The sequence below is a fragment of the Theropithecus gelada genome, chromosome 8 (assembly GCF_003255815.1).
Source record: "Theropithecus gelada isolate Dixy chromosome 8, Tgel_1.0, whole genome shotgun sequence".
NCBI lineage: Eukaryota > Metazoa > Chordata > Mammalia > Primates > Cercopithecidae > Theropithecus > Theropithecus gelada.
The window spans coordinates 48,818,666-48,890,754 of record NC_037676.1 but is presented as its reverse complement, the minus strand read 5'-3'; the positions used below and the strand labels follow the sequence as shown (position 1 = coordinate 48,890,754).

At 39.4% G+C, this 72,089-nt stretch overlaps 2 pseudogenes; both read right to left on the bottom strand.

The window, feature by feature from the left end:
* Positions 1-37,096: 37,096 nt before the first annotated feature.
* Positions 37,097-39,365, bottom strand: LOC112630155 (annotated as a pseudogene).
* A 5,030-nt stretch (positions 39,366-44,395) lies between these two features.
* LOC112629735 lies at positions 44,396-45,427 on the bottom strand (annotated as a pseudogene).
* Between the last annotated feature and the right edge of the window lie 26,662 nt (positions 45,428-72,089).

Sequence of the window (72,089 nt, the reverse complement as noted above, 5' to 3'; positions counted from 1 at the left end):
AAGATGGCACTAGTCTAAGCAAGTTGACACACATTGACCCAATAATTTGATCAATGGAATAAGTTACCCTAGGGATAACAGCACAATCCTGCTCTGGAGTCCATATTGACAATGGGGTTTATGACCTCGATGTTGGATCACGACATCCTAATGGTGTAGCCGCTATTAAGGGTTCACTTGTTCAAGGATTCAAGTCCTCCATGATATGAGTTCAGACCAGAGTAACCCAGGTCAGTTTCTATCTATTTAACATTTCTCCTAGTATGAAAGGATAAGAGAAATAGGGCCCAACTTCATAAAGCACCCTTGCCCCATAAATGATGTTATCTCAGTCTAACAACTCACCACACACCCTGCTCAAGAACAGGGTTTGTTAAGATGGCATAGCCCAGCAATTGCATAAAACTTAAGACTTTATAATCAGAGGTTCAATGCCTCTTCTTAACAATATGCCTATAATTAATCTTCTTCTCCTTATTATTCCCACTCTAATTGCTATAACATTCCTTACACTAATTGAACAAAAAATCTTAGGCTATATACAACTACACAAAGGACCTAACACTGCAGGTCCTTATGGACTACTTCAACCATTCATTGATGCAATAAAACTTCTCATCAAGGAATCCTTACGGCCCTCAACATCTACTATTACCCTTTATATTATTGCTACAACCCTTACCCTTTCTATCACTCCCCTCTTGTGAACTCCCCTCCCTATACCAGATCTTCTAATTCCACCCCAAACATAGGAAATATGTTCAACAAAAGAATTACTTTGATAGACTAAACAATAGAGGTTAAAATCCTCTTATTTCTAGAACTATAGGAATTGAACCTACTCCTGAGAACCCAAAATTCTCCGTGCTACCTATTACACCACGTCCTAAAGTAAGGTCAGCTAAAAAAGCTGTCAGACCCATACCCTGAAAGAATTGTTTATACCCTTCCCTTACTAATTAATCCATTAGCTCAACTTACTATATCCCTTACTATTTTCACAGGAACTCTTATCACAATGTTACGCTCACACTGATTTCTCATCTGAACTGGACTAGGAATAAATACACTAGCTCTTACCCCAATCTTAATTAAAAAATTAATCCCCACTCTACAGAAGCAGCCACCAAATATTTCCTTACACAAGCAACCGCATCTATAATTCTCACAATAGGTATCCTTTCCAGTAACCTGTCCTGCAGACAATGAACAATAATAAACACTGTTAATAAATTTTCATCCTTAATAATAATAACGGCCCCAGTAATAAAACTAGGAATAGCCCCTTTTCACTCTTGAGTACCAACAAAAACCAAAGGAAACTCTCCTAATATCAGGCATACTTCTCCTCACATGACAAAAACTAGCCTGTATCTCTATTATGTTTCAAAATTTCCATCGATAAACATGAACATTCTCCTATCTGTCACAATCCTATTCATTATAGTGGGTGGTTAGGGAGGACTTAATCAAAAACAACTTCATAAATTCCTAACCTACTCCTCAATTACTCACATAGGTTGAATAATAGCAGTACTAATTTATAACCCAAATATTACCATTCTAAACCTGATTATTTACTTTTAACAACTAGTGCATTTCTAATACACAACCTGAGTAAAAGCACTAAGTGATTATACAAGAATATATGCCAAATATCCTTGTCTTTGAGGGTGACACCATTAACTGTGAGCTGGGGGTGTATATGAGAGTCACAATCTCACATGTTTTCTGGGCCATTGTACCATACTCTACGGCATTCGAAGGCTTTATACAGCATTCATGACAGTTGCAAACCTCTCTGAGGCCTACATGCTCATGCGGATTCACGATCTTACATATTGCCCTAAGAACAGGTATAATAGTTAACATCTCTTCTGTAGGCTGGGTTAAAAATTGAGTTCCATTATTATGCCTATGAGCTGGATCCAGAAATGAGTCACCATCCCACCTGTGGCCAGATCCACATATGATGGTCACAATTCCAACTTTGTACTGTATTCACTTGTCAGACACAATACCTTAACATTGGGCTTTGGATATGTGGGATGTTGACAACATTTGCTTTCACCTAGATGTGTAATCAAGAGTCCCAATCTAAACTTTTGCTGGTCCCTGTCATGAAACCCTCTGTACCACAAAGGGGTTTCTAGATTATGAGTTAGTCTTGTAAAGTTCTGTGAGTTTGGTACAAATATGCAACCCAGGACAGGACCTTACTTATTGCCCTAGGCCTAGCGATGAAAGTAAAAATATCTCCTATTGTTTGAATCCCAATATAGGTTTGACAATCATCCCTCTGAACTGAATAAGGTATATGTCATAGTCCCATTTGTGGCCAAAAAGTAGGCAGGAGGGTAATATCACTTAGGTGCTGTGACAAGCAACATGTCACAATGCCCTCTGTAGGCGGGGTATAAGAATTAGAGCCATATTAACTGGGTGCTGGACTCACCATTCCACATGTGGAAAAAACCCAGCCAAGTTATGAGAGCCAGAACACCTACACAATGGGCCCAGGATATGTCAAGATGTCTTCTGTGGTTCCGTGACAGGCATGAGAGTTCCATTATTATGGGGATGGGCCCAGCGACCTGCCATAAGTCTCTCTATACGCAGGACCCAGGCAAACGAGTAACATTATCTGGGTTCTGGACCCTGTAGTAGGTGAAAATTTCTGTTTGTGTGTTTGGTTCAAGAAAAAAAGGAGAGTCAAGTACTTGACTGCTGGGTTCAGCAATATGTCACAATTCCCCCATTGTGAAGACCAGGCTGGAGAAGACAGTCACTTCACTTAGGTCATGGACTCAGAGATATATCCCAGTGTCCCCAGTAGGGAGGGCCCAGGCAGAAAAGGAGAGTCACATCACCTAGGTGCTTCCCTAGTTATATGTCACAATCTTACATGTGGGCAGAAACCAGGCAGAAGAACCACATAACCTGGGTAGAGCCTCAAGTGATGTGTCACCATGAGCAATGTAGACAGGTTTGAAGAAAAAAGGAGAATCACACCACCTGGGTGCTGAGCTCAGCAATATGTAATAATTCCCTCTGTTGGCAGGGTCCAGGGCAAACAGCAGAGTCATGTCACCAATGCTTTGTACTTGGTGGTATGTCACAATTTCTTCAGTGGGCAGGATCCAGGCAGGAGAGGAAAGTAACATTATTCAAGTGCAATACCTAGCAATATGTCACAGTGTCCCCTGTGGGCAAGGCACTGGCAGGAGAGACATATCACCTAGCCAATAGGTCTGGACATATGTGAAAATATCTCTTGTTTTCAGAGCCCAGGCAGAAGAGTCACATTATCATGATTCTGACCCAGTGATATGTAACAATGCCCTTATGGAAGGGAATTTAAACCAAAAAGTCTCAAGCCTGTGGTACTAGGCTGAGGGATACGACACAATCTCCTCATCTTTAAGAGTGACACCATTAGCAGTTAGGTAGTTTTGTATATGACAGTCAAAATCTCATGTGTGTGCTGGCCATTGTATGACACTCTCTACAACATCTGAGAACTTTATACAACAGACATGAGAGTTGCAAACCTCTCTGAGGCCTACATGTTTATATGGACTCATGATCTTACATATTGCTCTAAACTCAGGTATGATAGTCAACAGCTCTCCTATAGGATGGCTTCAGGGATGAGACCACTATTGCTCCTGTGAGCTGGGACCAGAAATGAGTCACCATCCTATCTGTGGCCAGAATCACTTGTGAAAGTCACAGTTCTGACTTTGTGCTTGCTGCATTCACTTGTTAGACTCAGGAACTCAACAATGGGCATTGTAAATGTAGGATGGTAACAAATTTTACTTTCATCTGAGTGTGTAGCTGAGAGGCCCAATCTTAGCTTTTTGCTGGGCTCTGTTGTGAAACTCTCTGTACCATCCAAGAAGTTTATACATTATGAGTTAGTGTTGTAAACTTCTGTGAGCTTTGCACAAATATGCAGTGAAGGACTTTACCTATTGACATAAACCTAGTGGTGAGAGGCAAAATATCTCCTATTGGCTGAATCCCAATGGAAACTTGATCATCATGCCTTTGAACTGAAGCAAGGTATATGTCATAATCCCATTTGTGGGCAAAAAACTAGGCAGAAAGTTAACATCATTGCTTTGCCAAGCAATATGTCACAATGCCCTCTCTAGGCAGCACCTAGGAAAGAAGGTCACATTATTTGGGGGCTGGAGCCAGCAATATGATACAACCACACGTGGAAGAAACCTAGCAAAGTGATGAGAGTCAAAACATATACAGAATGGGCCAAAAGATATGTCAAAATACCTTCTGTGGCCCTGGCACAGGCAGGAGAGACACATCATTAGGGTGCTGGGCTGAGGAATGTGCTATAATTTTCTCTTTATGCATGACTTAGGCAGAAGGGTTACATCGTCTGGGTGCTGGGCCCTGAAATACAGCATAGGTCCTATTCATGGGCAATGTTCAGCAACAACACGAGAGTCGTATTACCTAAATGTTGGGCTCATTAATACATCACAATATTCCCATTGTAAAGGCCCAGAGAGAAGAAGAAAGTTACATCACTTGGGTCATGGACTCAGAGATATGGCCCAATGTCACCAGTAGGCAGGGCTTGGGCACAAAAAGGGAGTCATATCACCTGGGTGCTTCTTTAGGTATATGTCACAATTGAATATATGGGCAGAAACCAGGCTGAAGACACCAGGCTGAAGACCCACCTGGTCCTGGGTACTGAGATATTCACTAGTCCCCCTTAGAAAAGGACACAGGCAAGAGAATTACATCATCTATGTGCAGGTGCCACCCTTATGTCACAATGCTCCACGCGGGCAGAGCCAAGCAGAAAGTCATATCACCTGGGTGATAGGACCAGTGATACGTTACAAAGCCTTCCTTAAAGCATGGCCCGGGCAAAAGAATGCCATCACCTTTGTGCCTGACCTAGTAACATGTCACTATTCCAGTGTGTAGGCCTCAAGCAGAAGTGCCATATTACCTACATGATAGGCCCTGTGATATGTCAAAATACCCTCTTTGGGGCATGGCCCTGGCAAAAGGGTATCATCACCTGTCTGCCTGGCCTAGGAATATGTCACTATCCTGCCCTGTGTGTAGAGCCAACTCCAGAGAAAAGAGTTATGTCTTCTAAGTGATGGACACAGTGGTATGTTAGAATGATGTCTGAAGGAATGGTGCAGGCAAGAATGTAACATCACCCAGGTGCTGGATCCAGTGATGTCACAATTCTTCCTGAGAGCAGGGCCCAAGAAGAAGAGTCACATCACTTCAAGGTTTGACCAGGTAGATATCAAAATCCCGTATGTAGGCTGGAAATGGTCTAAAGAATGAAATCACACAAGTGCTTGGCAAAGATTTATATCACAATTATGAGAGAACAAAACTGTAGGGATTAGATTTATAACACCACACATGTCCTATTTTCATGTAGGACAGTTGCCTTCATCCATCTGTGATGGTGAAAGTCCTTACTGTCCACTGGCTGTGCATACAAGACTCACAATGTCTTCTGTGTGCTAGGGTCCTGTTATGACACCGTATGTAAAACTCAAGGGTGTTATAAAATATGTGCAAGTGTTGTAATCTTCTGTGACCTTTTCACCAGAAGGACATCCTGGACATCACTCATGTCCCTAAACCTAGTTATAAGAGTCAAAATTTCTCCTATTGGCTGGGTCCACATATGAGAGTCATTATCATGCCTGTTAGCTGTGCCTAGGTATATGTCACCATCCTCTGTGTGGTTATTAAACAGGCAGGACAACCACATCACCTAAATCCTAAGATGGAAATAGTACAATATTCTCTTTGTAGGTAGGGCCCTAACAGAAAAATCACAAAATTTGAGTGCTAGACCCAGCTCTATGGCATAATGTCCCTTGTGAAGAGTGTCCAGGCAGGAGAGGAGAGTCATATCACCTAAATGATGGGCCCAGAGACATGTCACAATGCCTCCTGTTGAAAGGGCCCAGCGAAGAGGTCATGTCAATTGGATGCAGTGCTTAGAAATGCTACACTCTTCACTGGAAGCAGCGTTCAGGCAGGAAAGGAGAGTCACATAACCTAGAGGATGTGTCCAGAGATATGTTACTATCCCTTCTGAGGACACTGTTAAGACACGAGAGTCAAATCACCAAGGTTCTTGGCCCAGGTATATGTCTAAATTTCATCTGTGGGCTATAACTAGATAGGATTATGAAATCACTCAGGAGCATGGCAAAGGTGTATGTGACAATAACATCTGTGGGAAGGTTCAGGGATGACAGTTATCATCCTGCACGTGTCATGGCTCCAGGTACAGGAGTCATTATTAGGCCTTTGATCTGGCCTCAGGTATATGCATAATATCATCTGTGGACAGGGAGAAGAAAGGAGTCACATCACCTGAGTGGGTGCTGGTCCAGTGAAATGTCACAATCCTCCTTGTGGGCAAGACTCTGGTGAAGAGTCATATCACCTGGATGCTGGTTTAAGTGATATATCTAAATCTTCCCTGTGGGCAGGGCATAGGCAGGAAAGGAGACAAACTTCACCTAGGCAATTGTCCTGGATATATCTCACAAAGGCCCCTGTGTGCAGGACAAAGGCAGGAGAGTGACCTTATCTTGGTGCTGGGTACAGCAATATGTCACAATCTCTCTGGTGGTCAGGGCCCAGACAAAAGAGAAGAAACATCAGCTAGGTCCTGAGCCAAGTGATATGTTACAAAGCTTCCTATTGACAGAACCATGCCTACCTCAAAAAAAAAAAAAAAAAAAAAAGGAGTCACGTCACCTGTGTGCAGTACCCAGTTGTATGTCACAATGCAACTGCAGGGCCAAGGCAGTAGAAGAAAGTTACATCACTTATATGATGCAGCTAGAAAAAAGCCACAATGCACTTTACAGGAAGGGGTCAGGCCAAGATTTCCCATCAGCTGGGTGCTGGTATCAGTAATAATAAACAATGCCGTTTGTCAGATTGCCAAAGAAGGTGTTATACATTGCTTAGATGCTTGCTGCACCTATGTCACAATTTCAACAGTGCTCTGGGCCTAGAAAGAAGAGTGAAAACATTCAGATGCTGGGCAAAGTCATATTTCTCTATCACACACTTGAAAATGTTCAGAAATAAGTTTCACAGTCCCACACAAGTCCTGGCTTTGGGAGGAGTTGGGTCAAAGTACAGGATTCACAATCTCAGCAATGGGCAAGATCCACATACAAGAGCCCCAATCCCACTTGAAGATTGTTCCAGTAGAAGAGTCAAAGCCCTACAGGACTGCTGAATCATGGTTCAAATGTCACCAAACCACATGTGGCCTAGATTCATGTATGACAATAACAATTTCAAGCTTCAACTACTTATGTGTGGGAGATTTAGTACCTCATTTGTAGGCTCTGTTCATGTGTGAGAATGACAATTGTGTCATCTGGGTGTGGTTCCAAGAGTCACAATAGCACCTGGTTGCTGATGCCTATTATGACACTCTTTGTACCACTCAGGTTTTATATAATATGCCTGAGTAGCATCCTTTTCTGTGAATTCTCACAGGTTGGAGATCTAGGACTTTACTCCTGGCCATAAGACTGGCTATGAGAGTCAAAATATATCTGCTGTCTGGGTCTAGGTATGAGAGTTATTATTGTGCATATGAGCTGCATCTAGGTATATGTCACAAATTTACCTTTGGACAGAGACAAGACAGAAGAGTTACATCATGTTGATGCTGAGCCAGGGATACATTATAATCTCCAATGTAGGCAGAACCAAGTCAGAAGAGTCATATCACCTGGGTACAGTCTCAGATAATATGTCATCATGCTCACTGTATACAGGGTTGAAAAAATAGTGGATAGTCACATTTCCTAGGTGCTGGGCTCAGCAATATTTTATAATTCCCTCTCTTGGCAGAGTCTGGGACAAATAGGGGAGTCACAACACCTAGGTTTTGCACTCAGTGTTATATCACAATTTCTTCAGTGGGCAGGATCCAGGCTAGAGGGGAGAGTCACATTACCTAGATGCTATATTTAGCAATATGTCACAGTGTCACCTGTGGGCAGGGCACTGGTAGGAGAGACACATCACCTAGTTGATAGGCCCAGAGATATGTGATAATATCTCCTGTTGGCTGGATCCAAGCAGAAGAGTCACATTATTATTATTCTAACCCAGCAATATTTCACAATGCTCCCATGGGAAACAATTTAAACCAAAATGTCTCAACACCAGGGTACTAGGCCTAGTGATATGACACAATCTCCTCATCTTTTAGAGTGACACCTTTAACTGTTAGCCTTGTGTGCATATAAGAGTCACCATCTCACTTGTGTATGGGGTCATCGTATGGCACACTCTACAACATTCAAAGGCTTTATGCAACATGAATGAGACTTGCAAAAAACTCTGAGGTCTACACACAATCTTACATATTGCCCTAAACCCAGTTATGATAGACAACATCTCTCTTATAGGCTGGGTTCAGATGAGAGAACCATTACTGTGCCTGTGATCTGGGTCCAGAAATGAGTCACCTGTAGCAAGATCCATATATGAAATTCACAATTCCATCTTTGTACTTTATTTACTTGTTAGACTCAGGACTTCTACAGTGGGCTTTGTAAATGTGGGATGGTGACAATTTTTGCTCTCACCTGCATGTGTAATCAAGAGTCTCGATCTTAACCTTTTGCTGGGCCCTGTTGTGAAACTCTGTACCACCCAAGGAACATATAGAATATGAGTTAGTGTTGTAACCTTCTGTGAGTTTTGTACAAATAAGCAACTGATAACCTTGTTTATTGCCCTAAGCATAATGATGAGAAGCAAAGTATCTACTATTAGTAGAACCCAAATTTAAGTTTGATCATCATTCCCATGAACTGAAGCAATGTACATTTCATAATATCATTTGTAAGAAAAAAACTTGGCAGGAGGATAGCACAACTTCGGTGCTGTGCCAAGCAATATGTCACAATGCCCTCTCTAGGAAGGATCTAGAAATCAGGGTTGCATTACCTGGGTGCTGGACCCAGCAATATGACACAATCCCAAATGTGGAAAAAAAAAAAAAAAAAAGAAAAATGATGAGAGCCAAACCAGCTACAGAAAAGGCCCAAGATATGTAAAAATACTTTCTGTTGCTCTGGCACAAGCAGGAGAGTTACACCATCAGAGTGGGAGGCCTAGCAATATGCCATAATTCTCTTTATGCAGGACCCAGGCAGAAGAGGAACATCATCTGGGTGCTAGGCCCTGCAATACATCAAAATTACTTTTCATGGGCATGGTTCAGGAAAAAAAGTAGAATCATATTACCTAAGTATTGGGCTTAGCAATATGCCATGTGACCCCATTGTAAAGGTTCTGGCAGAACAAAAGTGTCATATCACTTAGGACACAACCTCAGATATCTGGACCAATGTCCCAAATAGGCAAGAGTCAGGCAGAAGAGAAGACTCATATCATCTAGGTGATTCTCTAGCTATATGACACAACCTAACATGTGAGGTCAAAGCAGGCAGAAGAGCCACATCACCTTGATACTGGGTTTTGAACTACGTCACAAGGCTCCCTTAGGGCAGGACCCTGGCAAGAGAGTTACAACAAATAGGTGCAGGTTCTACTCTTATGTCACAATGCTCCATGTGGGCAGGGCCTGAGCAGGGAGTCACATCACCTAGGTGATAGACCCAGAGAGATGTCACAATGTGCTCCTTGAGGCATGGCCCTGCTGAAAGACTACCATCACCTGTGTGCCTAGACTAGCAATATGTCACTATCCAGGTAAGCAAGACCCAAGCTGGAGATCAACATCACCTTGGTGATAGGCTCAGTGATGTATCATAGTGCTCTCTTTAGGACATGGCCCTAGCAAAAGAGTACCATCACCTGTGTGCCTGGCCCAGCCATATGTCACTATCCCCCATAGTGTTCAGGGCCCATTCTAATGAGGAAAGTTATGTCACCTAAGTGGTGGACACAGTGATATGTCACAGTGATTTCTGCGGGCATGGCTCAGGCAAAAATGTGACATGACCTGGGTGCTGGATCTAGTGATATGTTATGATTCTTACTGAGAGCAGAGCCCAGGCAGGAGAGTCACATCACCTAGAGATTGGCCCAGGTAGATATCACAATAACATATGCCAGCTCTAACCAGTCTGGAGAGTCGAATCACACAGGTGCTCGGCAAAGATATATATCACAATCACACTGGCAGAAAATTCCCAGGATGAGATGTACAATACCACGCATGTCCTGTTTTCATGCGTGACAGTTGGCTTCACATATGTGAGACAATGACAGTCCTTACTGTCAGGTAGGTGTGCATTTTAGACTCAAAATTTTACCTTTCTGCTGGGTTCTGTTATGACACTCTGTGTACAAGTCCAGGGCTTTATAAATATCTGAGGGTGTTATAATCTTCTTTGTTTTTTTTTTTTTTTTTAACCAGAAAGAGATTTAATCACTCATGTTTCTAAAACAAGTTTTGAGAGTCAAAATTACTCCTGTTTGTGGGGTCCACATATGAGAGTCATTATCATGCCTGTGAACTGTTCCTAGGCATATGTCACAATTTACTCTGTAGTAATGAAACAGGCACGACAGCCAAGTCACCTAAATGCTGAGCCAGAAATTTTCCAATATTCTCCTTGTAGATATTTTCCTGTCAGAAAAGTTGCATAACTTGGGGTTACACCCAGATGTATGGCACCATACCCCTTGTGGACAGTGTTACAATCCCCAGTGGAAGCAGGGTCCAGGCAGGAGAGGAGAGTCAGGCAACTAGATGATGGGTCCAGAGATATGTTACAATCCTTCCTGAGAATATTGTTAAGACAGGAGAGTCAAATCACCAAGGTGCTCAGCTGAGGTAAATGTCCAAATCTCATTTGTGGGCTACACCTACGCCAGATTATTAAATCACTCAGGAGCTGGGCAAAGGTATATGTCACAATAACACTGGTGGAAAGTTCCAGGAATGGGGACACCATCTTGCATATGACCTGGCTCCAGGTTTAAGAGTCATGATTAGTCCTCTTATCTGGTCTCAGGTACATGGCACAATATCACCTGTGGGCAGAGAGCAAGCAGGAAGGTCACATCACCTGGGAGGGTGCTTGTCCAGTGAGATGTCACAATCTTTCTTGTGGACAAGAACCTGGAAGAAGAGTCACAACACCTGGATGCTGGTTTGAGTGATTTATCAAAATTCCCCCTGTGGACAGGGCTTAGGAAGTTAAGGAGACTCATTTCACCCAGGCAATTGGCCTAGATGTATGTCACAATGGCCACTATGTGCAAAACCAAGGTATAAAAGTGACCTCACCTTGGAGCTGGGTTTAGCAATATGTCACAATCTCCCCTGTGGTCAGGGCAAGGTGGGAGAGGAGAAACATCACCAAGGTGCTGAGTCAAATGATATGTTACAAAACTTCCTGTTGGCAGAACCTGGTACTGCAGAACTGGTGCAATACCCAGTTATGTGTCACAATGCACCATAAGTGCAGGGCCAAGGCAGTAGAAGGGAGTCACATCACTTACATGAGGGACCTACATATAAGCCACAATGCCTTTTATAGTCAGGGATCAGGCAAAGAATTCACATCACTTGGGTGCTGGTGCCAGTCACATATAAAAGTGCCCTTTGTAGGCAGGCCCAGGCATTTTTGCGTAGGTGTATGGTCCACGTATGTCACAATGTCGTCTGTGATCATGTCCTAAAAAGGAGAGTCAAATCACTGAAGAGGTGGGCTCACTTTTATGTCCTAATCACACAGAAATAAATATTCAGAAGTAAGTTTCGCAGTCCCACACAAGTCCTGGTTTCGTGAATATGGGTCAACATCTCCTGTAAGTTGGGTCGAAGTAGAAGAGTTACAATCTCAACAGTGGGATAAATCCATGTATAAGATGCCCAATCCCACTTGAAGATTGTGTTCCAGTAGGGGAATCACAGACTTACAGGTGTGCTAAATCATGCTTCACCAAAACACCTGTGGGTCAGATCCGCATATGAGAGGAAAAATTTCAACTTTCATTTGCTCTTTTGTGTGAGATTTAGTGCCTTATTTGTAGGTCCTGTTCTTGTGAGAGAATGACATTCGGGTCAGCCAGGTGTGCACCCAAGAGTCAATTGCACCTGGTTGCTGTTCCCTGTTATGACACTCTTTGTACCGCTGAGGTTTTATATTATATTCCTGAGTATCATAATCCTCGGTGAACTTTATACAATTAGGAGACCCATTACTTTACTTATGGCCATGAGGCTGGCATTATGAGTCAAAATAGTTCTCCTTTGTGGGTCCAGGTATTATGCTTATGTTCGTGCATATGAGCTGAACTCAAGTATATGTCACAAATTCACCTGTGGGGAGAAACAAGGCAGGAGAGTCTCGTCACCTGGATTCTAAATTCGGGATGTATTATAATCTCCTTTGCAGGCAGGGCCAGGTCAGAAGAGTCACATCACCTTGGTATAGCCTCAAGAAATATGGCACCATGTCTATTGTAGACAGGGTTGAAGAAAAAGAGGAGAATCACACCACCTAGGTAGTGTAGGGTACTAGGCCCAGTGATATGACACAATCTCCTCATCTTTGAGGGCAACACCTTTAATTGTTAGCTTGGTGTGTATATAAGTCACAATGTCACTTGTGTGCTTGATCATCGCATGACACCCTCTACACCATTTGAAGGCTTTATATGGCATGCATGAGAGTTGCAAACTACTCTGAGGCCCACGTGCTCATATGGACTCACAACCTTATATATTGCCTTAATCCCAGGTATAATAGTCAACATCTCTCATTTAGGCTGAGTTCAAGAATGGATCCTTTTTATGCCTGTGAGCTGGGTCCAAAAATGAGTCATGATAGCACCTGTGGTCAGATCCCACATATGAGAGTCACGATTCCATCTTTGAACTCTTTTCGTTTGTTAGACCCAGTACCTCAACAGTGGGCTTTGTAAATATAGGATGGTGACAGCTTTTACTTTCACCTGGGTGTGTAATTGAGAGTCACAATCTTAACTTTGTACTGGGCCTTGTTATGAAACTCTCTGTGCCACTCAAGGAGTTTATACAATATGAGTTAGTGTTGTAAACTTCTGTGAGTTTTCTATAAATATGCAACCCAGGATTTTACCTATTACCTTAAGCCTAGCAATGAGAGGCAAAATATATTCCATTGGCTGAATTGCAATGTAAGTCTGACCATCATGCCTGTGAATTGAAGCAAGGTATATGCCATAATCCCATTTTTGGGCAAAAATCTAGGAAAAGGTAACATAACTTAGGTGATGTGGCAAGCATGTCACAATGCCCTCTTTAGGCAGAATCTAGGAAGGAGGGTCACATTAACTGGGTGCTGGATCCAGCAATATGACATAATTTCACATGTGGAAAAACTTAGCCAAGGGATGAGAACAAAAACACCTACAGAATAAGCTGAAGATATGTGAAAGTACTCCCTGTGGCTCTGCCACAGGCAGGACTGTAGCATCGTCAGGGTGCTGGGCCCATGAGTATGCAATAATTCCCTCTTCATTCAGGACTCTGGCAGAAGAGTAACATCATCTGGGTGCAATAAGTCAAAATTTCCCTTTGTGGGCATGGTTCACAGAAAAGAGTAGAGTCACATGATTTAAATGCTGGGCTCAGCAATATGTCACAATCTCACCATTTTAAAGACCTAGGCAGGGGAAGAAAGTCACATCACTTAGGTCATGGGCTCAGAGGTATGTCCCAATATCTCCAGTAGGCAGGGCTCTGGCAGAAAAGCAGAGTCATATCATCTAGGTGCTTCCTTAGTTATACATCACGATCTAACACATGGGTAGGAACCAGACAGAAGAGCCACATCACCTGGGTGCTTGGTCCTGAGCTATGTTGAAAGGCTCCCTTAGGACAGAACCAAGGCAAAAGAGTTATATCACCTTTGTGCAGGTTTAACTTTTATATCACAATACTCTATGTGGGTGAGGCCCAAGCATTGAGTCCCATCACCTAGGAGATAGACCCAGAGATATGTCACAATGCCCTCCTTGAAACATAGTCCTGGCATAAGAGTACCCTCACCTGTGTGCCTGGTCTTGCAATATGTCACTACCACCCCATGTGTTCAAGACCCATTCCAGAGAGGAGAGATACATCACCTAAATGGTGGACATAGTCATATGTCACAATGATGTCTGTGGGCATGACCCAGGCAAGAATGTAACATAACCTGGGTGTTAGATCCAGTGATATGTCACAATAGTTACTGAGGGAAGGGCCCAGGCAGGAGAGTCACATCATCTAGAGGCTGGCCCAGGTAGAGATTACAATCCCATATATTTACTGGAGAGTCAAATCCCACAGATGCTCGGCAAATATTTATATCACTATCACACTGGCAGAATATTCCAGAGATGAGATTTACAATACCACAAATGTCCTGTTTTCATAAGTGACAGCTGGTTTCATATATGTGAGATGTGACAGTACTTATTGTCTGCTGGGTGTGCATATGAGACTCGCAATTTCACCTTTCTGCTGGGTTCTGTTATTACACTCTCTGTATAAGTTAAAGGCTTTATAAAATATCTGAGACTGTTTTAATCTCCTATGACCTTTTCATCAGAAAGAGATCTAAGATATCACTTATGTTTCTAAAGCAAGTTACAAGAGTCAAAATTACTCCTATTTGTGGGGTCCACATATGACAGTCATTATCATGCCTGTGAGCTGTGCCTACGTATATGTCAAAATTTACTCTGTGGTAATGAAACAGGCATGACAGCCACATAACCTAAATGCTGAGGCAGAAATGTTTCAATATTCTCCTTGTAGGCAAGTTCCTGGCAAAAAAGTCGCATAGCTTCAGGGCTATGCCCAACTGTATGGCACAATGTCCGTTGTAGGCAATGTCCAGGCAGAAGAGGCGAGTCATATCACCTAAATAATAGGCCCAGAGATATGTCGCAATGCCTCCTGCTGAAAGGGTCAGGCACATGTCATTTCTGATCATAGTCATTTTAACTGGAGTGGTTTGGTATCTTATTGTGGCTTTGATTTGCATTTTTCTAATAATTAATGTTGCACGTCTTTGCATGTACTTGGCTGTTTGTATGTCTTCTTTGGAGAAATGTCACTTAAGGTCTCTTGCCTGTTACTAGATTGTGTTATTTTTGCTGCTAAGTTTGTTATCTATTCTGTATGTTTATCCATTGTCATATGTATAGTTTGCAAATATATTCACCCACACTGTAAGTTGTCTTTTCACTCTGTTAATCCATTTTTTGCTATGTAAATTTTTTTCAGATTCTGATAACTCCACTTGTCTCCTTTTGCTTTTGTTGCTTGTGGTTTTGAGGTCTTATTTAAAAAATATTTTCTGTCCTATTTGGTAAAGAATTTCTCTATGTTTTATTCAAATAGTTTTATAAATTTGAGTTTTACATTTAAATCTTCTATTTATTTTTAATTAAGTTGTTTTAATATGGTAACAGTGAGGCACTTAGTTGTATTCATTTAAATAATCAATTTTCCTAGCTCAATTCATTGAAAAGATTGACTTTTCTTAAATGTGTATCCTAAATAACTTAAAAATTACTTGACTCTAGGTTTATAAATTTATTACTGGGATCACTGGATACTTCGGTCCATGTGTCTGTTTTCTATGCCAGTATCATGCTCTTTTGCTTGTTATAGCTTTGCAATATATTTTGAAGTCAGGTAGTTTGATGCTTTCAGATTTGTTCTTTTTTCACAAGATTACTTTGGCGAGGTTTTTTTTTTGTTTCCTATAAATTTTAGGCCTGTTTTTTTCATTTCTGTGAAAAAAAGTCATTGGTATTTTTATAGAGTTTGTATTGAATCTGTAGATTACCTTGAGTAGCATAGCTATTTTAACAATGTTTTTTATAACTCATGAGCAAAAAACATCTCTCAAATTTTTCATGTTTCAGTTTCTTCATCAGTTTTTTTTTTTTTTTTTTTTTTTTAGACAGAGCCTCACTCTGTTGCCCAGGCTGGAGTACAGTGGAGTGATCTTGGCTCACTGCAAGCTCTGCCTTCCGGGTTCAAGCAATTCTCTGCCTCAGCCTCCTAAGTAAATGGGGCTACAGGCACTCACCACCACACCCGGCTAATTTTTTTGTATTTTTAGTAGAGGCAGGGTTTCACTATGTTAGCCAGGATGGTCTCGATCTCCTAACCTCATGATGCACCCACCTCGGCCTCCCAAAGTTCTAGGAATACAGGCGTGAGCCACCACACCCAGCCCTTCATCAGTTTTATAACTTATAGTGTAGAGAGTGTTTATCTTTTTAATTAAGTTTACTGCTAGACCCCTTTATTTTTTGTTCTAGATGCAGAAAAAGTATTTGGAAAAATTTAACATGCCTTTGTGATTTAAAAAACTGAACAAATTAGGTATAGATGGTATGTGCCTCAACACAGTTAAGGTGAAATATGACAAATCAATAGCTAATATCACACTGAACAGGAAAAGAAGAAAGTTTTTTATTTAAGACCTGGAACAAGACAATGATGTCTACTTTTACCACTTTCATTCAACAGAGTACTGGAAGTCCCAGCCAGATTATTTATGCAAGAGAAAGAAATGAAAAACATCCAAATAAAAAAGGAGAAAGTCAAATTGTCTTTGTTTGCAGATCACATAATTGTCTATATAGCAAAACTTAAATACTACACTAAAAATCGAGAATTAATAAAGAAATTCAGTAAAGTGGCAAAATATCAAATTAACATAAAAATTAGTAGGAGCACTTTTACATGCCAAGAACAAGCCATCTGAAAAAGAAATTCAAGAAAAAAATTATTTACAGCAACTATAAATAATAAATCTTACTTCATTTTAAGTTCATGCTTGCGGTAAGGTTCAAGTTTATTTTTTATCATTTGGATATTCAGTATTCTCCAACCCAATTTTTAAAGAGACTGTTTTTTTCTCATTTTGAGTGATAGAGACAGGAGATAGCCAAAGGACCTTTTCCCATTTTGAGTGTTAGAGACAAGAGACAGTCATGGGTCCTCGGCGAAACTTCTCCTTTAAGCCTAAAGCAGCCTGAAGGCTGAAAAATTGGACTGCTGGTTTAGGATGAAGCTGGCCCTTTCCTGACTGTTTCTCTCTGAATAATGCCCCTGTGTACACTGGTAAAAGGAGGTGGAGCCATGGAAATTCACACCTTTTGGCAGGGGAGGAGCCTGGACTATTCAGTTGCTATGTGGTTACCCGGTGTTCATCAATCTGTGAGGTGGGGGCCTGTTAACAGGAGTCTCTCTCACTTTGCTGACAGTTTTTTTTTTCCTTTTTCCTTTTTGCCCAATAAACTTTACTCCTCACCCTTCAGTGTGTTCATTAGTCTATTTGTTCCTGGTCATGTTACAAGATCCTGATTTTAGCTGAATTAAGGAGAAAGTTCTACAACAGTTTGGTGTCCAGATGTGGGGCTAGAGGAAGGGTAAGAGGTGAACCAAAAGCTCTTTTCCTCTTTTGTTTGTAAGTCTTTTCATCCTTGGACTTCTTTCTAGGGTAGAGGAAACTGTGCACCACCCCACTCTAATAGCCCCAAGCACATGCAGGCTGGACAGGTGAATGGCAGCTCCTCACCCCCATCTCCTCTGGGCTGGAAAATGGCAGGCATTCATGGTGTCTTCCCCTGCTTCAGCCAAGGGATCCAGCCTTATCCAACAGCAATTAAGTTTTTCTCTCTGTTGAAGGAACCCATTTGCATCAGAATGAAAATTTTCTTCCCTGCCTACACCTAAGCCTTATTTTTTTCTTTCCTCTTTCCTCTACCCTGTCAGCAGTTTTCTTTTAACCAAAAGGCTATTTTTTTTTTTCTTCTTAGAAAATGTTTCGCTAGGCTAGGATCCCAACGATCACTGCTTATATTCTTTGTAGAGTTTTAACTGTGAAAGGATATTTGTGAGGTTGGTCTCGAGCTGTGGCCAATCTGGTGTGCTTTGTATGTCATTCTCTATGGTTGTTAGGACATTTTGCTGCAGGCCTCCATCTTGTTTTACGCTGTTAGTAGCATGATCTGTAACCACGTGGCAGTATTTTGTTCTGGCCTCTGCTATTTTACAATGGTGGCCCAGGTTTAATCCTGGCTTAGGAAATGAGTCCCTTCTGATTTTATATCAGCATGTAACTTTTGAGATTTGCTGATTTTCTTCCCCTTCACAAACTGCCTTAATTTTTTTTTTTCCTCTGAGCACCTGGTAAGTTAACTTTGGTAAAGTTTGAATGCCAGAAATACTGGCTGCTTAGTGCTGCTAGAGTCAGGTAATAATGAATTTAAAAGATTTTCTTAAAGAGTGCTCAACTTAATTAAAAGTGGATATCCAAATTACAGGTATATTTAAAAGATCTTTATGTTTTTCTCTTCTGGGATCTTGTTTTGCTGGGAAAAGGTTTTTTCTCAGCCAACTGAATTTTTTTTACTTCATTTTGTCTTGCCACTCTAATGCATGCGTGAGAGGTCAGTAATTCAATCAGGAAATTGGCAAATAATAAATCTTATGGTTACTGGGTTTTCTTCTGCCTGTCTGTAGTTATATATGTGTTGTGTGTGTGATGTCTGTCAAACAGAGCTCTAATAAATTGACTTAAAGAATGATAAGAACTTGGATCAAATATTTTTTGAAGGGAAGATAAAAGCTGTGTACCTTTTAGTTTACATGACTTTTAATCTTTGAGAGATAAAAACAGCCTAAAAGATTATCGGTAAAACACAAATGTGATCAACAGATGAGTAGGTGGACTTAATTATGCAGGTCAGATACTAGGTTTGCTAAATGTTTTAAGGTTTAAACTGTTTTTTGGTTTTTGAGAACAGCTCAACTTTGCTTCACAATTGGTAAGGCCTGAGAACAAATGGAATTAACCACACCCTTAATTATGCTGAAAGGAGTCAAACCCTTGGCTGCATCTAGCACATAATTAAAACAATTTACCTGGTTTCACGTTAAAGTTAAAATTGCTAGATGTTACCATTATAATATGTAATTGAAACCACTGGAAGTAGATTTACATGCAAGGTGTGTAAGAACAGTAAAATGTATTTTTAATAAAAGATTATAAGAAGCGATGAAAATATAAATTTTTGCCTAGGGTCAAATAATTGTTTTGAATTAGATAAAATAAAGCTAAAAGTTCAAACAAGTTGTGGAAAGATTGTAAAAATAAATCTTGCCAAAGAAATTCTGTGTGTGAACATTAATTAAATTCAAAAAGGTATTATATGGGTTTTTTGTATATTAAGCATTCAAATAAAAGCACAACAAGACACTCATAAGGCACTAATCTGTTCTTTAGCAAAATTTGTAAATAATTATAAAAGGTTTTTGTTTTTACATTTTTAAGTCATCATTTCAGTTAAGTAATTTATGGGCATCTGGAATGTTATTTCATAATATCAAGTGTTTTAAACTTCTAACATTTAATATCTTTCTCAAAATCAAACTTTAGTTACAAAATTGTCTTTTCTAATTATTGGCTGCTGGATGCTAAAGAGGGCCCCTGGAGTATCCACAAGAGACGCAAACAGGCTTATATGACATGTTTAGTTACGTGGAATTGTCAAAATGGTGTTTGTCATGCGTGTCCATGTGAAGAGACCACCAAACGGGCTTTGTGTGAGCAATAAAGCTTTTTAATCACCTGGGTGCAGGCGGGCTGAGTCCGAAAAGAGAGTCAGCGAAGGGAGATAAGGGTGGGGCCGTTTTATAGGATTTGGGTAGGTAAAGGAAAATTAGAGTCACAGGGGGGTTGTTCTCTGGCAGGCAGGAGTGGGAGTCACAAGGTGCTCAGTGGGGGAGATTTTTGAGCCAGGATAAGCCAGGAAAAGGACTTTCACAGGTAATGTCATCACTTAAGGTAAGGACCGGCCATTTTCACTTCTTTTGTGGTGGAATGTCATCAGTTAAGGTGGGGCAGGGCATTTTCACTTCTTTTGTGATTCTTCATTTACTTCAGGCCATCTGGGCATATACTTGCAAGTCACAGGGGATGTGATGGCTTGGCTTGGGTTCAGAGGCCTGACAGTGTGTTCAATATTCCTTTTTTTTTTTTTTTAAATTATACTTTAAGTTCTAGGGTACATGTGCATAACATGCAGGTTTGTTACATATGTATACTTGAGCCATGTTGGTGTGCTGCACCCATCAACTCATCAGCACCCATCAACTCGTCATTTACATCAGGTATAACTCCCAGTGCAATCCCTCCCCCCTCCCCCCTCCCCATGATAGGCCCCGGTGTGTGATGTTCCCCTTCCCGAGTCCAAGTGATCTCATTGTTCAGTTCCCACCTATGAGTGAGAACATAAAGTGTTTGGTTTTGTGTTCTTGTGATAGTTTGCTAAGAATGATGGTTTCCAGCTGCATCCATGTCCGTACAAAGGACACAAACTCATCCTTTTTATTGGCTGCATAGTATTCCATGGTGTATATGTGCCACATTTTCTTAATCCAGTCTGTCACTGATGGACATTTAGGTTGATTCCAAGTCTTTGCTATTGTGAATAGTGCCACAATAAACATACGTGTGCATGTGTCTTTATAGCAGCATGATTTATAATCCTTTGGGTATATACCCAGTAATGGGATGGCTGGGTCATATGGTACATCTAGTTCTAGATCCTTGAGGAATCGCCATACTGTTTTCCATAATGGTTGAACTAGTTTACAATCCCACCAACAGTGTAAAAGTGTTCCTATTTCTCCACGTCCTCTCCAGCACCTGTTGTTTCCTGACTTTTTAATGATCGCCATTCTAACTGGTGTGAGATGGTATCTCATTGTGGTTTTGATTTGCATTTCTCTGATGTCCAGTGATGATGAGCATTTTTTCATGTGTCTGTTGGCTGTATGAATGTCCTCTTTTGAGAAATGTCTGTTCATATCCTTTACCCACTTTTTGATGGGGTTGTTTGCTTTTATCTTGTAAATTTGTTTGAGTTCTTTGTAGGTTCTGGATATTAGCCCTTTGTCTGATGAGTAGATTGCAAACATTTTCTCCCATTCTGTAGGTTGCCTGTTCACTCTGATGGAAGTTTCTTTTGCTGTACAGAAGCTCTTTAGTTTAATTAGATCCCATTTGTCAATTTTGGCTTCTGTTGCCATTGCTTTTGGTGTTCTAGACATGAAGTCCTTGCCCATGCCTATGTCCTGAATGGTATTACCTAGATTTTCTTCTAGGATTTTTATGGTATTAGGTCTAACATTTAAGCCTCTAATCCATCTTTTTGTGTTTTTTTCTGGACAATTTAGTCCATCTTTATTAGCTCTACATTGCAAATCAGCATTTTTGAAAAGAAGTTTTAAATTAATATTCTAATTTTTGCTATGTTAGGGTCACTGAGGCCAGGGTCTCCTCGCCGTAATTATGGGCAATTCTTTGCCCCTTGGTTTTCATCATTGAGCACAGGAAACTGCTGAAGGCAGAAGGCAGGCTCTGTTGTTTCCTCTTGTCTCAGAGGCCAAGAATGGTAATTTAATTCAATCAAAAATTGTATTCATTCAAACTATGGCACAGATCTCTGACTTGCACGAAAAAGCTTCAATCAAGTTAATTTAACAATTTTTGCTAGATGTCTCCAATGCCCTCTAAGACTGCAAGCCTGCTCTTCCCCAGTCTTATCTGTTCATCCAATTGCCTGGCAGATCGCTGAGAATTATTCCTTATTCTTCTTCTTGTTTCATTCCCAATTTCCAAAAATTCAAATGGTCACTGTGTCATGCAAATTCTGCCTCTTCAGTATCTCTGGCCTCTGCCCCTTTCTTTTGTTTTTTATTTTAATTAATTAATTTTTTATTATTATTATACTTTAAGTTCTAAGGTACATGTTCATAACGTGCAGGTTTGTTACATATGTATACTTGTGCCATGTTGGTGTGCTGCACCCATCAACTCGTCAGCACCCATCAACTCGTCATTTACATCAGGTATAACTCCCAGTGCAATCCCTCCCCCCTCCCCCCTCCCCATGATAGGCCCCGGTGTGTGATGTTCCCCTTCCCGAGTCCAGGTGATCTCATTGTTCAGTTCCCACCTATGAGTGAGAACATGCGGTGTTTGGTTTTGTGTTCTTGTGATAGTTTGCTAAGAATGATGGTTTCCAGCTGCATCCATGTCCCTACAAAGGACACAAACTCATCCTTTTTTAAGGCTGCATAGTATTCCATGGTGTGTATGTGCCACATTTTCTTAATCCAGTCTGTCACTGATGGACATTTGGGTTGATTCCAAGTCTTTGCTATTGTGAATAGTGCCGCAATAAACATACGTGTGCATGTGCCTTTATAGCAGCATGATTTATAATCCTTTGGGTATATACCCAGTAATGGGATGGCTGGGTCATATGGTACATCTAGTTCTAGATCCTTGAGGAATCGCCATACTGTTTTCCATAGTGGTTGAACTAGTTTACAATCCCACCAACAGTGTAAAAGTGTTCCTATTTCTCCACGTCCTCTCCAGCACCTGTTGTTTCCTGACTTTTTAATGATCGCCATTCTAACTGGTGTGAGATGGTATCTCATTGTGGTTTTGATTTGCATTTCTCTGATGTCCAGTGATGATGAGCATTTTTTCATGTGTCTGTTGGCTGTATGAATGTCCTCTTTTGAGAAATGTCTGTTCATATCCTTTGCCCACTTTTTGATGGGGTTGTTTGTTTTTATCTTGTAAATTTGTTTGAGTTCTTTGTAGGTTCTGGATATTAGCCCTTTGTCTGCAAATATTTTCTCCCATTCTGTAGGTTGCCTATTTACTCTGATGGTAGTTTCTTTTGCTGTACAGAAGCTCTTTAGTTTAATTAGATCCCATTTGTCAATTTTGGCTTTTGCTGCCATTGCTTTTGGTGTTTTAGACATGAAGTCTTTGCCCATGCCTATATCCTGAATGGTACTACCTAGGTTTTCTTCTAGGGTTTTTATGGTATTAGGTCTAACATTTAAGTCTCTAATCCATCTTGAATTAATTTTCGTATAAGGAGTAAGGAAAGGATCCAGTTTCAGCTTTCTACTTATGGCTAGCCAATTTTCCCAGCACCATTTATTAAATAGAGAATCCTTTTCCCATTTCTTGTTTCTCTCAGGTTTGTCAAAGATCAGATGGCTGTAGATGTGTGGTATTATTTCTGAGGACTCTGTTCTGTTCCATTGGTCTATATCTCTGTTTTGGTACCAGTACCATGCTGTTTTGGTTACTGTAGCCTTGTAGTATAGTTTGAAGTCAGGTAGCGTGATGCCTCCAGCTTTGTTCTTTTGACTTAGGATTGTCTTGGAGATGCGGGCTCTTTTTTGGTTCCATATGAACTTTAAAGCAGTTTTTTTCCAATTCTGTGAAGAAACTCGTTGGTAGCTTGATGGGGATGGCATTGAATCTATAAATAACCTTGGGCAGTATGGCCATTTTCACGATATTGATTCTTCCTATCCATGAGCATGGTATGTTCTTCCATTTGTTTGTGTCCTCTTTTATTTCACTGAGCAGTGGTTTGTAGTTCTCCTTCAAGAGGTCGTTTACATCCCTTGTAAGTTGGATTCCTAGGTATTTTATTCTCTTTGAAGCAATTGTGAATGGAAGTTCATTCACGATTTGGCTCTCTGTTTATCTGTTACTGGTGTATAAGAATGCTTGTGATTTTTGCACATTAATTTTGTATCCTGAGACTTTGCTGAAGTTGCTTATCAGCTTAAGGAGATTATGGGCTGAGACAATGGGGTTTTCTAAATATACAATCATGTCATCTGCAAACAGGGACAATTTGACTTCTTCTTTTCCTAACTGAATACCCTTGATTTCTTTCTCTTGCCTGATTGCCCTAGCCAGAACTTCCAACACTATGTTGAATAGGAGCGGTGAGAGAGGGCATCCCTGTCTTGTGCCAGTTTTCAAAGGGTAGTCTTACAGTTTTTGCCCATTCAGTATGATATTGGCTGTGGGTTTGTCATAAATAGCTCTTATGATTTTGAGATACGTTCCATCAATACCTAATTTATTGAGCGTTTTTAGCATAAAGGGCTGTTGAATTTTGTCAAAAGCCTTTTCTGCATCTATTGAGATAATCATGTGGTTTTTGTCTTTGATTCTGTTTATATGCTGGATTATGTTTATTGATTTGTGAATGTTCAACCAACCTCACATCCCAGGGATGAAGCCAACTTGATAATGGTGGATAAGCTTTTTGATGTGCTGCTGAATCTGGTTTGCCAGTATTTTATTGAGGATTTTTGAATCGATGTTCATCAGGGATATTGGTCTAAAATTCACTTTTTTTGTTGTGTCTCTGCCAGGCTTTGGTATCAGGATGATGTTGGCCTCATAAAATGATTTAGGGAGGATTCCCTCTTTTTCTATTGATTGGAATAGTTTCAGAAGGAATGGTACCAGCTCCTCCTTGTACCTCTGGTAGAATTCAGCTGTGAATCCATCTGGTCCTGGACTTTTTTTGGTTGGTGGGCTATTAATTATTGCCTCAATTTCAGAGCCTGCTATTGGTCTATTCAGGGATTCAACTTCTTCCTGGTTTAGTCTTGGAAGAGTGTAAGTGTCCAGGAAATTATCCATTTCTTCTAGATTTTCTAGTTTATTTGCATAGAGGTGTTTATAGTATTCTCTGCTGATAGTTTGTATTTCTGTGTGGTCGGTGGTAATATCCCCTTTATCATTTTTTATTGCGTCGATTTGATTCTTCTCTCTTTTCTTCTTTATTAGTCTTGCTAGCAGTCTGTCAATTTTGTTGATCTTTTCAAAAAACCAACTCCTGGATTCATTGATTTTTTGGAAGGTTTTTTGTGTCTCTACCTCCTTCAGTTCTGCTCTGATCTTAGTTATTTCTTGCCTTCTGCTAGCTTTTGAATGTGTTTGCTCTTGCTTCTCTAGTTCTTTTAATTGTGATGTTAGAGTGTCAATTTTAGATCTTTCCTGCTTTCTCTTATGGGCATTTAGTGCTATAAATTTCCCTCCACACAGTGCTTTAAATGTGTCCCAGAGATTCTGGTATGTTGTATCTTTGTTCTCATTGGTTTCAAAGAACATCTTTATCTCTGCCTTCATTTCGTTATGTACCCAGTAGTCATTCAGGAGCAGGTTGTTCAGTTTCCATGTAGTTGAGCGGTTTTGATTGAGTTTCTTCGTCCTGAGTTCTAGTTTGATTGCACTGTGGTCTGAGAGACAGTTTGTTATAATTTCTGTTCTTGTACATTTGCTGAGGAGTGCTTTACTTCCAATTATGTGGTCAATTTTGGAATAAGTGCGATGTGGTGCTGAGAAGAATGTATATTCTGTTGATTTGGGGTGGAGAGTTCTATAGATGTCTAGTAGGTCTGCTTGCTGCAGAGATGAGTTCAATTCCTGGATATCCTTGTTAACTTTCTGTCTCGTTGATCTGTCTAATGTTGACAGTGGAGTGTTGAAGTCTCCCATTATTATTGTATGGGAGTCTAAGTCTCTTTGTAAGTCTCTAAGGACTTGCTTTATGAATCTGGGTGCTCCTGTATTGGTTGCATATATATTTAGGATAGTTAGCTCTTCCTGTTGAATTGATCCCTTTACCATTATATAATGGCCTTCTTTGTCTCTTTTGATCTCTGATGGTTTAAAGTCTGTTTTATCAGAGACTAGGATTGCAACCCCTGCTTTTTTTGTTCTCCATTTGCTTGGTAAATCTTCCTCCATCCCTTTATCTTGAGCCTATGCATGTCTCTGCATATGAGATGCATCTCCTGAATACAGCAGACTGATGGGTCTTGACTCTTTATCCAGTTTGCCATTCTGTGTCTTTTATTTGTAGCATTTAGTCCATTTACATTTAAGGTTAATATTGTTATGTGTGAACTTGATCCTGCCATTATGATATTAACTGGTTATTTTGCTCGTTAGTTGATGCAGTTTCTTCCTAGCCTCGATGGTCTTTACATTTTAGCATGTTTTTGCGATGGCTGGTACCGGTTGTTCCTTTCCATGTTGAGTGCTTCCTTCAGGGTCTCTTGTAAGGCAGGCCTGGTGGTGACAAAATCTCTAAGCATTTGCTTATTTGTAAAGGACTTATGAAACTGAATTTGGCTGGACATGAAATTCTGGGTTGAAAATTCTTTTCTTTAAGAATGTTGAATATTGGCCCCCACTCTCTTTTGGCTTGTAGAGTTTCTGCTGAGAGATCTGCTGTTAGTCTGATGGGCTTCCCTTTGTGGGTAACCCGACCTTTCTCTCTGGCTGCCCTTAAGATTTTTTCCTTCATTTCAACTTTGGTGAATCTGGCAATTATGTGTCTTGGAGTTGCTCTTCTCGAGGAGTATCTTTGTGGCGTTCTCTGTATTTCCTGGATTTGAATGTTGGCCTGCCCTACTAGGTTGGGGAAGTTCTCCTGGATGATATCCTGAAGAGTGTTTTCCAACTTGGTTCCATTTTCTCTCTCACTTTCAGGCACCCCAATCAGATGTAGATTTGGTCTTTTTGCATAATCCCATACTTCTGGCAGACTTTTTTCATTTCTTTTTCCTCTTTTTTCTTTAGATTTCTCTTCTCGCTTCATTTCATTCATTTGATCTTCAATCGCTGATACTCTTTCTTCCAGTTGATCGAGTCAGTTACTGAAGCTTGTGCATTTGTCACATATTGCTCGTGTCATGGTTTTCATGTCTGTCCATTTGTTGATGGCCTTCTCTGCATTAATTATTCTAGTTATCAATTCTTCCTCTCTTTTTTCAATATTTTTAGTTTCTTTGCGCTGGGTACGTAATTCCTCCTTTAGCTCTGAGAAGTTTGATGGACTGAAACCTTCTTCTCTCATCTCGTCAAAGTCATTCTCCGTCCAGCTTTGATCCGTTGCTGGCGATGAGCTGCATTCCTTTGGAGGGGGAGATGTCCTGTTATTTTTTGAATTTCCAGCTTTTCTGCCCTGCTTTTTCCCCATCTTTGTGGTTTTATCTGCCTTTGGTCTTTGATGATGGTGACGTACTGATGGGGTTTTGGTGTGGGTGTCCTTTCTGTTTGTTAGTTTTCCTTCTAACAGTCAGGACCCTCAACTGTGGGTCTGTTGGAGATTGCTTGAGGTCCACTCCAGACCCTGTTTGCCTGGGTGTCAGCAGCAGAGGCTGCAGAAGATAGAATACTGTTGAACAGCGAGTGTAACTGTCTGATTCTTACTTTGCAAGATTCCTCTCAGGGGTGTACTCCACCGTGTGAGGTGTGGGGTGTCAGTCTGCCCCTAGTGGAGGATGTCTCCCAGTTAGGCTACTCAGGGGTCAGGGACCCACTTGAGCAGGCAGTCTGTCCCTTCTCAGATCTCAACCTCCGTGTTGGGAGATCCACTGCTCTCTTCAAAGCTGTCAGACAGAGTCACTTGTGTCTGCAGGTTTCTGCTCATTTTTTTTTTTTTGTTGTTGTTGTTGTTTAGCTGTGCCCTGTCCCCAGAGGTGGAGTCTACAGAGACTGGCAGGCCTCCTTGAACTGCTGTGATCTCCACCCAGTTCGATCTTCCCAGGGCTTTGTTTACTTACTTAAGCCTCAGCAAGGTGGGTGCCCCTCCCCCAGCCTCACTGCTGCCTTGTGGTTAGATCGCAGACTGCTATGCTAGTAATGAGGAAGGCTCCGTGGGCGTGGGACCCTCCTGGCCAGGTGTGGGATATAATCTCCTGGTGTGCCAGTTTGCTTAAAGTGCAGTATTGGGGTGGGAGTTACCCGATTTTCCAGGTGTTGTGTGTCTCAGTTCCCCTGGCTACGACAAGGGATTCCCTTCCCCCTTGTGCTTCCCAGGTGAGGCGATGCCTCGCTCTGCTTCAGCTCTCGCTGGTCAGGCTGCAACAGCTGACCAGCACCGAATGTCCGGCACTCCCCAGTGAGATGAACCGAGTACCTCAGTTGATAATGCAGAAATCACCTGTCTTCTGTGTCGCTCGCACTGGGAGCTGGAGACTGGAGCTGTTCCTATTCGGCCATCTGCTCTGCCCTCAATATTCTTTACATAGTATTTTGGTGAATAATACTAACATAAGTTCCAAACTTGTATGGGATTTCTAAAATTCTAATGTCTGAAGTATATGCTATCAACCACAATTAGGTTATTATGCTAATGTATTGTAAACCACAGAAATAATCAAACTTTTTTTTGTCAATCACGTTTCTGACTGTAACTACTCTGGACATTTTGTTAAACACAGACAACTGTTGCCTTGTTTTGATTTTTTTTAAAAAATGTTTTTAAATCAGGTATAGAACTTTGACAGGTGATCTCAAATGCAGGCTTTTGATAACATTAGAGCTTTTGACACTGGAATACAGGAAAAATGTACAGGCCTCATGAAAAGCTAAAAGGTTCTTGAAAATCAAACAAAACAAGTGTTAACTGAATGCAGTGAACTAATAGAAAGCTGAAGTAATCTTTCTGACTTTTGCTTGTAACATTAGTGATCCTTGTATTGTTTACCAGAGTGAACAAAACTTATCTTGAGATAGTGACAGCCTTTAATATGTGTAATGTGTACTCCTGTGAACAAAATTTGGAGAATGTATGTCTCTCTCTGCCTGGCTTCCCCAGAATTTGAAAAATGGTTGTGAGTATTCTTAACTTACGGCAATATAGCTATTTGCATCAGTACAATAATAATCCACTTTTCTTTGCAATAGGACACAATTGGAGAAACTGGTTGTCTTACCGAGGCCTTGACTGAAAGGGTATGTTTCCCTTTAAGGAGTCAAGTTCAACTTTCAGAGCCAATCAAAGCCCCTCGGAGAAACAGGCCTCATATCTCATCTACACAGTCCTTCTGCAGGGTTTCTGATCTGTGCTAAGTAAAGAATGACACTTTCTGACAGGCCCAGGAGCTCCAAGTTAATTGTGGGACCATAAGAGGAGCGGATCACCCAACTCATAAGTATTTGATGGTAAACCCATGGCTGGGCTTGACTTTAGAAAGTCTGAAATTTCTTGTGGAACAGAGTTCCATCAAAGCCAATGTCAAAGACCTATGCAGAAATAATTATTCTTGCTGCACTTTATGCAAATAATCAGGCCAAGTGTAGGACTAAAGTTTTTTTCACAAACAACTCAGTCCTATCATGATTTGTTTTTAACAGAAAAGAGGACTGAATAAATATTATGTTTCAAAACTTATACATTTGTCATTACATTCTAAAATCATTAGTTTGGCATTTTGCCTACATTTTGGACCAACCCTGCTTATTTCTGTGAACCAACTAGCGATCCTCAACTGTAGCTCAGAAGAAACAAAAAGGGATGGGTAATGTAAAACTTTGGATTAATATTCTAGTCCTGGGCAATTATCCTGCAAATCCTGCAGAGGGATGGGAATAAATAGGGTGCCCACCTAAATCTTAGCAAGCATAACTATAGCCACTAGTCTTCTGGGTGTGTCACAAGACATTCTTTTCTTTCCCTTGTGGAAAGAAGACTCAATTTGACAGCTTCATCTTAGCATTCAGCTCATGATAAGGAGTCCATGCAATCCTCTGAGAAACATTTTTGTTCCAACCTCAATTCCAAGTTTCAGGTTGAAACCCTCGGAAAGAATCCTGGATCTGAGAAATCCAGAGGCAGATGACAATGGAGGTTATAAGGCACAGTGAAGGTGAGAATGACTAATTCCAGCTGATTAAGACAAGCCTCCCATTTAATGGGTAAAGATTATGATAGTATCCATGCCATAAATGTGGTCTAGTGAACTCCAGAACTACTGACTGCAGGGGAGATAGGGCATATGTGGGTAACAGCAGATATTTTCACCCCCTAGGCCTCCCTGTTAACATGGGTGAAAGCTGCTTGACACCCATGGGTGGCACCCTGTCACAATCACTAGGACCCAGGATTACAAGGAAAAGGGAGAAAGAGAACATTCTTTTCCTATCCCGCAACATACACTGGGTATTTGCTAGGAAGAGAAAGGAACCAGGGACACCTGGTCCTCTCTTTCTTTCTAAATGAGTAGCCATTCATCTTCAGTCTATATCCCTTTTTAAGGCATCCTGAACCCTTAGGACTCCTTTGAACAAATGCTTACTTTTTTTGGGTTTTGTTTGTTTGTTGTTGTTTTTTTCCAGTTGGGGTTTTGTCTTCCCTCTCCCAATGTAAACTGGTAAAAGACCTTGAAATTTTTGACCCATCCTTGCCACCTTCCCCTTGTTTCATTTTAATATGTGTTTTTTAATAACCCAGTTTGATTCTTCTCACCTTCAGGCTACCAAACTTTAAACAGTCACACAACCAGAGCCTCAGACAATGGTCCCTTTCACTGGGAACACTTAGGCATCTTAAGCAGATCTGACCACCATTTTTCCAAAACAGTGCCCCCTTTCAGCAGGAAGCACTTAGAAGTGGTTTTTGTCATCATCCTTATCCTTATTGTAACAGCAGTTAGATGTACTTCTCTAGAGGGGAAAATAACAGAGTTAGGAAACAGCCAAGGGTCTTGGGTAAAACAGCCAAGGGTCTTGGGTAAAACCCCACCTTCAAGCCTAAAACAGCCTGAAGGCTGAAAAATCGTACTGCTGGTCCCAGATGAAGCCTGCCTTTTTCCAACTGATTCTCTCTGAATATTGTCCACCTGCACACTGGGAGAAGGAAGTGGATACATGGAAAGTTCACCCCTTGTGCAGGGAGGAGGAGTCTGGCTTCTTCAGTTCTTGTTTGATGGTCTGGCGTTTATCAGTCTGGAAGGTGGGGTCTGTAAACAGGACTCCAACTCACTTTGTTGAGAGTTTTTTATTTTCCCAGTCAACTCTACTCTTCATCCTTCAGAGTGTCCCTGAGCCTAATCTTTCCTACTCATGTGACAAGAACCCAATTTTGATGAAGGAGAAAGTTCTGCAACATGAGGATTTGGAATCTTCATTTAGGATAAGTTGAGTGTATGCATGTGGGTTTCTTTCTGGATTCTCTTATCTGTTTCAACATTTATTTTTCTGTCTGTATGCAAGCACCACACTATTTTGATTACTGTAACTTTGTAATACTTTTTTAAATAAAAAAGAATTATGCCTCTGAGTTTATTCTTTTTTTCAGGTTGTTTGGCTACTTTTGGTTTTTTGAGTATTTATAGAAATTATAGGGCAATATTTAGTGACTCACTTCTGTGATCCCAGAACATTGGGAAGCCAAGGCAGTTGGATTATAGGAGCCCAGGAGTTTGAGACCAGCCTGGGCAATATAGTAAAACCCTGTCTCTAAAAAAAAATACAAAAACTTGCACATGATGGCATGCACCTGCAGTGCAGCTACTTGTGAGGCTGAGGTGGGAGGATCAATTGAGCTGGAGAGGTCAAGGCTACAGTGAGCCATGATTATGACACTGCACTCTAGCCTGGGTGACACAGCTAAATATTGACTCAAACATTTTAGAGTATTTTAGTACATCTGCAAAAAGAACCATTGGTTTTGTGAAAGAGATCTGATTGATCTGTAGATCATTTCAAATACTATTAACATCTAAAGAATCTAGCACATTCTAATTCTTGAAAAATAGTATGCTCAATAATTTGTCTAGTTTTCATATGTATGCAGACATGCTAGTTTTCTTTTGATTTTTAACTTCCAGGTATATTTTATTGTAGTCAGAAATAATACTTTTTGTGATTACCATCTGTTTAAACATGCTAAAACTTGCATTCTAGCCTAGAAGTTTGCCTATCTAAGAAAATGTGCCATATGTAATTAGAAATATTATGTATTATGCTATTGTTGGGTGAAGTGTTTTGTAGATTATCCCCAGGCCTTGTTTTTCTTTTTAACCGTTTATTTCTCTGCGTATTTGTCTTTATTTTGTTACTATTTATTTTTATTTACTTTCATTTTTTCTATTAATTTAATTTTCTTTTATATTTTTCTGATTATATTCTCTTCATTTCAAATTTTCTCCAATTTGTATCTTGTTTGTAACATTTTATTTAATTTCTTTTTGTTTCTTTTATTTATTTCCATTAATATCCTTTCATATTATTTTATTTTCTTTCTCCGTATTTATCTTTATTATTTTCAGTTTTTTCTCCTCATTCTTAAAAATTTTCTTATTTTGTTGCATTGCAAATTATTTCATTTCTTTTATTTCTCTTAATTTTATTGTATTTATTAAGTTCATCTTCATTTTATTTATTTTCACTGATCTTAATTTTATTTCTCTTTATTTTTCTCTATTTTATTTCAGTTTATGTGTCCTTACTATTTTTAATTACTTTAAACTTATTTTTAAATTTTATTTTATTTCTCTTGATTTCATTTTTTCACTTTATTTTTCTATATTTTGTTTTGTAAAAAAGAATAAATGAGCTATTTTAGATTGGCCCAGCCACAGTGGTCAAGACTCCTGTTTGCTGAGGCTCTCTGCCAGCCACTCTACTTCAGGAGTCTCCAATCCAGGGTATAGTCAGGACCTCCTAGCAGGATTGCTAAGATCCCTGGGCAGAGCTTTCATTGTTACAGGCCCATCTAGCATTCAGGGTCACAGGTCATTTCTGCTGCTTTCGGAAGTCCACTGTGAGCCTCAGTGTTGCTATGCCAAGGCCCTGACTGCCTCTTTATTTGTGTCCCAATGGATCCCCCACACATAATGCAGGGCACTGACTTTTCTTCCTTCTTTCCCAGGACAGGCTCCACACCCACTCCACTCCACCAGAGCATGCCTAGGCCATATGTGTGTCTTTTTGTTGTTAAAAAAATTTTTTTGTTTTAGTGTGTTTGTTTTTGAGACATAATCTTGCTATGTTGCCCAGGCTGGAGTGCAGTGGCACGATCTCGGCTCACTGCAACCTCTGCCTCCTGGGTTCAAGCAATTCTCCTGCCTCAGCCTCCCAAGTAGCTGGGATTACAGGTGTGTGCCACCAAGCCCAGTTGACTTTTTATTTTATTTTATTTTTAGTAGAGACGGAGTTTTGCCATGTTGGCCAGGCTGGTTTCAAACTCCTGACCTCAAGCGAGCTGCCACGGGTGGCTGAAAAAAATATTTTTTTAATTTTAACTTGACATATAACTTAATTATTATAAAATGTCAGCTTTATGGGTAGATATACATGAAAATATGTGCAAAAATGCCAATGATGTGAGAAGATGAACATTTCTACACTTCAATTAATGATTTCATGGAGTTGCTATTTTACCTTTTCCTGTCAGTATCTCTATATGTTCAGTGGGAAAATCCTCAGCGAAGACTCCTTAGTATGATAGACAAAATGTGGTGCAATCAATCATCAACAGATGCATAGTGAAGTAACTTCTGGTTTTCATTTGGAGCTCTCACAGCTAGGATTGAAAACTCTTGGTTGTAAACTCACACAATGAGGAGTTATACTGTGCTGCCCTCTTCTGCACATTTGTCTACCTTCCCAGTTGTTTGAACTTGCCAAGCAAAAAGGTGGGCAACTGTTTCCCTCAGACCTACTCATCTCCCTTTCATAGGTTTTTAGGCTGTGCATTGTCCAGATTGCTTAGAAGCTCATGATCAGAGAGGTCATATTTTTTCAAGTGAAAGCTTTGTTGCACAAAGATTATGTGAAAATTTTTACCACCCAGGGCCCATAGTTTCCCCAGAGCCAGGATGGAGTTGAAAAACTATTACTGAAGCCAGAAAGTGATGACAGAATTTGAGGGCCACCCACAGGAGAAAGCAAAATGCTCCCTTTTGCTTTCCAAGTGGTCACTGCTTATTCTGGCATTAATCTTGCTTCTGACCATGATATGTTTCTTCTTCATCTTACTTGTTATTCTGCTGATTGTGCATCTAAGGAAAAAAGGATGATAGTGATAAAGAGAACAACTGTATCCTTCTATAGCTGATGCCTTGGTGAGCTTTGAAACACATTGAGCAGAGCCTGAAATCCTTCCTCACTATGGGGTAAGCTGTATCAACTTCGATTCCCATGTAAATGGCACCAGATTCAAGGTGTCAAAGCAGAGACTCAGTACCAGTGAATGAGATATGGAGTTTTACTGGGGATTTACATGGAGGGGAGAAAGTCCAGTGTCAGTGGGCTTAGCAAGATAACCATGCCCAGGACAGACCAGGGGCTCAGATGTTCCTCATAGATAAAGAACAATCTCCAGGTTAGCCACTACTAGTTTTGTTTTGTTTTGTTTTTTTTGAGATGGAGTTTCACTCTTGTTGCCCAGGCTGGAGTGCAATGACACAATCTTGGCTCACCACAAACTCCACCTCTTGGGTTCAAGCGATTCTCCTGCCTCAGCCTCCCGAGTAGCTGGGACTACAGGCATGTGCCACCAGGCTCGGCTAATTTTGTATTTTCAGTAGAGACGGGGTTTCTCCATGTTGGTCAGGCTGGTCTCAAACTCCTGACCTCAGGTGATCTGCCTGCCTTGGTCTCCCAAAGTGGTGGGATTACAGGCATGAGCCACCGCACACAGCCAGGCCACTACTACATTTTTTTTAGCTTGGAACTCTGAACACTCAGAAGCAATTTTTATATAGGGTCAGTCTCCATGCCCAAGTCGACACTGTCAGTTGCATCCATCATACAGGCTGGTTCAGGCAGTGGACGTTCTTCTTCCTGAAACCCTAGATTCAAAAAATTTTTTGTCTTTTCTTGAATTGTTGGGTTGACAGCAGTTTATCTATTAGGCCTGATGTGTGTGCACATTGCTTGTACGGTTGTGTAAGTTTACGAGATGGCTTCTTAGTTGGTAGGGTCTGTTCCTGTTACAGGTGTGTACAGGCTGCTGAGGTGCCCTTGTCCAGATTTTCATTGGCCCATGACACTCTGGGGCCCCAGTTCCACTATTTTCCAAGGTGGGGCATGCTAAACCAGACCCTGAAATTGTGGTTCAGGGTGATCAGGCTGAGGCTGCCCTTTAAAAGGCAGAACTGCCAGGTTTTTATCTTATTTGCCTTGTCATTCGAACATATTTTTTGGTATGGAGACCAAAAAAGAATCTGAGTATGTGACAGCCCTCCTGCTAGAGCTGTTACTATTTACACATGACTCTTAAGTGTCAAGGTTGGTTGAGAGCTCTATCTTCCTGGCACAGCCTGAGTAGGCTAGAGCACTGTGACCCTTAATGCTTGGCTCATGCAGTCTGCAGAGGAATTTCAAAAACCATAGGATGTGGGGGGTAGAGAAAGAGGTAGTACAAATGACAAGTTGCAGGTGAAATAATTGGAGGCAGGAAGAGAATGGGACCTGCTTGGAACAGTACACACACTCTTGCCTTGCTGCGGCTGAACAGTCAGGCCAGTTCTCTGATTTGGGCCTTGTGTAATGGAATTAACAGGCCCACATCTGCTCTGGCCTAGGTGCTGAACCAAATGTGAATCCTGGACTCTGGAATTCCAGTTGGGTTTCACAGGCCAGTCCCAGTGAAGTGAGGAGGCCCAGGTGGGCCCACAAAAGTGACTGTGGTGGGCTTACCATACAAGTCTTTTTGCTTCTGTGCCTACACTCACAAGGAAGAGGAATCTTCTTCCTCAAGGCAAGCCCAGGAAGTTTTCAGGCAAGCCGAGGGAAGTCTGAGGCTTATGGGAACCAGTGAAGAAAAAAAAGTGATGTTTCAGCCCAGTGCTTTTGGCCCTCCTGGCTTGTGGCTTTGGGGGCTCAATTTGCTCTTCAGAAAAATGGGCAATGAAAGCCCCTCAGTGACTGGTTGCCCACCCCACTTTTACCAGGCCATTGCACAGTGCCCACCCTGCATCTCCAGGTACAGCCTGTGCTTCAAAAGGCTGGGGGATCTCTGGGCTGAGTTCAGGGCCCTGAGAGGGTTCTTCTCTCAAGGACCCCTCATTCCTACCTCTCTGTGCCCATCTGACAGCTCAGCATGTCTGCTATCTGCCACTGTCAAGCCCATGTCTCCCTGGGTAGGCTAAGGGCACATTCACATTGAAGCCCAGGTGACCTGTCCATCCTTCCTCCAATGCACAGACTCAAGTAGGTGCCACCCAGGTTTCCTCCTAGAATGAGATCTCAAGGGATCACAGCAGCACATTCTGCTCTAACTTATGGACTAGATAATCAATAATTCACTTAATGTGCCAAGATGGGTGTGGGCCTTGACACTCTTGATCTCCTTCCTCTAGTAGGGCTGCATTGGGAGTTGCCATTCTGATTTCTTTGTGGAAAAAGCTACCAGGTAAGGCAGGATTCAAGGGCCAAGGACAGGACAGAGCACCTAGGCTGGCCTTCCCATGGGCCCTCTGAGTCCCCTGCAGGTAGGAGGGCTCAGTGGAGTTCCAGGCCCCTTTTCCAGGATGGTGCCCATAGCCCTTCCATGGACATCCAAGAAGGGCCTACTCTTTCTGCAACCTGCATCCACTGGTCTCTAGGAGGTGAGCATCGATATATCTTTGTGGACATGGCCTTCTGTTTCATTTCCATTGGATATTCTCCTGGAAGAAATGCCTAGGGAATCCTGGGCCTGTGCTGGAGGTTCTCTAAGTGGCAAAGTCAGTAAGAGAGTCTCAAAAATATAATTAATAGTATTTTCTGCATATTACTATCTCAGGGTTACTTTTGCCCAATAATGTGTAAAAACAAATATTAAGATTTTTATCCTTTAAATTACTTTTATTAGGTCATTATACAAACCTTTTGTTTTCCTGAAATTTATTTTCATGACAATCATCGAATTTTTGTTTCCGTCTCTGTTCAAATTGTTACCTGTTTTAGAGGCAAAATCTTAAGAAAAGTGTTACAAAAATAATAACAGATGACAGCAATTTATTTAAAATGTAATTAGATTTCTTAAATAAGTAAAAAATTTCAGTAAACTTACTTTGTATTACTTGTCTGATTATTTTACATCTTATCCTAGATCTTAAAAAAATTTTAGCTAGGTGTGTAATTCAAAATTGACAGATTTTTTAAATAGGCAACTTAAAAACATTTTATTGGATATGTTGGGTGACATAATACTCAAAGACTTTATATTAGAAATCAATACACTTGACAATTGATATTCATAGTATCTATGAAAGTCACATTATGAACATGCTTTTATAGTTGCAAAAATTTAGGTGAAAAAAATCTATTCTGGTCTTCAGTAGTAAAACTTAAAGATTACGGAAATGAGATTAAATTTACTGGCTAAATTACCCACAAAAACTGAAACAGATTCATTTACTCATTCTTTATCTTTCAGTATCTGATAACAAAGAGACTTTACGACGTTCAGAATGTGCTTCAGTATAGAAATAAGGCCAAACAGGTCTTGTAAAATAATCATTAAAATATGCAGAACAAATCTATCATGTATATTATTTTTTAAATTCACCCAATTCATACTCCAAAAAAATACCAATCTTACTGGGTTTTACTACTGGAAGAAGCCAGGTTGCCTTAGGACCTGATGCAACATAACCATTCTTTATATATCACCCAATTGCCCCAAATCCACCCAGAACTGAAGGCTGATCCTGCCAGTTCCTAAGAAGACACACACACAATTTTCATTTAGGCTTGTTTCCCACTTCTACCTTCCAGTAATGTCTGCCAGAACTACCCAGGACAGCAGGGCAGAAATAAAATTTACTTAGGTATAACAAATGTTCAGTTTTGTTCTTCCATATCACACACCTTTCTATCCTCAGAGACAATAAATTGAGGATGTGCTGTGTCAACAGCCAGAATCAAGGCTGGGCATGGTGGCTCAAGCCTGTAATCCCAGCACTTTGGGAGGTTGAAGTGGGAGGATCACGGAATCAGGAGATCGAGACCATCCTGGCTAACATGGTGAAACCCCATCTCTAATAAAAATACAAAAAATTAGCTGAGCATGGTGACAGGCCCTGTAGTCCCAGCTACTTGGGAGGATGAGGCAGGAGAATTGCTTGAACCCAGGAGGAGTAGGTTGCAGTGAGCCGAGATCGCACCACGGCACTCCAGCCTGGGCAGCAGAGGGAGACTCCATCTCAGTAAATAAATAAACAAACAAACAAATAAATAAATAAATAAAAATAAAAAAGATCTAGAATCAAATCTACTTGAAATGACTTGATAATTTTGTCTAAGCCAGAATAGAGAGGAGGAAGACTAAAACCATATTTCATTAATCTAAATGAAAATAGTTCAGGGCATTTTAGGTTTTGACACCTGTGGTGCATACTCTTCACATGTGTCAGCAATTCCAGGTTTGACTGAATAGACTTGCTTTCTACCTACCTCAGTAGATGTTTAAATGGAAAAACATAATCTGAAAATTTTTATAAGGTTTTCACTTCATTTTGGTAAAAGGTCCATCTCTTCTTCCTGTTTCAGTTATGAGAGTCAATTGTGCAGCATAGGTACAATTATGTTCTCTTCATATGGAGAATTAATGGCATTTCTTTACTATAGATATTTTCAATTTTTCACCTGACACCACAGGCTAATTTAAAAAAGAATATTTATTTCTAATTATGCAGCTTCTATTACATAACCAGTATTATCTCTGTTTACTTCATGTTTATGCCAAAAAATACCTCATGACTTATTAAATGTTGAACTGTTCACTTGAATAAATTGGCCCAATAAATTTAATAAACTAAATTATGTCAATTTTATAAAATAAAATGAACAATAGCTAAACAAAAATTGGATTAAATAGCATTCTCTAATGGAAACAAAATATAAAATGTGCTAAAGAACATACACGCACTGTTAAATCACTTGCATGTGAAACTTATTTTGTGCATACCACTAAATTTTATCAAAGTCACTTTCATAATCTCTGAGGGGATTATACAAAGACTTTTTTGTTTGTTTGTTTGTTTGAGACAGAGTTTTATTCTTGTTGTCCAGGCTGGAGTGCAATGGTGTGATCCTGGCTCACAGCAACCTCTGTCTCCCAGGTTCAAGTGATTCTCCTGCCTCAGCCTCCTGAGTAACTGGGATTGCAGACCCCGCCACCATGCCCAGCTAATTTCTGTATTTTTAATAAAGATTATATGTCTATGGTGAGCAACAGGCAAACAGACAAACAACAACAACAAAAAAGGAGAATTTGCACAAGATGATTCTAAGCCAGGAGCAGTAACATTTTAGATAAATGAGCTTAATACAAAGCAGATAAAATAGATTTGCTTTCAAAATCTTTGAACTTTCTGGTTTGCTAGCAAGTTATCAACACTTGTAAAATTATCTATTTCATTCTAATATTTTTCGTTTCCTCTCAAAGTTGGTACACAACCATAAACAAATATGATTATTCTCTATAAATCTGTTACACACCTAAATTTTATTTTAGAGTGATATATCTGCATATTTAAATCCATGTAAATCAAAACTAAAGGTCTGTATGTGTTTAGCAGACCAGAGAAGTCATATGTTTAACAGAAAAAAGTAGGATATTTTGTAAATAGTTGTTCAGAATTCAGAAACAAATAGCTCCATTATACTCACATAATCTTCATTACAACCCATCATAATAACCTGGAGTTATAAGAAAAACAAAAATGTAAGTTGTAGGAACCATATTTTCCAAATTATTTTAAGATAAAGACCACTGACAAAGGAATCACTAGGATGTTATTCCACTGTCACACAATAGTATATTGTTACCATCTGTTACCTACAACCTCGGATAAGTTGGGATAAGTTAACATCAGTGACAAGGTACACATTCGAAGTAAAATGGCCTTAACACAATAACAACAATTTTGGTTTATTAAAACAAGTTAAGTCCACACATTGTCAATAAAAAGGCATTTTGAAATTCACTGTATTGTAATTACCTTAATTTACAAATGGTAAAGCAATTTCCTTCTAAAATTCAAATCATTTCTCTTACTATGCAGAATATTATCCTGATCACTTACCACTCTCCTATCATCCTGTCACTTATGATACTGTTGTAAACCAACCCCTAAGTGGCCTTTCCGCTTAGAATGTCTTCATTTTTCTTAGATTTCAGTTTTCTTAATCTTCTATGGGAAAGTATATAAATCTGTCTATCTAATATAGAAGAATCTCCCATAAATCTGGTGCAGTAACCATTGACCATATTCTTTCACATAAATTCTAGAAATAAGACATAGCATCAAATGTAACTGTTAAATTATATCAATATTTGCTTTTGAAAATATATTAAATACTTTTACTATAAAAACATAGATTCCTTTTAGAGAAAAGTGATCAAGTTTGCTGACTAGAAGCAGCTAGACTGTGCAGCTCTCATAGAGAGGAATGCAAGGTGGGCATAAATACAGCACATTCAACTGAAACATCCAGGTATTTGCATTGGGATTAATCAAAGAAACAACTTAAGTTGTAGAGAATGGAGTAAAGCAAGGCAGGACAATGGGCCACCTGGGAACAACATGGAGCCAAGGGAAGCTCCCCACCCAGTAAAGCAGTGAGTGCATGCGGACCCTGGGAACCCACGATTCTCCCACAGATCTTTGCAACCCCGAGGTGAGGAGATACCCTTATGAATCCACTTCACCAAGGCCTTCAGTTGAACACACAGAGCCACATGGAGTGTCAGCGGAGCAGCCGCTCAGGCCTGTGCAGAGATTCAAGAGCCATAGATATTCTGGCTTTCCAGGCTTCCCAGAAAAAGTAGCTGCAACTCCAGCAAAGCAGGAGGTTACTCCCCTGTACATACCCATAGGAAAGAGGTGGAATCCAGGGGGCTGAATAGTGATGGTCTGTAGGACCCACTTCCACAATGCCTCACAGGATAAGGCCTACTGGCTTAGAATTCCAGCCAACCATTGGCAGGAGCACTGCACCTCCCTGGGATGGAGCTACCAGAAAGAGGAGTGGCCCACCGTCTTTGCTGCTTGGGCAGCTTAGTCATTCCAGCCCTCAGGCTTTGAAGAGCTCAAGCTGACTGGGGCAGAAAGGATCTCCTAGAACAGTACAGATGTTCTAAAAAGACATGACCAGACTGCCTGTTAAAGCCTTTCTCCAAACTTGTTCTTCCTCACTAGAAAGTACTACCCAACTAGGGTGTCCAGCTACCACCACTGGTGCTCTTTGGTTGATGGAATTTTGAAACCTCCTTGTGATATAGTTCCTAGAGCAAAGAGTGAGCTGACATTTTTGCTGTTTGCATGACTTAGCTGTTTCAGGCTTCTGGTTTTGGGGAATCCAAAAAACTGTCAGTGGAAGTAGTACCTCTGCACAGCAGAGCTGTCCTACAAAAATGTTGCTAGACTGCTTTCTTAAGTGCGTCTCCAATTATGTTCTCTTCACTGGGTAAGACCTTTCAACAAGGGTTTGCAGCTATCTCCTACAGGGGCTTTTGGGCTGGAAACAGGTCTATAACTCTGTAGGATGGAGCTTCCACAGAAAACGGCATGCTGCCATCGTTGCTGTTTTGCAGCATTCACTGGTGATCACTTTAGGTATTGGAAAATCTGAGGTGACTAGAGGCTGCAAAGTGGACACCAGCATACTGCAGCAGCCCCTCAGAGAAGTGGCCAGACTGTTATGTGAGTGCCTGTTCTCATATATTCTCACTGGGCAGGTCTCCAGGCCTGGGCCACTAGCCAATCATTGCCAGAGGTATTGAGCCAGTAGCAACTTAGTAGCTCCCTGGACAGAGCCTCCAGGGGCAACTGAAAATATTTCTGCCACTGCCTCTGCAGTAGAACTGTCCTTGCTACTGTGAGACTACTGATAAATCCAAAACCCTAAGTGTCTTATTCACACCTCAAACAAGCTGCAGTTTACCCAAGAGAGGAGGGCAGTTCATCTTCCATGGGTCCCAGAAACTACCCACTGCTCCTCCCTAGACACTGAATCCATAACTTGGTTGAAACAGTAGATCCTCTGTCCTGGGCTGAATGTACTAAGGGATTGCTGACCTACATCTCTCTGAGATGCAGCCCCCAGAAAACAAGCAAAGAGATGGGGCAGCAAGCCAGTTCATGTGGTTCCCAGAGGGGTTGGCATGAGAGCATCTGTAATAAAGTGTTGTCAGTGATGGTCATTTTCCTGGACTCAACTTTCTCCCATAAGAGACTTTAGCCCTAGGGGAACTGTTGAACTTAACTTCTGCAGGATGGTCTTGGAAATCATAAGAACCTGGTCCAGCTTAGCACTGCTTGGTCTATTGGCCTCCCCCAGGGACCCAGTCTGGCTACAGATTCTTACAGGGCAGTCACAGGTACCCTGGAAGCCCATACCATAGCATCTGCCCTGGTGGGCCATGCCTGACACCTGAGGAGCTCCAGCAAGGCAGCCCCTATGACTGCACCAGCCCACATGTTTCTTCCCCATACTGCAGTTTCCCCCGAGATGAAGGCAAATCCCCATATTTCTTTGCTGGCACATGTCAGCAAAGGCAGGTTTGGCTTTGCTTTCCCCACCAGCAAATAGGAATGCAGTATGCCCTAGTCACCCCCAGCAACTGGCATTGTAAATGAAGCTTTGGTGGGCAAAGAGGCAGAAAACCCTACCCCTGCCTTTGTGCTAACACTGTGCAGAGAACAGGGTATCCTCTCACACTCTCCACAATTACTCCTTATGGAGAGCGGGGGGCGCACAAAGAAGGCATAAAAATCCGTGCTGGCCAACATTCTGCTCCAAGCCAATACCATCTTTAGTGCAACAGCATATACAGTTTCCAGCAGGTACCCCCCAGTCCACTCCTAGCTGGTTTGCTTCTGCCACTGAGGTGAATGTCCAAAGACAGGCAGAAACTCCATATCCACTAGCACTCTGCTGCAGCTGTGGGACCTTAGTCCCATAGAGTGGTGGACTCCAAATATCATGGAGCCAGAGAAGAAAGTTGGGGCTCAATACAAGTTCCTGAGATTATGCAGCCTCTGAGATTTGAGCTGAGCATTGCCCCGCCCCACCACCACCACCAAAAAATCTCCCAGGAACAAAGCCTGTTGGCTGCAAACATCTTATACCACAATCAAATACTCAAGACCATCAAATAGGATAAAAAATATGAAAACCCCATTCAAAGGTCAGCAACCTCAAAGATATGCCCACAAAGATGAGACAAAGTCAGTGCAAAGATATTGAAAACACAAAAAGCCAGAGTGGCTTATTTCATCCAAATTACCAAATTACGTTTCCAGCGAGGCCTAAGATGACAGAAGTAGAATTCAGAATATGGACAGAAATAAACTGCATTGAGCTACAAAAGTAAGTTGCAACCCAATGCAAGGAAGGGAAAAAATTTCAGGAACTGATAGAGAAAACAGCCAATCGAGAAAAATGTGGCCAACCTGATAGAGCTGAAAAACACAATAAAAAACTTTGTAATATAATCACAAGTATTAACAGCAGAATAGGCCAAGCAGAGGAAAGAATCTCAGTGCTTCAAGATTCGTTTTCTGAGATAAGACTGACAACAAGAGTGAAAAAAGAATAAAGAGGAATGAACAAAACCTCTAAGAAGTATGGGATTATGTAAGAAACCAAATCTACGATTAAAGAGAGTGCCTGAAAGCAATAAGCAGAATGAAAACAACTTGAAATACATATTTTGGGATATCGTCCATGAGAATTTCCCTAACCCAGATAGAGAGGCCAACATTCAAACGCAGGAAATGTGGAGAACCCCAGTAAGATACCCCATGAAAAGTTCATCCCCAAGACACATAATCATGAGATTCTCCAAGGTCAAAATGAAAGAAAAAATCTGTTAAAGGCAGCTAGAGAGAAAGGCCAGGTAACCTCCAAAAAAAAACCTATCAGACAAACAACAAACCTTTCATCTGAAATCCTACAAGTCAAAAGAGATTAGGGGCCAATATTCAACATTCTTAAAAGAAGAGTTCCAACCTGGAATTTCATATCCAACCAAAGTAAGCTCCAGAAGTGAAAAATAAATATCATCCTATTCAGATCAGCAAATGCTGAGGAAATCTATTGCCACAAGACCTGCCTTACAAGAGCTTCTGAAGAAAGCACTAAATAAGAAAAAGACTATTACCAGTCACTACAAAAACACACTAAAGTATATAAATTGCTGACACTATAAAGCAACAACATAAACAAATGTCCAAAATAGCCATCTAAGATCATAGTGACAGAATCAAATCCACATATATGAATACTAACCTTAAATGTAAATAGGCTAAGTGCCCCAATTACAAAACAGAGTGGCAAGCTGAATAAAGAATGAATATCTAATGGTATGCTGTAATTGAGACACCCATCTCAAATAAGCCCAAAATAAAGGGAAAAAGGAAAATCTACCAAGCAAATAGAAAACAGAAAAAAAAGCAGGGGTTGCAATCCTAGTTTCTGGCAAAACAGACTTTAAATCAATATAGATTTAAAAAAGACAAAGAAGGGCATTACATAATAGTAAAGTGCTATATATGTCCAACACAAAAGCACCCAGGTTATAAAACAAGTTCTTAGAGACCTTCCAAGATATTAAATGTTCTTCAACAGTCATTACCTTTATACCGCATTTGTTCAGTATTGAGTCTCTGATGTTGAACACAATACAAGGACTCATTAAAGGCTTTTCCATAGTTTTAACACTTGTGGAGCTTCTCTCTAGTATGAATTCTCTTATCTCTAATGAGGTGTGAGAATGAGATCAATGCTTAGCCACATTCTTCACATTTGTAGGGTTTCCTCTCCAGTGTGAATTATCTTATGATTAGTAAGGTCTGAGAAGCACCTAAAGGTTTTGCCATATTCTTCACATTTGTAAGGTCTCTCTTCCACATGGTTAATAAGGGTTGAGGAGTGGGTAAAGGCTTTGCCATATTCTTCACAGATGTAGGGTTTCTCTCCGGTTTGAATTCTCTTATGTTTACTAAGGGCCGAGAACCACATAAAAGCTTTTCCACATTCATTACATTTGTAGGGTTTGTTTCCAGTATGAATTATCTTATGTTTAGTAAAGTCTGAGGACCACCTATAGGCTTTGTTACATTCTTCATATGTGTAGGGTTTGTCTCCAGTATGAATTCTCTTATGATTAGTAAGGTCTGAGAAAAACTTAAAGGCTTTACCACATTCTTCCCATTTGTTCAGTCTGTCTCCAGTATGATTTCTCTTGTGTTGAATAAAGGTTGAGGAGCAGGTAAAGATTTTGAAACATTCTTCACATTTGTAGGGTTTCTCTCCACAATGAACTCGTTTATGATCAGTAACTTTTTAAAGGCTTTGCCACATTCTTCACATCTGTAGCATCTCTCTGCAGTATGAATTCTCTTTTGTAAAATCTCAGTAAAATCTGAGAACAACCTACAGTCTTTGCCACATTCTTTACATTTGCAGTATTTCTTTCTGCTAAAAATTTTCTTATGTTCAGTAAAGATTGAGCATAACTCAAAAACTTTGCCACATTTATTACATTGACAGGTTTTGCTATGGGTAGTTGACAAACATTGATGAAGGCCATTATAACTGCTTTCTGCCCCTTGCAATTAGCAACACTTTGGTAGTCTTTCTTTAAATAAACTATTAAGGTCACAGCTTCCATATTTTATCAGAATCACTTTTTGAAATGAATCTTTTATGTCGTGCTCCAGCAATATCTCTGCAGTAAAATGAAAAGACCCAGGTGAATTTAAAAAAATTTATTCCTCATTAGATTCAGGTGAATACACTTTACAACCATATAATTACACGAAGCACACTAACAAGTTGACAATAAAGTACCACAGGCTCTAATTCCTTTATAAACATATTAACTTAACAGAAATATACTGACCAAAATGCCTTTGTGAGAAGTCTAAGAACCAGCTAAGTGTGTGCAGCACCCGAAGTGAGCAATATACCGAGAACCACACAGAAGTGTAAAAGGGTATTTTGTATTTACCCACCACAGCCATTCTTCATCCTATGATGACTTTAAATACAGACTTCTAACTCCTGTCTTTCCCTTCCAAAAATAAATAAAATAGTGGCACCTGTGTCCATGCTTCTGGCTTTTTGAGACCTTACCAAAGACTAATTTCTATATTCCATGACAGTATTGAAAGGAAAGGTGGTATACTTTGACAGTTTGGGACAACTGAGAACAAAAGTAAATGACTCTTACAAGAGAAGAAACACTTCAGTATCATAGACAGAAAATTGGTATAGCAACTGACTACAGGATTTCAATAAGAAACGTGGGGAATGGCTGGGAGTGGTGGCTTACGCCTGGAATCTCAACACTTTGGGAGGCTGAGATAGGCAGATCACCTGAGGTCAGAAGTTCAAGATCAGCCAGGTCAACATGGTGAAACCCCATCTCTACTAAAAATACAAAAATTAGCCAGGCGTGGTGGCAGGCACCTGTAATCCCAGCTACTTGGGAGGCTGAGGCCAGAGAATTGCTTGAATCTGGGAGTTGGAGATTGCAGTGATCCAAGATAATGTCATTGCACTCCAGCCTGGGCAACAAGAGTGAAACTCCAACTCAAAAAAAAAAAAAAAAAAAAAAAAAAAAGGAGGAAAAAAAGAAAAGAAAAAACATGGGGAATGCTTTTTAACTAAAAAACACACAAGACCAGATAAAACTTCCATAGAACAGGCTTGAAAGACTCTGAGAATCTTTAGCCTAAAAAATTGGTATCGTATTTCCCCAGACAAAAGCCACTTAATAAGGATTTTGACATATGGCTTTATGTTATACAAATTTCAACCTACGATTACAACATATACAAAATATCAAGATAATATGGGTCAAAGATAAAAATGAATATCCAGAAATCAGTTATAAAAAAGGGAGATGTAAAAATTACCTGAGACAATTTGAATGAATGTCTAGATCTATTTCTTAAAAGAAAAAAATAAATTAACCCCCAAAATTAAAATTACCACCTCAGTGATGCTCAATAAATAAAATGGAAACACATAAAATAAAATAAAATAAAAATGAAAACAACAAAAAGATAAAAGGCACAAAAAGAAATAAATATTGTGGAGTAGAAGTACAAAAAAAGACTAATATGCACTTCTACGTTAGTAAAAAATATAAGAAAATCAAGAAGCTTAGCAAATTTCAACTAAGATTGACACAAAGAGATTTCTAACAAGACACAACATAAACAATGTTTTGAAAGTCACAGACAAGAAGAGAATCTGGAATGCAGGAAGAAAAAAGAGATATGATATATATATGTATGCTTCTGCAAGATTACCAGTAAATTTATGAAAATAAATCTTTTGGGCAAGAATGGAGGAGGATGACATAGTTAAAACACTGGAAAAAAAGAGTGTAAGCAAGAATACTATATCCAGCGAAAGTATCCTTCAAAACGGAAAAAAAAACAACCCTAACTATATCATGATCCATATCAAGATCTATCTATGTCATATGTTCAAGAGAATCACCTCAGAACTAATTAAAAAAATAGACTGAAAATGGCAAGATGAAAAATGCATTCCACGCAGGTGTTAAACAAATGAGAGGAGAAGAGGCAACAACTTATTAAGTTGAAAACTGTCATATTTCATATAATTTACTTTATGTGAAAATTCAAAGAGATAAACTAGGGTATTCAATTACGGTAAGAGAGTTCATTCACTGAGAACCTATAAATATATGACAGTTTTCCCAAACACACAAAGCAAACATTGACACAATTGAAGCAAAAATAGACAGCAATATAATAAAAAAAGGACATATCAATATCCCACTGTCAGTAATAAATAAAGCAAGACAGACTATCAATAAGGGAATGAAAAACTTGAATGCACTATACTATAATTACACCTAACAAATGTATATACAGACAAGAGAATACACATTATTTTCAACAGCTCATAAAACATTTTCCTAGATGGAACACATGTGACACCACAAAAGAAGACTTAACACTTTTTGTAAATTGAAATTTTACAGACAATTATTTATAGTGCAAGTGGAATGAAACTAGAAATCAGTAGCAGGAGAAAAGCTGAAAAATTCAAAAAATATAAAAATTGAACAACACAGCTTTTTTCTTTTTCTTTTCTTTTCTTTTTTTTTTTTTTTTTTTTTGAGACAGAGTATCACTCTGTTGCTAGGCTGGAGAGCTGTGGCAAAAAAATCTTGGCTCACTGCAACCTCCAACTCTCAGGTTCAAGTGATTCCCTGCCTCAGTCTCCTGAGTAGCTGGGACTATAAGCACACACCATCATGGCCAGCTAATTTTTCTGTATTTTAGTAGAAACAGGGGTTTCACCATGTTGACCAGGATGGTCTCGATATCCTGACCTTGCCATTTGCCCTCCTCAGCCTCCCAAAGTGCTAGGATTATAGGCATGAGCCACCGGGCCTGGCCAACAACAAACTTTTGAGTATGCTCTTTTTCGATGGTTAGAAGACATAATAAGGCAAAGATGTCCATGCTGCTTAAGGTGACCCATACATTCAACACACCCCTTTTCAATTTTAAATTATACTTTTCCAAACATAGAAAAAATAAACCCACAAAATTACGTAAGATCTCAGGGGACCTTGAAAAGCTTGACAATCTTTAAAAAGTAGAAAAGTATTGGAAGCATTACACTTAATAATTTCCAAACACAAAACAAGCCTACAGTGATCAAAGAACTTTGGTGCCAGTATAAAGGTAGAACACCAAAGTAATGAAACAGAATGCAGCACAGATACAAACTCTTGAAAACAGAGGAGAGACATACCACCTAGGTTTTTCATTTAGCCAAATGTCACAATTCCTTTGGTAAGCAGAACCCAGGCAGGAAAAGAGAGTTACATTACCTAGATGCTAGACTCAGCGATATTTCAAAATGTCCTCTGGGAGCAGGGTACAGGTTGGAGAGACACACCACCTAGCTGGCAGGCCCAGAGATATGTGATAATATCCCCTGTTGGCAGGGCCCAGGTAGAAGAGTCACATGATCATGATTCTGACCCAGTGATATGTAACATTGCACCCATGGAAAGAAATTTGAGCCAAAATTCTCAGCACCTGGGTACTATGCCCAGTGATATGACACAATCTCATCATCTTTGAGGGTGACATCGTTAACCTTTAGCTGAATGTGTATATTAGAGTCACAGTCTCACGTGTGTGCTGGGCCAATGTATGACATTCTCTTCAACATCTGAGGACTTTATAAAACCTGCATGAGAGTTGCAAACCTCTCTGAGGCCTACATGCTGGTATGGACTCACACTCTTACATATTGCCCTAAACCCAGGTTTGATAGTCAACATCTCTCCTACAGGCATGGTTAAGGATAACATCCATTATTCCTGTGGGCTGGGTCCAGAGATGAGTCACCATCCCACTTGTGTCCACATCTACATATAGAAGTCACAATTTTAACTTTGTGCTGTATTCCCTTGTTAGACTCAGGACCTCAGCAGTGGGCATTATAAATGTGGGATGTGGACAACTTTTAATTTCACTTGGGTGTGTAACAGAGTGTCCCAATCTGAACTTTTTGCTGGGCCCTGTTATGAATCTCTCTACCACAAAAATGTTTATAAAATATAAGTTAGTGTTGTAAGCTTCTGTGAGCTTGGTATGAATATGCAACCCAGGACCTTACATATTGCCCTAAACTTAACAAAGAGAGGCAAAATACCTCCTATTGGCTGAATCCCAATATAAGTTTGATCATCATGTCTGTGAACTGAAGCAAGATATGTATCATAATTCCTTTTGTGGGTAAAAACTAGGCAGGAGGGTAACATCACTTAGATGCTATGCCATGTAATATGTCACAACGCCTTCTCTAGCCTGGGTATAGAAAATTTGGTCATATTATCTGGGTGTTGGACCCAGCAATATGTCACCATTCCATATGTGGAAAAAACCCAGCCAACTTATGAGAGCCAAAACACCTACATAATGGGCCTAAGATATGTCAAAATAACTTTGCTGGCTCCAGCATGGGCAGAAGAGTCACATCACAAGGGTGCTGGGCCCAGAAATATACAATATGCCATAATTTCCTCTTTATGTAGAACCCAGGCAGAAGAGTAACATCATCTGGGTGCTGGGCTGTGCAATAGGTCAAAATTCCTTTTTTGTGGGAATGGCTCAGTAAAAAAAAAGAGAGTCACATATCCTGAGTGCTGGGCTCAGCAATGTGTCAAAATCCTCCTATGGTGAAGGTTCAGGCAGATAAAGAGTCACATCCCTTAGGTTATGGGCTCAGAGACATGTCCCAGTGTCACCAGTAGGCAGGGCTGAGGCAGGCAAGGAGAGTCACATCACCTAGGTGCTTCCCTAGAAATATGTCACAGCGTAGCATGTGGGCAGAAACCAGGCAGAATAGCCACATCACCTGGGTGCTGGGTCCTGAGATATGTCACAAGGCTCTCTTAGGACAGCACTCAGGCAAGAGAGTTACATCACCTAAGTACAGGTTCTCTGATTATTTCACAATGCTCCATGTGGGTAAGGGTCCATGAAGGGCATCACTTCACTTCAGTGATAGGCCCAGAGATATGTCACAATGCCCTCCATTGGGCATGGCTCTGGCAAAAGAGTACGTTCACCTGTGTACCTGGCCTTGAAATATGTCACTATCCTTTCTTTGTGCAGGGCCCATTCCAGAGAGGAGAGTTACATCAAGTATGAGGTGGACACAGAAATATGTCACAACAATTTTGGTGGGCATGTCCCAGGCAAGAATGTAACATCACCTGGATGCCAGATCCAGTGATATGTCACAATGCTTACTGAGAGAAGGGCCCAGGCAGGAGAATCACATCACCTGGAGGCTGGCCTAGGTAGACATCACAATCCTATATATGGGTTGGAACAAGTCTGGAGAGTCAAATTACACAGGTGTTTGTGTAATTTGGAAAATCTTGGAAAAGATTTATATCACAATCACACTGTCAGAAAATTCCAGAGATGAGATTTACAATATCACACATGTCCTGTTTTCGTGAGTGACAGTCTGCTTCATCCATGTGAGATGATGACAGTCATTACTGTCAGCTGGGTGTGCATGCAAGACTCACAATGTCACCTGTGTGCTGAGCCCTGCTTTGGCTCTGTCTGTATAATTCAAAGACTTTGTAAAATACATGTGAATGTTGTAATCTTTCATGACCTTTGTACAAGAAGATGACCCAGGACATCATGCATGTTCCTGAATTTAGTTATAAGAGTCAAAATATCCTCTATTGGCTGAGTCCACGTACAAGAGTCATTACTATTCATGTACGCTGTGCCTATTTATGTTACAATTTCCTGTTTGGTTATGAAGCAGACAGAACAGCCACATCTCCTAAATGCTGGGCCAGAAATATTTCAATATTCTCTTTGTAGGCAGGGTCCCATCAGAAATGTCACATAACTTGTGCTCTAGGTCCAGCTCTGTGGCACAATGTCCCTTGTTGGCAGTGTCCAGGCAGAAGAGGAGAGTCATATCACCTAAATGATGGGCCCCAAAATTTGTCACAATGCCTCCTGTTGCCAGGGCCCAGGCATGAAAGTCATATCATTTGGATGCAGTATTAAAAATGCTACAATTACCAAAGGAAGCAGTGTACAGGCAGGAGAGAAGAGTCATGTAACCTAGAAGATGAGTCCAGAAATATTTTACAATCCCTTATGAGGACATTGTTAAGATAGCGCTGTCAAATCACCAAGGGGCTTGACCAAGGTATTCATCACAATCTGACTTGTGGGCTATACATAGACATAATTAGTAAATCACTCAGGATCTGGGCAAAGGGATATGTCACAATTACACTTGTGGAAAAGTTTGAGTCACCATCCTGCACATGTCCCGGCTCCATGCACATGAGTTGTTATTAGGCTTTTGTTATGGTCTCAGGTATAATGGCACAATATCACTGGTGGCAAGAGATAAGGCAAGAAAGTCTCATAACCTACATGTTTGTGGGTCCAGTGAGATGTCACAATCCACGTTGTGGGCAGGATCCTGGCAGAAGTGTCACATCACTTGGATGCTGATTTCAGTGATATATTAAAACCCCTTTTGTGGGAAGGACTTTGGCAAGAGAGGAGATTCACTTCACCTAGGCAATTGGCCTAGATATATGTCACAGTGTCTGTTCTGTGCAGTACCAAAGCTGGAGAGTGACCTCACATTGGTGCTGGGCCCAGCATTATGTCACAATCTCCCTGTGGTCAGGGTCCAGACAAAAGTGAACAAACATTACCTATGTGCTGAGCCAAGTGATATATTATAATGCTTCCTGTTGGCAGAACCCAAAAAGGAGAATCACATAATGTGAGTTGTTTTATTAGACCTATTAAAAGACAGAGATGTCAGGTTGCTAAAAAGATAAAAATGTAGCTATTTATTATTTACCAAAAGATAAACCTGAAAAAAAAGAAAAGTGTTAAAAAATAAAGGGATATTTTAAAAATCTGCCAAATACTAACATAATGATTACATAGCAATTTTCCTGCCATACTAGTCAGTAAAAAATTTTCCTGGTAAAAATTCCAGGAAATCAAAAATGATTATTAATATTGATAAAAGGAACAATCTACTAAGAACACACAACAGCATCAAACCTTTATGAATATGATATATGTTCAAACATATAAAGCAGGCTGGGCAAAGTGGCTCTCACCTGTAATTACAGCACTTTGGGAAGTTAAGGAAGAAGGGTTGCCTGAGTCCAGGAGTTTGAGACTAGCCCAGGAAACATAGTGAGATCTCATCTCTACCAAAACGAATTTTTAAAATTGTGTGTGTGTATACACACACACACACACACACATATACACACACACACACATATATATATATATATATATAAATATATTTTTACTGGTAATTGTGAAGAATGCTGCAATGAACATAGGGATGCAGGTATCTCTTCAATGTACTGATGTCATTAAAATATATGTATATATATATCTAGAAGTGGGATTGGTGGATCATATAGTAGTTCTGTTTTTAAATTTTTGAGGAATCACCATATCATTTTTCACAACAGTTGTACTAATTTATATTCCCACCAACAGTGTGCAAAGTTTCTCTTTTCTCTACATACTTGCAACACTTGTATTTTGTCTTTTTGATAATAGCTATTCTATTACAAGAAGTACGTATATATATGCCAATCAAAATATTTTAAAGTATTAAAAATAAACAAATAATTGCTATGAAAAATGTCACATTTTTTCAGCCAAAAGGTAACCAAGAGTAAGAGGAATTAAATAACATAAGAATTATTATAAAATAGGCATATAGAGAATTAAGACAAATAGACATATGCAATCAAGAATCTTCATCCCTGATGAACCACAAAAATCCTCAAAAAGTACATAAAGCCAAATTCCACAGCACATTAAAGGAATCATATACCATGATTATGTGGTATTTATTTTTGGGTTGCAAAGATGGTTTAACATATGCAAATCAATTGATGTGACTTAATAAAATGAAAGATAAAAATCATGTGATTATTTCAATAGATGCTGAAAAAGCATTTGACAGATTCAACATTCATTTATGATTAAAACTCTCATCAAATAACTACAGAGAGAATATACCAATTTCCTTTGTTCTGTTTCTCAACATGATAAAGGCTACACATGACAAGCTTACAGTTAACATTATACTACACAGTAAAAAGTTGAAAGCTTTCCCTCTAAGATTAGTAATAAAGCAAGGATCTCTACTCTCACCACTTCTATTCAATATAGTACTGGAGGTCCTAGCCAAAGCAGTTAGGCAAGAAAAAGAAATAAAAAGCACCAAAATTGAAAAGAAAGCAGTAAAATTGTCCCTCTTTGCTAATGACATGACCTTATACATAGAAAACTGTAAAGATTTCACCAAAAACCCTTGGAACTGATAAATTCCATAAAGTTGTATAGTGCAAGGTCAGCTATAAAATCAACAGCATTTCTGTACACTAACCACAAACTATCCAAATAGAAATCAATAAAATTCTATACAATAGCATTTTAAAAATACAAAAAATATTTGGAAATAAATTCGACCAGGGAGTTTCTACATTGTTTTCTATGTTGAAAACTATAAAATATTGATGAAATAAATTGAAGATGAAATAATAAATGGAAAAATATCTTATTTTCATGGATTGGAAGAATTAATATCATAAAAATGCCTATACTACTCAAAGTGACCTACGGATTTAATGAAATTCCTACTAAAAATTCCAATGAGGTTTTTACAGAAATTTTTTTAATTCTAAAATTTGTATAGCACCGCAAAAATCCTGAATAACCAACACAATTTTGAGCAAAAAGAACAAAACTAAAGGCATCACACCATCTGACTTCAAAATATACTACAAAGGTATAATAAAACAGCAGAGTACTGGCATAAAAACAAATAACACCATCTGACTTCAAAATATACTACAAAGGTATAATAAAACAGCAGAGTACTGGCATAAAAACAAATATATAGACCAATCGAAGAAAATAGTGGGCCCAAAAAGAAATCCATACATTTACAGTCAAATGACCTTCAACAAAGGCAGCAAGAACACACCACGGGGAATGGACAGTCTCTTCAATAAGTGGTTTTGGGAAAAATGAATACACACATGCAAAAGAATGAAATTAGACTGATTTCTTGTGCCATATGTAAAACTCAACTGAAAATAGGTTACATACTTAATTGTAAGGCCAGAAACTATAAAGCTACTAAAAGAAAACATAGGGAAAAAGCTTCTTTACATTGGTCTGGGAGATTACATTTTGGATATGACCCCCACAGCTCAGGCAACAAAAGCAAAACTGGGCAAATGGGATTGTATCAAACTAAAAAGCTTCTGGACAGCAAAGAAAATAAGTGAAGAGACAGCCTACAAAAGGAGAGAAAATGTTTGCAAATCATACATCTGATAAGGGGTTAATATTCAAAATATATAAGGAACTGAAACAACTTTATAGCAAGAAAATGAATAACCCAATTTTAAACTGGGCAACAGATGAGAACAGACATTTCTTAAAAGAAAACATATGAAAAAATTCTTAACATTCCTAATCATTAGGGAAATGCAAATAAAAACCACAGTGAGCTATCACCTCACACTTCTTAGAATGGTTATTATCAAGAAGACAAAACAAATGTTGCAAGGATGTGGAGAAAATGGAAATCTTTGTATACTATTGGTGGGAACGTACATTAGCATAACTATTATGGAAAGCAGTATGGATATTCCTCAAAAAAATAAAAACAGAACTACTATATGATCCAGCAATCCCACTTCTGGGTATATGTATTTTAAAAAATGAAATCAGTGCATTGAAGAGATACTGGCATTCCTATGTTCATTGCAGCATTCTTCACAATTACCAAGATATGGAATCAAACTAAGCATCCATTGACAGATAAATGGATAAAGAAAATGCAGCACATACATATATATAAAGAAAATGCTGCATTTTCTTTACCCATTTATCTGTCAATGGATGCTTATGTTCAAGCTTGATCAGGTTTCTAGATCTAACTACCAATTTAGAGGAAATATAAAAGTCAGAGGCATATAAAAAATTACTCCATGGGAAAGACAATGGAAATTCTAAAGAAAAACACCCAGCTCCTCAACAAATATATTTTCAGATTAAAGAAAAGGAAAGGAAATGGAAGAGTAATTTCGAGACGAAAAGAGACTTAAGAGATCAACCAATTGCAATACATGGACATTCTTTTAATCCTATATTAACAAATACAAATGAGGTATGAGATAAACAGAGAACTTTTAACACTGGACATTTGCTGACAATAAGATATTATTGTTAGCGTTTAGATGTGATAATGGTATACAGTTATGGTTAAACAATATATGAGTTGCACTCATTGATCTTAAGAAGTTCACAGAAAGGCGGGGGAGTATGCAGGTTAAAATACAATTTGATGAGGCTATGCCAGTGATAAGTGAAAAGTATTACGGGAACACAGAGACAAGTACCACCTAGGAGGCTGAAGGAATAGCTATTGTATAATACAGATATGAATCTTAAAGGATGAGAAGTTTGGCAGGGAAATTAGGCAGGAAGTGAGCCCTGAAACAAGAGAACAATATGAACAGAGACAAAGAGGGATAAAAAATGGGATGTGTTCCAAGCAGTGCAAATATGTGAGCATTGTCACAGCACAGAGAAAGTGGTGAGACATGAGGTTAGAGAGACAGCTTTGCATGAGATCTTACCGGATCTGTCTTGATTCTGTGTTAAAGCCAATGTAGTACCTGTTTGATGTTTAAGTTTTTTTCAGAGATGGAGAAATGTCATTTAAGAGTTATATCAGGTTTCTCTTTCTAGAGATGAAGACTTCACTGTACTTTGAGCTTCTAATATAGGTTACAAAAGTGTTATTCAATGTGATGTGGTTTGTCATCACTAGGATTCCTGCTAAAATTCTGCTATTTTTTAAATCCAGGAACAGAATATTCAGGAGAACTGGCCCATGTGCTAATGAGGTCCCCACTCTCCCTTCTAAGCCTTATGCCTGGATCAGCTGAGGACTCTCATTTTATCCTGCAGAAAGGTTCTGCTTTAATATACTCCTGAGAGCTGGAGTTGGGCCTCTGTGGGCTGTAAACAGAAAACAGAAAGCAGCCCACTCTCTGTGGCCATGCTTTTTCTTGGTATCTGGTTTCACATCTAGCCCACCTTTCTGCCAAATTTCTTTATGCTTTCTAGGACAAATTCTTATCAAATTGTCCTTTTTCCAGTTTCCTCAGGAGGGGCACTTGTAAACTCCAAAGGAAGTTGAGACCAGCATGTGGCCCAGAAATTCTATTTGGCTTACCTTCCCTGGAACCTTCCTCTAATAGTATAGTGGCAATATTCTCCTTTTCTTACACAGCTAGGTTTGCACTTTTTACTCAGTTAAAAACAAAAATAAACTAAACAATACATTGTTTAGAGATACATAAGTAAGTGGCAAAACCATAAAGAAAACCAAAGACATAATTAACACAAAACACCAGATAGTGGTTTCCTTTGCTGGAGGAAAGAAAAGAAGAGTACACAGGGCATTTCTGAAGTACTGGGTGGATATGATTTCTTAACATGGAGGATACACTGATGTTTATTTTATTATCAAAACCATTCTTCAAACCATATGTATATGTATGATATACTTTTCAGTATGTATGTAACTTTACATATACCCAATTTTTTTAAAAGTTATGAGGTTCAAGACAAACATCTTTCATAACTCCATCATTTGTAACTTTTCTCTAGACATCAGTCTTGCAAATTGATGGCAAGTGGTGGTGACCGACATTCGCCTTCCCTTATGCTAACTATCCTGCATCTTGAAAGGAAGAGTGAAGCAAATGTGTGTGTGCATGTGAGGAGCTATAGTCCATTTTGCTACTATTGCATAACTCTGCCTCTGAATTTCTGGGCAAAACCATAAATTTGAAATAAATTCTTCCCTTGCCCCATGCCTTTTGAAACTGAAGAACATTTTTCAAAGTTAAGTGAAATACCTTGTATAAAAAATGTTGTAATTGAGTCTGCTCATGAACAAAAATAATTTATACCAAATTAATTTAAGTATATAAAAAAGTAAAGATAAAATGGCAATGTTGGGGCAGGAAGTATAGGAAGAAATTAAAAGCTAAAGAACAGAGCGGAATAAGAGAAACCCAAATGACATCTCAGAAAGGAAGGAAGATGCCTCAGTGAAAGACATTTCCAATAGACATTTCCTTTCCTCTCTTCCCTAAATTTTGTTCATATTAATCTCATTTAAAAAAAAATTACCTATGTAACTTATTTCTTCAAAGATCATTTACACACATGAAAGGAAACTCTTTCTAAATAAACCAAAGTGCAGAGATAATTTCTAAGCTTTGTTCATTGAGTCATTATTATGCAAAAAGAAATATTTAGGGAAGTATAAAAAACTTCCCTGCTGCAATTTCATAAAATACCATTATTTTATAATACACATTAATGGCCTCTTCTAAGTGTTAAGTGTATTAGGTAAATATACCATTCTACATTTTCAGCCTTTTTTCCCTTCCTAGTTTGGTTATGTTAGGTTATAAAAATGCATTCCAAAATTCCAAATAAATAGGTTTGGATCACTTTTAAAATTTTATTATGATAGCTTTTTAGTGCCCCCAAATTTTATATGACTCTAATCGAAAGGTTGAGCTTGTTTTGTGCTATTTCAAAAGAGTAAAAATTATATTGCATTGCTCAGGCATAATAGACCAGATATTGATTCATTTGGTCCTCTATTTGATCATTCATTTAATCATCACACTTCAATGGTTTTATAGTGGTAAGACCTTGTGATAAGTGCAATGGGGAAAATATTCATGAATTAGACCATGAGGCTGACATCAAAACACTTTATATCTAATAGGAGATCAAAATATGCCTAAATAACAAAACTATGTTAATCACCACAACATAATTTTTAAAAAATGTTCAATTACCTCTGTGATGGCACAGATCATTTTCTCCTTTCTCTCTGGTGATGCCTTGCACCTGGAATAGTGCTTGGCCCATAGCAGGTGCTCATGCTTATTGAATGGGGGTGGGGGGAAATGAATGAATGAGAAAAGAGGGGACACATGACCTGGGCTTGGATAATGGAATAAGCTGGTCATCAGAAAATATATAAAGCAATTTCAAAAATCAAGATCATGTTTGTGAGTCTTATTTTGACCTAATTCAGTTCTTTTCAACAATAATTACCTCAGCATGGTCTTAAATCTCCCTCTCCATACTTGTTCTGTCACAACAACTTAAGAAAACATCCATGAACATGAAGGCAAAGGCAGTCCCAGGAACTAGGGGAGATTTGTTGAACTATGGTTCATCCATTAAAGGGTGCTGTTCATTTCAAAAGCGTCACCTTGGTGTGTTATGCACTTAGTTCCATGATGCTAACAATATTTAATATATGCATAGAACTCCAGAAGTTGCCTTCAGAGTCTGCATCAGCTCCTCTAAATATCCACAATGGCTACATTGTTATCTTTTTAAAGTGGCTTTAATATTTGAGAGTCCTGATATTTTCTCTAATTAAATGTACAAATAAATCAGCTGAGTAACATTATTGCTGGATATCTTAAAGAGGTACACCAATTACATTCTCAGAATATTTGCTCTACATAATGGCAAAGTATATAAAGTGGAAAGGAGACTTGTTTAGGCTTTATTTAATGTAATAAGCATTAATTATAAATATATAAAATTATTTTATATAATTATTTTTAATTTTTTATATAATTCAATATATTATATATTATGTAAACAAAATGACTTGCTTACAATTTTATTTAAAAACATATTCAACTACTCACTACAATGTAATAGAATAGTTTTTGAAAGATCAATGGGGCTGAAGTACTAAGTGAACATATATTGGAGCTTCTGAGTTGCCAGCAATTAAACAAAAGCTTGGAATAAAATAAGACCAACAACTTGAAAGTCTGAAGTTACCATTTTCAAGAGTCATTTTGTAGCAAACAAGAATATAGAGAGGACTAGAATTATTTAAATTACTGAAAACATGTAGGTGGTTCTGAAATACAGAAAATAGCCTTGCAAAAGTTCAGAGTGGATACGCATCTCTAACATAATGAATACGCACCTTGCAGTGATATATTCCATAGAGCAAACAAAAGAATACCTTATTTTTTAATAGTGAAAGATTGATCAGAAAGGGTTCTTATCTATGCTCCTAGATGGCTAACATACTTTATCTCATATCATCATGGTGATATAGTATTGATGGTGTCAATGTTATACATAGTGAAGACATGCCAGTGTATTTTCCTCAATGTTCCGGATAGACTACATATTTTTGTATGCTTTCTATATTAATAGCATATGTCTTATATTATTCAATAATAGTCTAAGATACTCTGTCCTCTTTGCAGTTGAACCAGAAAATAAATCAATCTTGTGGGTTACCTCAAATCCTGGTTTTCAATGGAGGAAAAAAAAAGTTTCAGAAGTTCTATTAACTAACAATAGTATAAAGAATATTAAAAAGTGCTTGTTGTATATTAAACAATGTGCCTGTCTCATTTTTCTTTTCACTTTGCTTTTTGGGTTGTCAAAGTTTTCCTCAAAATTACTGTAATGATATAGAAGAGAATGTCATGTCTCCTTACTCTTCCAAAACTTTATAAAAAATTTATTACAAGCTTGTGAATGTAATTGTCTTGATTTTAGGAGAAGAAACTGAGAAAGAAAAATTTCTAAGCAAAGAATTTTTCAAATATTTTAGAAACTATTGAAACTTAAGAAAAATGTTCTTTTGAAGAGCAAATCATTTATGTAATAATTTGTAATTATGTCATGATATATGATTAATAATTACTACTCATGTTTAAATAAACTGCAATTTTTTTCCTGTGTGATTTATATTATAAATTATTAGGCAAAAAGTAATGATTAATATAAATATTTTATTTCATGTAATAACATTAATTTGAAATAATTATATAAATTATTTTATTATAAATGATTGGAAATATATCATTTGGGTGATATATTTCAGTGGCTCTCAAAAAGGACTTTATTATGGAACCACAGTGCATCACAAAACACGTGTGATGCAATCACAAGACATATATCTAGATGGAGGACTGCAGAAGAGACAGTAGATTCCGAAGATTATCAACAATTCCTAATGAAGTGACCCTCAAAAAACTTACACTTGAGAAAACATAGAGAATGTAAGTGAATTAAAATGATGCTATTTTTTTTGCATTAACTTTTATTCTTTTCAAATTTCAAAATCTTCTAATTTTTACTAGTAACAAATTTATTGTGATCTACCTGATGTCTGATTCAGACACAACAATGTTTTATTCTAGTTGCTAATGCTGCTCTATTCTGTGTCATTCATTAGTTCATTCATCCAAACACTATCCGTTTACAATACATTTACTGAGTGTCTGTTAGGTATCAGGCTCTGTAATAGGCACTGACATTACAGAGATGAACAAGCCATCTTTGAACTCAGTTTCATCTCTTAAAGATGAATATAATGAATGCCTGAGAATGATTAATGTACTGAATTCTTGTTTCATGTTAGAGTTTCATAATTGATGAGCCATAAAATATTCTTTACCCTAAGAATCCCTGCAATTTTTAAAAGTATTGAACAACTTCCATATTTTACTTAATGTGCATTTACTGATTACTATCTATTTGATAGTGAGGCCATCCTGGTTTTCAGGAAGACCAATCAGAAATTAAGACATGAGCTTCTGATAAAGATGGCAGTAAGTATAGGAGAGAAAAAGTACCATTTGTTCCTTAACCATCTCAAGGTTCATGACTGAGAACCCCATAACAAAAAACAGATTAATATAAGCATAAAAATTGATTTATTATAAATTGTAAGTGACACAGAAGCCTCAGAAATGAAGATCTGGAAAAAACAGGAATATCTCTGTATATTTTATGCTAAGTCTAATTAAAAAATAGACGGCTGTGAAGAAACGTGATTGGACAAAAAGGAAGATGATATGATGGTAATAAACTGGGGGGAAATCAGTAAGGCCTGTTTTATCAGATTATTTTCTGTGCCTTCAAAGATAAGGATGGTCCTTTCATCCAGTTAGATGGAGGGCCTTTTGGAATGAGGGTCTTTTGGAATGAGGGTCACATAACTTGCTTCAGGGAAAGGTCAGTTTGGTTTTATGGCCCACTTCAGGGGAGAAAAGGAAAAATGAATTCTAGATTCTATGGCCTGCTTGAGGAGAGAGGGTGGCAGGAGAAGGTCAAAGAGACCTTCTTGCTTCCATAGTAATTTTTCAGCTTAAGACACTCACTATTCCAAGATGCCATATTTTGGGTTATCATGTTCTGAGTTCTGTCTGCAGTTTACTCATATGTTATATTTTACCCTCCCTGAAACTTACTGAATTTGAGGGAAGATAAGGGATTCTGTGTATAGCTAAAATAAAAAAAACTTAGCTTCCTAACCAAGAAAAATTTTAAATGAACCTTGCAGCTCCTCAGTGAAATGAATTGAATTAAGACAAATGCTGAGCCATCAAGTAAAAGCAGTGTGAATTTTGTTCAATTTTTAGCAATATGGAATACCAGAGAGCCCAAAGTCATATAGCCTCAAATCATTTAAACTATTTTAAAAGAAAGAATATTTTAAAATATGCTTTTAAATGAATGCAAGACACTGTTGAGAAATTACAATAAGCCATGTGAAGCTGATAGCAAAGCAGGAAATCCAGCCTGATAAGGTAAGTTTGGAGCCCAGAGGTCCAGAGCACTATAATGGTTCTCAAAGTGTGTTCCCTGGGCAAGTAGCAGCAACATCACCTAGGAAGTTGTATTTCTAACAACTTCCTAAGTCTCTTCCTAAACCTACTAAATCAATCACTTTAGAAGTTGGGTGCAGTAATTAGTGTTTTAAGAGAACTACAGTGGTTCTGAAATGATAGCATATATTAGAATTATTTAGAGGGCTTGTTAACTTCCTCAATGTATATTCTGGGAATCACCAGCATTGTTAGAAATGCAGAATCTCAGGCCCTACCCCAGACCTACCACATCAGAATCTGCAGTTTAACAAGATTCCCAGGTGATTTATGCACATTAAAATTTGAGAACCAAGCCCGGCGCCCAAGATGGCCAAATAGGAACAGCTCCAGCCTCCAGCTACCAGCGTGAGTGACACAGAAGATGGGTGATTTCTGCATTTTCATGTGAGGTCCTGGGTTCATTTCACTGGGGAGTGCTGGACAATTGGTGCTGGTCAGCTGGTGCAGCCCGACCAGCGAGAGCAGAAGCAGGGCAAGGCATTGCCTCACCTGGGAAGCACAAGGGGGAAGGGAATTCCTTTTCCTAGCCAAGGGAAACTGAGACACACAACACCTGGAAAATCGGGTAACTCCCACCCTAATACTGCACTTTACCAAGGGTCTTAGCAAATGGCACACCAGGAGATTATATCCCACACCTGACCCAGAGGGTCCCATGCCCACGGAGCCTCCCTTATTGCTAGCACAGCAATCTGAGCTCTAACTGCAAGGCGACGTCGAGGCTGGGGGAGGGGCGCCTGCCATTGCTGAGGCTTAAGTGGATAAACAAAGCCACCAGGAAGCTCGAATTGGGTGGAGCCCACCGCAGCTCAAGGAGGCCTGCCTGCCACTGTAGACTCCTCCTCTGGGGACAGGGCATAGCTAAACAAAAAGCAGCAGTAACCTCGGCAGAGGTAAATGCCCCTGTCTGATAGCTTTGAAGAAAGCAGTGGATCTCCCAGCATGGAGGTTGAGGTCTGAGAATGGACAGACTGCCTGCTCAAGTGGGTCCCTGACCCCTGAGTAGCCGAACTGGGAGACATCCCCCAGTAGGTGCAGACCGACACCTCACACCTCACATGGCTGGGTACACCCCTGAGATGAAGCTTCCAGAGCGAGAATCAGACAGCAAAACTCGCTGTGCAACATATTGTATCTTCTGCAGCCTCCGCTGCTGATACCCCGGCAAACAGGGTCTGGAGTGGACTTCAAGCAAACTCCAACAGACCTACAGCTGAGGGTTCTGACTGTTAGAAGGAAAACTAACAAACAGAAAGGACACCAACACCAAAACCCCATCAGTACGTCACCATCATCAAAGACCACAGGCATATAAAACCACAAAGATGGGGAAAAAGCAGTGCAGAAAAGCTGGAAATTCAAAAAATAAGAGCACATCTCCCCCTCCAAAGGAACGCAGCTCATTGCCAGCAATGGAACAAAGCTGGACGGAGAATGACTTTGACGAGTTGAGAGAAGAAGTCTTCAGTTGATCAAACTTCTCAGAGCTAATGGAGGAACTACGTAAACAGCTCAAAGAAAATAAAAACCTTGAAAAAAGAATGGATGAATGGATAATTAGAATAATCAATGCAGAGAAGACCTTAAAAGAACTGATAGAGAGGAAAACCATAACATGAGAACTACGTGACAAATGCACAAGCTTCAGTAACTGACTTAATCAACTGGAAGAAAGAGTATCAGTGATTGAAGATCAAATGAATGAAATGAAGCGAGAAGAGAAGTGTGGAGAAAAAAAGAGTAAAAAGAAATGAACAAAGCATCCAAGAAGTATGGGATTATGTGAAAAGACCAAATCTATGTCTGATTAGTGTGTCTGAAAGTGACAGGCAGGATATCATCCAGGACAACTTCCCCACCCTAGTAAGGCAGGCCAATATCCAAATTCAGGAAATACAGAGAATGCCACCAAGGTACTCCTTGAGAAGAGCAACTCCAAGACACATAATTGTCAGATTCACCAAAGTTGAAATGAAGGAAAAAATCTTAAGGGCAGCCAGAGAGAAAGGTCGGGTTACACACAAAGGGAAGCTTATCAGACTAACAACAGATCTCTCGGCAGAAACTCTCCAAGCCATAAGAGAGTGGGGAACAGTATTCAACATTCTTAAAGAAAAGAAGCTTCAACCCAGAATTTCATATCCAGTCAAACTAAGTTTCATAAATGAAGGAGAAATAAAATCCTTTACAGACAAGGAAATGCTTAGAGATTTTGTCACCACCAGGCCTGCCCTACAAGAGATCCTGAAGGAAGCACTAAACATGGAAAGGAACAACAGGTACCAGCCATTGCAAAAACATGTCAAAATGTAAAGTCCATTGAGGCTGGGAAGAAACTGCATCAACTAATGAGCAAAATAACCAGCTAATATCATAATGACAAGATCAAGTTCACACATAACAATATTAACCTTAAATGTAAATGGACTAAATGCTCCAATTAAAAGACACAGACTGGCAAATTGGATAAAGAGTCAAGAACCATCAGTTTGCCGTATTCAGAAGACCTCTCTCACATGCAGAGACACATAGGCTCAAAGTAAAGGGATGGAGGAAGATCTACTAAGCAAATGGAAAACAAAAAAAAGCAGGGGTTACAATCCTAGTCTCTGATAAAACAGACTTTAAACCATCAAAGATCAAAAGAGACAAAGAAGGCCATTACATAATGGTGAAGGGATCAATTCATCAGGAAGAGCTAACTATCCTATATATGCACCCAATACAGGAGCACCCAGATTCATAAAGCAAGTCCTTAGAGACTTACAAAGAGACTTACACTCCCATACAATAACAATGGGAGACTTCAACATCCCACTGTCAACATTAGACAGATCCCCGAGACAGAAAGTTAACAAGGATATCCAGGAATTGAACCTAACTCTGCACCAAGTAGACCTAATAGATATCTACAGAACTCTCCACCCCAAATCAACAGAATATACATTCTTCTCAGCACCACATCGCACCTATTCAAAATAGACCACATAGTTGGAAGTAAAGCACTCCTCAGCAAATGTATAAGAACAGATATTATAACAAACTGTCTCTCAGACCACAGTGCAATCAAACTAGAACTCAGGACTAAGAAACTCAATCAAAACGGCTCAACTACATGGAAACTGAACAACCTGCTCCTGAATGATTACTGTGTACATAACGAAGTGAAGGCAGAAATAAAGATGTTCTTTGAAACCAATGAGAACAAAGATACAACATACCAGAATCTCTGGGACACATTTAAAACAGTGTGTGGAGGGAAATTTATAGCACTAAATGCCCACAAGAGAAAGCAGGAAAGATTTAAAATTGACACTCTAACATCACAATTAAAAGAACTAGAGAAGCAAGAGCAAACACATTCGAAAGCTAGCAGAAGGCAAGAAATAACTAAGATCAGAGCAGAACTGAAGGAGATAGAGACACAAAAAACCCTCCAAAAAATCAATGATTCCAGGAGCTGGTTTTTTGAAAAGATCTACAAAATTGATAGACCGCTAGCAAGACTAATAAAGAAGAAAAGAGAGAAGAATCACATAGACGCAATAAAAAATGATAAAGGGGATATCACCACTGACCCCACAGAAATACAAACTACCATCAGAGAATACTATAAACACCTCTATGCAAATATACTAGAAAACCTAGAAGAAATGGATAATTTCCTGGACACTTATACTCTCCCAAGACTAAACCAGGAAGAAGTTGAATCCTTGAATTAACCAATAGCAGGCTCTGAAATTGAGGCAATAATTAATAGCCTACCAACCAAAAAAAGTCCAGGACCAGATGGATTCACAGCCGAATTCTACCAGAGGTACAAGGAGGAGCTGTTAGCATTCCTTCTGAAACGATTCCAATCAATAGAAAAAGAGGGAATCCTCCCTAACTCATTTTACGAGGCCAACATCATCCTGATATCAAAGCCTGACAGAGATACAACAAAAAAAGAGAATTTTAGACTAATATCCCTGTTGAACGTCGATGCAAAAATCTTCAATAAAATACTGGCAAACCGAATCCAGCAGCACGTCAAAAAACTTATCCACCATGATCAAGTGGGCTTCATCCCCGGGATGCAAGGCTGGTTCAATATACGTAAATCAATAAATGTAATCCAGCATATAAACAGAACCAAAGACAAAAATCACATGACTATCTCAATAGATGCAGAAAAGGCTTTTGACAAAATTCAACAGCCCTTCATTCTAAAAACTCTCAATAAATTCGGTACTGATGGAATGTATTGCAAAATAATAAGAGCTATTTATGACAAACCCACAGCCAATATCATACCAAATGGGCAAAAACTGGAAGCATTACCTTTGAAAACTGGCACAAGAGAGGGATGCCCTCTCTCACCACTCCTATTCAACATAATGTTGGAAGTTCTGACTAGGGCAATCAGGGAAGAGAAAGAAATCAAGGGTATTCAGTTAGGAAAAGAAGAAGTCAAATTGTCCCTGTTTGCAGATGACATGATTGTATATTTAGAAAACCCCATCGTCTCAGCCCAAAATCTCCTTAAGCTGATAAGCAACTTCAGCAAAGTCTCAGGATACAAAATTAATGTGCAAAAATCACAAGCATTCTTATACACCAGTAACAGACAAACAGAGAGCCAAATCATGAATGAACTCCCATTCACAATAGCTTCAAAGAGAATAAAATACCTAGGAATCCAACTTACAAGAGATGTCAAGGACCTCTTCAAGGAGAATTACAAACCACTGCTCAGTGAAATAAAAGAGGACACAAACAAATGGAAGAACATACCATGCTCATGGATAGGAAGAATCAATATCGTGAAAATGGCCATACTGCCCAAGGTAATTTATAGATTCAATGTCATCCACATTAAGCTACCAATGAGTTTCTTCACAGAATTGGAAAAAACTGCTTTAAAGTTCATATGGAACCAAAAAAGACCCTGCATTGCCAAGACAATCCTATGTTGAAAGAACAAAGGTGGAGGCATCATGCTACCTGACCTCAAACTATACTACAGGGCTACAGTAATCAAAACAGCATGGTACTGGTACCAAAACAGAGATATAGACAAATGGAACAGAACAGAGCCCTCAGAAATAATACCGTGCATCTACAACCATCTGATCTTTGACAAACCTGACAAAAACAAGAAATGGGGAAAGGATTCCCTGTTTAATAAACGGTGCTGGGAAAATTGACTAGCCATAAGTAGAAAGCTGAAACTAGATCCTTTCCTTACTCCTTATACGAAAATTAATTCAAGATGGATTAGAGACTTAAATGTTAGACCTAATACCATAAAAATCCTAGAAGAAAACCTAGGGAATACCATTCAGGACATAGGCATGGGCAAGGACTTCATGTCTAAAACACCAAAAGCAATGGCAGCAAAAGCCAAAATTGACAAATTGAATCTTATTAAACTAAAGAGCTTCTGCACAACAAAAGAAACTACCATCAGAGTGAACAGGAAACCTACAGAATGGGAGAAAATGTTTGCAATCTACTCATCTGACGAAGGGCTAATATCCAGAACCTATAAAGAACTCAATCAAATTTACAAGAAAAAAAAATCCCATCAAAAATTGGGCAAAGGATATGAACAGACACTTCTCAAAAGAAGACATTCATACAGCCAACGGACACATGAAAAAATGCTCATCATCACTCTCCATCAGAGAAATGCAAATCAAAACCACAATGAGATACCATCTCACACCAGTTAGAATGGCAATCATTAAAAAATCAGGAAACAACAGGTGCTGGAGAGGATGTGGAGAAATAGCAACACTTTTACACTGTTGGTGGGACTGTAAACCAGTTCAACCATTGTGGAAAACAGTGTGGCAATTCCTCAAGGATCTAGAACTAGAAATACCATTTGACCCAGCCATCCAATTACTGGGGATATAACCAAAGGATTATATGTCATGCTGCTATAAAGACACTTGCACACGTTTGTTTATTGCGGCACTATTCACAATAACAAAGACTTGGAATCAACCCAAATGTCCATCAGTGACAGACTGGATTAAGAAAATGTGGCACATATACACCATGGAATACTATGCAGCTATAAAAAAGGATGAGTTTGTGTCCTTTGTAGGGACATGGATGCAGCTGGAAACCATCATTCTCAGCAAACTATCACAAGAACAGAAAACCAAACACTGCATGTTTTCATTCATAGGTGGGAATTGAACAAAGAGATCACTTGGACACAGGAAGGGGAGCATCACATACCAGGTCCTATTGTGGGGAGGGGGTAGGGAGGAGGGATAGCATTAGGAGATATACCTAATGTAAATGATGAGATAATGTGTGTAGCACACAAACAAGGCACATGTATACATATGTAACAAACCTGCATGTTGTGCACATGTACCCTAGAACTTAAAGTATTTAAAAAAAAAATTGAGAACCCCTGGCCTAGAGTCTTCCAAACTTTTTTGACTCCAAGAAAATTTTCTTTGTGACACAATACACACACACACACACACACACACACACACACACACGCACGCACACACTGCAATGGAGTCAGGAGTGAGGTAAATAAGATACCCAGGATATGAAATTTCAAGAGTAACTCACTTTCAGAGTCCTGCAAGTGTACTTACATAAGTGACTGCCTCTTTTAATTTTGTAATCTAATTGACTCACTTCATCTCATTCTCGGCCATTGTTAGCTTTGAAGGCAGAGAAAAAGAACCATGAGCCAAGGATTGTGGGTGGCCTCCAAGAGCTAGAATATCCTAATCTGAGAGCCGGCAAGGAAATGAGGACCTCAGTAGAATAACCACATGGAACTGAATTCTACCAATCACCTGAGTTACCTTGGAAGTAGATTCATTCTTAGAACTCCCAGAAAGGAATACAGCCTGCCTGGCCCTTCTATTTCAGTACTGTGGCATTCTAAGCAGAGGACTCCACTGAACCACACTGTATCCATAAACAGGAAGTCTTTTATGCAGCTGGTTTCTATGGGAATTGGAAATTTTGACCTACACATCTGTGAGATAATAAATGGGTGCTGTTTTAAGTCACTACATTTTTTGATTTTTAAAATTTACTTTTATTTTTAAAATTTACTTTTATTTTTTATTCGGTTTTGGGGGAACAGGTGGTATTTGGTTACATTAGTAAGTTCTTTAGTGGTGATTTGTGAGATTTTGGTGCACCCATCACCTGACCAGTATACACTGAACCCAATTTATACTCTTTCATCCCTCACTCCCCTCCCACCCTTCCCCCCGAGTCTCCAAAGTCCATTGTATCATTCTCATGCCTTTGCATTCTCATAGCTTAGCTACGACTTATGAATAAGAACATATGATGTTTGGTTTTCCATTCCTGAGTTAGTTCACTTAGAATAATGGTCTCCAATTCCATCCAGGTTGCTGTGAATGCCATTAATTCAGTCCTTTATTTATTAAGCCACAAATTTATAGTAATTTGTTATGGCAGTAATAGAAAACTAATACATGCACATGCATAGCTACTGCATGTATGTATATAATTGGTGTCAAAAAATACCCTTACTATAAGAATATACTATATGTGATAAACTGTTATTTTTATGTTCTCCTATACTATTTTATTTTGCTTTTAATGTTGGTCATACTGTACTAAATTAACTTTATAAACCATTAATCAGTTGTTTTGATTAAAAACATTTTAGCCTAGATATTTTGTACATTGTGGAGGGTAGAAAGTGGTAGACTAAACATTGCCTCCTTGGTGGGGCAGGGAGATGGGCCAGATACAATCCTAATTAAAATCAAGAATTGGGAAAAAAATATATAGACGATAGATAGATAGATAGATAGATAGATAGATAGATAGATAGATAGATAAATAGATAGATATGGAAAAGAAAGGAAGAGAAAACCTCTTCTGCAGAGGAAAAATAACATGAAGGAAAAGTAGAGTTGTCTAAGTAGGTGTATTGAACAAGTTTTGGAAGGTAAAATGAAGCACAGGCCATATTCCTTCTGCTATTATTGCTTGCAAGCCAGGCCATAGAAGTGTGAGTATTTAGAAACAGATGTGGCAGCCAGACTCAGGGTTGCAATGTGCAGCAACAGCAGCTTCTGTCCCTTGCATTTCAGCTATGGTACTGTGCTCTTGAATTCACTATTACAGTGGCAGGCTTAACTTTTGTTTCCCTAGTTATTCCAGTGATTTTATGAGTACAAGTACCTGTATTGATTCTCTGCTTGAATGATGTTTGCCCCTGCCCTGAATCCAGATCCATTGATAGGAATCCTTCCATGCAGTTGTTATTATATGGAAATTGGCTAAACACTTTGGAGAATAATTTTGCATTGCCTAGTGAAGTGGAACATGTGCATACCACACAACTCAGGAATCCTACTCCAAAAAAGTGTATCTTAGAGAAAATTTTATAAAAATATATCAGGAAGCATGTATAAAAATGTATATAAAAACACTGTTAATCATGACAAGAAATGGAAACAACCCAGAAGACAGAGTTCCCTATGAAAAAATCAGTAAGGAACCTTAAAGACCAAGAAGTTACAGAAACTAAAAGATAAAAAGCAATTCCACAAGTTTTCTGATAGAAAAGCAAGGACACCTTCCAGGCAGAGGAGGTGGTAGCTGGAGAGCAGAATTAATTAATTAGCAATTAATTTTGATAATTGAAGAACTGCCCACTAAGTGTTGCGGAGAGAAAGATTTTCTCCAAAATGTGGCATTCCTAGGTAATTCATATATCAAGGAAAATAAGCCAATTGAAAAATAAAGGGGGGGCAGAGCAAGATGGCCGAATAAGAACAGCTCCAGTCTCCAACTCCGAGCGAGAGCGACACAGAAGACCAGTGATTTCTGCATTTTCAACTGAGGTACTGGGTTCATCTCACTAGGGAGTGCCGGACAATCGGTGCTGGTCAGCTGCTGCAGCCCGACCAGCGAGAGCTGAAGCAGGGCGAGGCATCGCTTCACCTGGGAAGCGCAAGGGGGAAGGGAATCCCTTTTCCTAGCCAGGGGAACTGAGACACACAACACCTGGAAAATCGGGTAACTCCCACCCCAATACTGCGCTTTAAGGAAACAGGCACACCAGGAGATTATATCCCACACCTGGCCGGGAGGGTCCCACGCCCACGGAGCCTCCCTCATTGCTAGCACAACAGTCTGTGATCTACCGGCAAGGCAGCAGTGAGGCCGGGGGAGGGGCGCCCACCATTGCTGAGGCTTAAGTAGGTAAACAAAACCGCTGGGAAGCTCCAACTGGGTGGAGCTCACAACAGCTCAAGCAAACCTGCCTGTCTCTGTAGACTCCACCTCTGGGGACAGGGCACAGTAAACAATAACAAAAGCAGCAGAAACCTCTGCAGACGCAAATGACTTTGTCTGACAGCTTTGAAGAGAGCAGTGGATCTCCCAACATGGAGGTTGAGATCTGAGAAGGGACAGACTGCCTGCTCAAGTGGGTCCCTGACCCCTGAGTAGCCTAACTGGGAGACATCTCCCACTAGGGGCAGTCTGACACCCCACACCTCACAGGGTGGAGTACCCCCCTGAGAGGAAGCTTCCAAAGCAAGAATCAGACTGGTACACTCGCTGTTCAGCAATATTCTATCTTCTGCAGCCTCTGCTGCTGATACCCAGGCAAACAGGGTCTGGAGTGGACCTCAAGCAATCTCCAACAGACCCACAGCTGAGGGTCCTGACTGTTAGAAGGAAAACTATCAAACAGGAAGGACACCTACACCAAAATCCCATCAGTACATCACCATCATCAAAGACCAGAGGCAGATAAAACCACAAAGATGGGGAAAAAGCAGGGCAGAAAAGCTGGAAATTCAACAAATAAGAGCACATCTCCCCCGGCAAAGGAGCGTAGCTCATCGCCAGCAACGGATCAAAGCTGGACGGAGAATGACTTTGACCAGATGAGAGAAGAAAGCTTCAGTCCATCAAACTCAGAGCTAAAGGAGGAATTATGTACCCAGCACAAAGAAACTAAAAATCTTGAAAAAAAAGTGGTAGAATTAATGGCTAGAGTA